This window comes from Tamandua tetradactyla, chromosome 7 (genome assembly GCF_023851605.1).
Source record: "Tamandua tetradactyla isolate mTamTet1 chromosome 7, mTamTet1.pri, whole genome shotgun sequence".
Taxonomy (NCBI): domain Eukaryota; kingdom Metazoa; phylum Chordata; class Mammalia; order Pilosa; family Myrmecophagidae; genus Tamandua; species Tamandua tetradactyla.
Genome location: NC_135333.1, coordinates 107451697 through 107523785, shown reverse-complemented (window position 1 = coordinate 107523785; position 72089 = coordinate 107451697). Strand labels below are relative to the sequence as shown.

At 39.4% G+C, this 72089-nt stretch overlaps 1 long non-coding RNA gene and 1 pseudogene across 3 annotated transcripts; one reads left to right on the top strand and one right to left on the bottom strand.

Moving 5' to 3' along the window:
• Window positions 1–1896: 1896 nt before the first annotated feature.
• On the bottom strand, window positions 1897–11691 carry LOC143689924 (uncharacterized). Of its 2 annotated transcripts, XR_013178973.1 has the most exons (5): window positions 11544–11691; window positions 10826–10912; window positions 5398–5507; window positions 3790–4012; window positions 1897–2288 (listed from the first exon to the last, which is right to left on the bottom strand). It is a non-coding gene; the product is annotated as an uncharacterized LOC143689924 (long non-coding RNA). The 2 variants fall into 2 exon arrangements; XR_013178974.1 differs by lacking the exon at window positions 3790–4012.
• Window positions 11692–20548: 8857 nt separating this feature from the next.
• On the top strand, window positions 20549–70532 carry LOC143689923 (serine hydrolase RBBP9-like; annotated as a pseudogene). The gene is made up of 2 exons (XR_013178972.1): window positions 20549–20618; window positions 69937–70532. The product of XR_013178972.1 is annotated as a serine hydrolase RBBP9-like (transcript).
• The last annotated feature ends 1557 nt before the right edge of the window (window positions 70533–72089 follow it).

Here is a 72089-nt window from a genome sequence, read left to right as displayed (position 1 = left end):
TGAAATTTACTTCTTGAAGTTAAAATGTGTTTAGCCTATACGTTGTCTTCTGTAATTTGCTTTTACAGTTTGAAAAATTGATCGTGGGCTTCCTTCCATGTCAATGCCTACAGTCCCATGTCCTCCTTTGTGTGGCCCTCCACTTTGACCAGACTTCTATGGATATAAAACTTTGCTGTCTTCTACTGCCATTTTTTAAGACCTATGAACCATAACCACAGAATATGATAACCTTGCAGTTTGGGCAGCCCTTTTCTCAAGCTCTGATGGCCTTTCAGCCTTTGCTGATGGCTCCAGTGGGTATTAACGCTGATATATATCAGCTGCTGATATACACCAAGCACAATGCAATGCATGGCTCCACGATTCTGCTGAGCATAATCCGTGCTCCTTTAGCAATTCAGGTTTTTTGCAGAACTGCAGGCTCATTATTAAGATCATGAATATCCATTATTTTTGCAGAAGTCAGACAGCACTGGCTAGTAAAGGCTTGACTGCAGAGAATGTCAAAGCCAGTTAAAAATGCTGCTGGTGGTTTTCGTTTTTTAACATGAAAATAAAGGAAATTTACTCTTTGGAATTAATGAAAGCTTTTTTCTTCTACATATTTTGTCAATCATAATTCAATGACCATTTGTTGAGCACCTACGCTGTGGCAGGCCCTGTGTTAAACCTGAAGCTTCGATGGCACTTCACACATAGCTCCTGCCCACAAGGAGTTCACAGCATGAAAGGGAGACTCTCCCATGAGCAGATGACTGTGATACAGGTGACAGACGCTCCAATGGCTTAAGTGTTGCCCTATGACGTTGGCCCCATGGAGGAGGTGATGTTGTACAAGCATGGAAAGGTCAGAAAAGGCATGCTCAGGAAGGAATTCTATCTTAAATGTCAAGGGAGTTACAGAAGGATATTGTTTTAGTTTCTTAGGGCCGCTGTAACAAAGTACCATAAATGGCATGGCTGAAGACAATGGAAAACCCATTGTCTCACCATTCTGGAGACCAGAAGCCCTAACTCACAGTGTCAGCAGGGAGAACCCTCCCTTGCCTTTCCTAGCTTCTGGTAGTTCAGTGGCAATTCCCGGCATCCCTTGCTTGCAGCTTCAATCTCTACTTCTGTTGTCACATGTCCATCTTCTCCTTACGTCTGTCTCTTCTCCTCTTCTTACAAGGATGCCAATCATGTTGGATGTAGGGGCCCGCCCCACTTTGGTCTAACCTCACCTTAGCTAGTTCCATCTGCAACAACCATATTTCCAAATAAGGTCACATTCTGAGGTGCTCATGGTTAGACTTCAACATTTCATTTGGGGGCCACAATTCAACCCAAATCAGATGTTAACATCAGATTGGGTTTTTAGAAAACTGACTTTGGAGTCAGTCGGGGAGCAGGGCAAGCCAAGGCAAAGAAGACTGCTTCACCAGCAGCTGCAATGCTTGAGAGATGACAAGCGCCTGAAATCAGGCAGTTCAGTTAAGGGTGCAGAAGAGGGGAAAGGATTTGAGAGAGGCTATAGGTGGAAGTGACCAGCCTTGGTAAGTGTGAACGGGTTGTTATGAGAATAAGGTGTGTTTGCAAAGCGCCCAGAGCAGCGCCAGCCCCTGGAGCTGGCATGTACTCAGTGTCACTCAGCAGCACAGCGGGAGTCCCTTGGAGTGAAGGTGAAAAGGCCTCACCCCGTAGGAGGCACTGGCCCAAAACAGGAGCCAATATTAGAGAGAAAAGAGGAAAGAAAACTTGATTTGTTTAGCACAGATTGAAAACCGTTCGCATCTGGAAAAGACATTATGTTCTTTGGTAGGTACTGGTGCTCTAACACTAAAGAAAAAAAAAATAGAGACTCCCTTCTGAATCTCCTATGCCCAGAGCACTGGTTTTCAAATGTTTGTAGGAATAAGAAAGGCTGGGGCGTTTGTATTCAAACCCACTTTATCTTTTGCCTAAATTATTAAGAAAGGAAGAAAGAGTTTACTTGTGTTATTTTTATTATCAATAAAAGGTTGCTTAAAAAGAGAGAGAAAGGAAGAGAGGGAGGGAGGGAGGAAGGAGAAAAAGAAGACAACCAGTGGCCTGCTGTCTGTTCCGTCAGTGTTTGGGTTTCTCCTGCCTCCTTCCTCCTGCTAGTTCTCAAAGGCTTTATCGCCGGGCCCCCGGCACCCTGCGTGGCTCTCCAAAGGCAGTAAGGGGCAAGCTTTGCAGGAATTCAGACTTTCTGCTTAGCTTCTGTCTGTTTTATTTATTGGACTTCCCATGTAATATTTCATTTTAACAGAAGAGGTCCCCTGCTGAAAAGCAAAAACAAAACAAGCAAAGTTTAAAAGCCATTGGCCTGGAGGAGGACGTCCAGCTCTCTAGCCCGGATCTGAGACTGTCCCCTCTGTCACCTGTCCCAGGACGCCCCTCCGGCTGCGCCTCAGTGGGACCCTCCTTTCTTTGGAGTTGGGTCTCTCACTGTTCACTGAGCACCCTGCCATCTTCCTGCTTTTCCTTAGAACAAAGCCTCTTTCCTGCACTCTGGTCCCTGACCCTTCAGCTGAAGTCTGCACCAGGATTCCATCTCTACCCTCGGAAATCGGAGGAGGTTCAGCCTGCCAGGCTCCTGCCTACATTGGCCTTTGCAAGTGGGGCAGTTCCTTTATGTGCAGGGCGGGCATTAGAGCAAAGATCACAATGGGCTAGCATGGCCTAGGGGGGAAATCAGGAAACAGGGGTCCTTCTTCACAGTGTGCATTCTGGGGCAAGCTCTTGGGCTTTGGTTCCTCACTTGTAAAGTGGGGGAGATAATTATTCCTATTGCATGGGGTTAATGTGAGGCTTAAATGGGGTGGTGTTGTGCAGTGTTTAGAACAGTGCTCGGGACATAGTAAACACTCATTACATGTTAGTTATTATTATATTATTGTTACTATATTAGTATCTCATCTCCTGTCATATCTTCAGGGCCACTAATTCAGCAGTTCTCTCCTGTAGTCTCAACTTTACTCTTTTTTTCCCCCCTAGTCGCCATTTTCCATGGCTTTCTCCACTCCCTCTCTTTGTCTCTTTTCTGGCATTGTAGGAGCTTAAATGTAAAATTTTCTCTCTACTAGATCATTTCCATCCGTGTACAGATTGTTGTTTCTCCTGTCTTAAAAAAAAACCAAAAACTAACTAAATCAAACAAAATAAACAACCTTCCCCCACTCCTGGTCTCTCTTGACCTTCCTGCCTACCGTCTTCTCCCCGTTACAGCAGGACTCAGAGGAGGTGTCCTTGATACCGGCAGGCCTCGGTACTTCTCCCCTTCTTCTCCCTTGAGCCCTCTCTAGTGAGGCTTCGTGCCCCTGCATCACTGAGACTTCTCTTGCCTAGCGCACCATGCCTGTATGTTGCTGACAGCAGAAGCCATTTCTCAGTCCTTGTCCACCTGTGATGCAGCCGTCCCCTCCTCCGTGAAAAACTTTCTGGCTTGTGTTCTGGTCACCATATTCTCCTGATTTTGGTCTCACCTTTTTAGATGCTCCTTTGGTGCTTTTTCCTTGGTTCGAGGGTCTTTTAACCTCAAAGGTGCCCCAGGGTTCAGTCTTTGGACCTCTTTCCTTTTCCGTTTCCACTCACTCATGATCTCATCTTATCTCATGGTGCTAAATGGCACTTACATGCTGGCCCTCCTAAATTTATATCTTTAGCCTGGACTACTCTCCTGAATTCCAGACTCACATATCACCCACCCACCTGACAGCTCCACTTGGCCCTCTACTAAGCATCTGCAACTTGACCTGTCCAGAACCAGTCTCCTGATCTCACCCTGAGCACTGCCTGCTCTTGTCTTAGTCTTCCCCATTCAGTTAAGGGCAGCTCCATCCTTCTAGTTGCTCAGGTTGAAAAATTCCAGGTCATGCTTGTCTCTTCTTTCATCCAGCAAACCCTGTTGGTTGTACTTTAAAAGTAGATCCTGGGCGGGCCATGGTGACTCAGCAGGCAGAGTTCTTGCCTGCCATTCTGGAGACCTGGGTTCGATTCTCCGTGCCTGCCCATGCAAAAAAAAAAAAAAAAAAAAGCTAGATCCTGACCACTTCTCATCTCTACCACTATGCTGATTCTGGTCCAAGTCAACATCATGGCTTGCCTAGGCACAGCAGATTAGTGTGTTCTCCTAACTGGTGATGGAGCCTATTCTAATATGCTAGGTGTCATATGCAATATATGGAACAGCTTTTAAAAGGGGGGAGTTTATTAAGTTGCAAGTTTACAGTTCTAAGGCCATGAAAATATCACAATTAAAGCAAGGCTATAAAAATGTCCAAATGAAGGCACCAAGAAGATGGTACCTTTACTCAAGAAAGGCTGATGAAGTTAAGGGTTTCTTTCTCAATTGGAAAGGCTCATGGTGAACATGGTAATGTCTGCCAGCTTCCTCTTCAGGCTTCTTGTTTCATGGAACTCCCCCAGGGGTGTTTTTCTTCTTTATCTCCAAAGGTCTCTGGCTGCATGGGCTCTGCTGGTTCTAGTGCTCTCTCTCCAAAATATTTCTTCTTTTAAAGGATTCCAGTAAACTAATCAAGAGTCACCTGCAATGGCTGGAGTCACATCTCTATCTAACCAAAAGTTAATACCCACAATTGGGTGTGTCACATCACCAGGGAGATAATCTAATTAAAAGTTTCCAACCTATATTATTGAATCAGTATTAAACAAATGGCTGCTTCCACCAGATTGGATCAGGATTAGAACATAGCTTTCCTATGGCACATAATCCTTTCAAACCAGCACAGTGCCCTAATCTCCCCACAGTTAAATGTGAAATGTTAAGTCTGATCATGTCACTCCTCTGCTTTAATCCCACCAATGGCTGCCCCTCTCACTCTGAGCAAAAGCCAAAGGCTCCCAGGGCCCTACCCAGTCCATCTCCCTCCCCGCCCACTCCCTCATGGCCTCATGACCTTTCATGCCTCATGTATGACTCTCTTCTTTGCTCATTTCTCACAAGCTCTCCCTCAAACATGTTGGGCACATTCCCTATTCAGGGCCTTTCCACTTGCAGTTTCCTTTTCCTAGAAGTTTCTTCCCCTAATTACACATTACTCTTTCTCACCTCCTTCAAGAATTTGCTCACATGTGACCTCTCAGTGACGTCGTCCCTGGCCACTTTATTTACTTTTGACCCTCATCCCCACCCTCTGAGTAAATAATGTTGGAGGACTGCATGAATAAATGAATGAATGAAGAACCGGTTAAGGTAGGCAGATTATTTTGAGGGACATGATATGGACGATTTTGAGCCTCATTTTGCTGGTTAAGAAGCTCGGTTCTATTTGTGCACATGGAGAAAACAGGATTTGGGGGATGACTCACAATAACTAACTTTACAGATGGCTGCTCTGTTCTACTTTCTTTGTTTACAGTGAGCCGTACCTGACCCAGATTCAGTACCGGCCGCTGTGCAAGGGCGCTCCCTTCCTGTTACACAGGTCTGCTCAGGTACACTTGTCTGCTCAAACACTCCTCAGGGGATTGTGTAATGCCTAAGGAATTAGAACAAAGACAGCTGGCTATTCATAAAAGGCATTTCTCATTTAGGATTCAACTATGTTTAGGGTTACTTTGATCTAAAGAACAAGGAACTTTTAGAAGCCTCTTTGGATGATCCTGAAAAAGTGCTGCAGATTCTTGCTTTCTGACTCTCCTTTAGTGCTCTATGTTCTGTGAAGACCAATGCCTTAGATTTGCATTTGCTATGAGTGCTTCCTTTGTGTCTTCATTTTTCCCTTTCATGCTATACCTCTTAAAGGCTGCAGACTATCTTTCACTGATTTTATTTTAGGTTGACTCTTCCCTAAGGGGCTCATCTCTTAAAATCTCAGGGAATGTGTTTCAAATAAAATAGATACCCTAGCAGCTTTCAGCTGAGATTGGGTAACATTTCCTTATTGCTTAAATTAAATCAAATGACAGCTGATAATTTTTGCCATTGGAACTGGTCTAAAATTTTTCATATGCATTCACACCAATTGTCATCAACCTAACAACTTTAATGAACTTCATGGACATAATCCTACCTGGTTAGACTCAAAGAACGGCTGATGGCCTCTTCAAAAAACACAGCCATGTCCCAGCCTATAGAAATTCCACCTAAGCATTGCAGCTTTCTTGTGTCTCTCCTGCAGATCTAGGTTCCCCAGGATAATATTTTATATGGGGACCAAGTGAGCTTCAGTGTTGGCTTGTTCATTCATTGTTACTCAACACCTTTCGACTTTCTTGAGGCTTTTATTGACCTTTCCTCAACATTTGACTAGTATTTGACAGTAGCTAGCTTTTGGTCAGGGTGAATGAGTTCAACATGGATCCATAGATTTTGATATTCATATAAGTAAGCCTTTAAAAGAGTCGGATCAACAGGCATATCTTATTTTTTAACTGAGGTAAAATATATATAAAGTACAAAATTAGCCATTTTAAAGTGTTAAATTCAGTGGCATTTATTACATTCACAGTGTTGTATAACCAATACCTCTGTCTAATTCCAAGACATTTTTATCATTCCCCCAAAGGAAACCCCACACCTATTAATCAGTCACTCCTGATGCCTCCCTCCTCTTGGCTCCTGGCAACCATGAATCTGCTTTCTGTGTGGATTTACCTGTTCTGGATGCTTCCTATAAATAGAATCACATAATATATGACCTTTTGTATCTGGCTTAATGTGTTCAAGGTTCATCCATGTTGTAGCATGTATCAGCACTGTGTTCCCTTTTTAAGGCTGAATAATATTCCATCATATGGCTATACCAAAGCAGGGATATCTTTGGTGATTCAGTTAACAATGTCTGGGGGCATAAAGCAGGGCTGTTCTCCACCCCCTTTCAAAGAAATTAAATGTTATGATTTGTAACTGACTTTGGTTAACTTAGATGCATGTCCCTAGCCATAGAAAATAGGATGAATCTCTTCCCTTAAGCTAAAATTATCCTCTCTGAACAATTCAGCCTATAATCAGACCACCATCAGAAATGCTAGCTTCAGATCAATTATTTTAAGATTAAAAGAATTATTAGTGTGAGCGTTCTCCAAATGTGATTCTAAATGTAATAAATCTACTCAACCAGCTATTTTTTTTAGTTATTTAAAGCAACTGCAATTGTTTCAAATACAAACCTCATTTGTAAAAAAGATGTCAACATGCTCTCCCCATCTGTATAAATTTATTTATAATTGACATCCTATGCTGTTATGTTAGTATACTATCTACATTATAAAATATACATAGAATAGCAATTTAAAAGAATGAGATAAGAATTGAAACAATATTGCTAAATTATGTTGGTGATGTTCTGGCTGCTTAGTTTAAAATGTGTTGCTAATCACAATGACTTCACATTATTAGCTAATATCAAAGACACAATATACACTCAAGACAAGTTTCATAATTAATAAAAGTCTAGGTAGATCCATATTTCAAATAGCCTTCTTATTAATTTTAAATTTGGGGGCTGTCCTTTCATTTGATACGATCAAATCATTGTTTTACCTCATAATGTGGCTGATAAAAAGCTTAGATAGTCCAAGGATCAGAGAAGTATAGGCTCTACCATTTCCTTGTCATTTGCTTGTGCCTGTATCACTGATGTCATCTTTAATTCTGTGCCTTTTATGGCGTTAGTTTAGTTAAAAGTAGATGTCACATCCCATATACTCTGAGAACCGGAGGGGATGACCCCAGAAGTGTAACAATCTGGCAGGTGAGGTGCCTGTGTCAACTGGAATATTCAGGCAATTCTACAACTTAATTCCTCTCATATTGTTACATAACCTAACTTTTCTTATTTTCTTTCTGCATACCAGTCTTCTAGCACGTGATGCACAGACCCCATTCTGAGAAATAGGTGCTACTAACTCATCCCAGAAAGTTCCCTGGGGAACAGGGCTGCTCCTAATAGATGTTTCAGATGAGGGCCTTTCCCAAACTCCAGGCATTTACATAATACCCTCACAAGTTTGCCTTAGCTATCCACCATCTATACTGTTACTTATTTAATATTGATATCCACATTGGCTTACCTTTAAGATTTAAATTTATTTTAAAAGGAAATTTTAATCGGCTCTGCCATTTTCTTGTCATTTACCTGTGCCTGTATCACTGATATCATCTTTCATGTTGTGCCTTTTATGGGAGTTAGTTAAGAGACTTCGACCGAATGGAAAACTCCATAGCATCTGCCTTCCTCTTGTTCCACAAACACCAGCTGTTCTTACGGCAGCTGTGACAAGACTCCCATTAGTGGGCTGTGGGTGACCTCTCCTCACCTTGCAGCCGAGCAGTCTGCACTGCTTTTTTCTCACCCCCGGCAGGACCCACCGTGGGCAGGAAATGCCTGGCACTGACACGCACAACTAGTGCGCAGAGGGTTTGGGAGAGCACCAACTTGTGCACAGTACTTTGGGAAACACACCCCTTTTTACTTTATTCATAGGAATAGAAAGCCCAAATTAAAATATTGCAATACATATCTGAATGCGGCTAAAGGGTGAAATGTTAGGTTGTATATATAGTACTAGAATAAAAACTTAAAAAACTCCATGGACCTACAAATAACTCCTAAATTAAACCATGGACGGGCGGGCCACGGTAGCTCAGTGGCAGAGTTCTCGCCTGCTACGCCAGAGACCTGGGTTCGATTCCTGGCGCCTGCCCATGCAAAAAAAATTAAACCGTGGACTATAATCAATAGGGCAATTATAAAAGTGCGCTTTCATTTATTGTAACAAACGTACCACACCAGTGTAAGGTGTTACTGATAGGACGGTGTATGGAAATCCTGTATTTTATGCATGATTTTCTGTAAACCCACAAATTCTCTATTAAAAGAAAGTAGAGAGCCAAACAGAAAACTCAAATATGGTTTACTATTGTCCTGATGGCTCGCATATTTGAGGTGTGTCCCTTACCACCCTACCCTAGGTCTTGATTTCCTATTACCAATGACATTTTTCCTAGTCCAAGTTCTTTGTTTTTATTTACAGGACACTATATTTTTCAGATGTATTTTTGTAGCGAACTGCCTCAAAGCCTTGTGCAACAGGGGGAAGACTATAAATAAAAAATATATCTTGCATGGCGTTTCCTGCCCCAGGGGCCATTCATCTGAGTTCATCTCCAGTGAGGATAATAGTCTGTGTATCTTGTCAAGGAACACATCAAGACAGAATGTGCTGGTGGTGTCTTACCACATTACATTTGCTTTATAACAATTCATAATTTATAAAATGCATCACAGAGACCATTTCACTGAGTACTCATAACAGCCATGCATAAAGGGCAAGCCCAGGGAACGTGGCAGACGGTCAGACTGAAACCCAGGCTTCCAGAGACTAGGGACATGTTCTCTCTCTCTCCCTTCCTCCCTCTCTCCACATTGCTTCCAACATGAGGACAAGCCGAGACCGGCCTGCTAGCGGATGGAAAAGACCGCATGACGCAGAGCCATGTTGCTGCAGCGGAGGCCATCCTGGACCAGTAGCCCTCAGCTGACCTGCCGGCTGACCACAGGTGGTCAAGCGTGCCCAGCTGAGAGCAGTTGTGCTACTAACGCATCTTGTAAGAGCAACAGGTGATTGTTGTTTTAAGTCACCAAGTTTTGGGGTGGTTTGTAAGCAACAAGTTTGGGCTCCTCTGTCCAACAACAAGGCACGTGGACAACGTCTGCTGGTCCTTCTCTCCCAGGTTTCATTGCTTCAGCTCTGCTTCTCCATCAGTGGCTTTTTTCCTAAATTTCTCTGGGGATTTTTGGTGAGTTTCTCTTAATTTCATCTCTCTAGTTTCTGTATGTGTTTTATCCTCTTATAAAAGACTCCACTAAGAGGATTAAGACCCACCTTGAATGAGGCGGGTCACACATCTCAGTTGAAATAACCTAATTAAAAGGTCTACACCCACAGGCGTGGATTAAAGGAAACTAATCCTTTTCAGGGTACATACAACTTCCAAACTACCACAGAAGATATAGCAAACAAATTTTTGGTTGTTTTGTAACTATCTGGCATCTCCATCTGCCTGTATTTTTATATACAATTTTCACAAATTGGAATCAAATTAGCTCTAGTTTATTTCCCATTTTAACATGTGGCAATAATATGAAGCACTGCGCACTGTCATCTAGAGGGCACGAGATACTTCGGAGTAATTGCCTGATGTCTGGTAAGCCTTATAGGAATGTTTTAAGGTGGCTTCCCCACCCCATCACCCCCATCCCTTGGCTTGCTGCTTTGCTTCTGAGTATTGTGGTACAAAGATGTCAACCTACAGCTGATACCATGCTTGATTTTTAAGACCATGCTCATTAGCATGCTTTGTAAAATCTCATAACAATATAGAAAGAAAGGTCACTTAACAATGGGACAATTAATATGTTTCCTCTCTGTGAATGAAGTTTGGTGTATAAAGAGGCAAAAATAGTGCCAGAAATAAATGACTGGCTTATAAACATGTTTATTAAATGCATCATACTTGAAGCACCAGATGTGAGGAAGACAAAGGCTAAATGCCAGCAGCAGGGTTGCTAAGTAAATTATTCGGATTTCTGCTGGTAATGAGAGACTGTGGTTGGTGGGAGTTGCCATGAAATTACATGTTTCTGCTGTTTTGTTCCTCAATGAACCGTGATCAACTCTAGGAATTGTTTGCATATGTTTTGCTTCTCTCTTCGGTGGGCTTATGAAAAAGATAATTTTCTCTAAACAAAGGTCTTTAGAATCCCCAATGTTTTAAATTGAAGTCTCAACAATTTTATGTCTTCATCAACAAAACTGGTTAATAAATTAATCAAACATAATGAACGATTACCCCTAATTTGTTTTTTCTTCATGCCTTGAAAAGAAGAATATTGTTGATTTGAGTTATGCTCGGGACAGCATGAACAGAAGGAAGCACCTAGAAAGACGATATTGTCTGTTAGTATTTCCCAGTCATATTTCTGCTGCAGAAATGGGCAAATCTTACATAAAGCTGCTGATTTGATTAGAGAGACTAATAATTACACACTGTAGCGACACCCTCATCCACTATCTCCTATCACAATTCTGGCATCCTTCCCATTTCTTGTTTAGAAAAACATTTTCTAGCTCAGTTGAGAAGAATAAGTCATTAGAAGCTTCAGTAAACAATTCTATGTGGGGTGTCCATTTGAGCAAGCAGCTGTCCTTTGAAAATTGCCTTTATTGTTTGAGGCTCCCAATTTGGCAGTCAGGAGGTTGTATAAAATCAATTAAACCAGAGGATCTCTAGGTAATCAGCTCTGAGAACTGCTGCCCCAGCTGTGATTATTTGCCAACGTTGACAGCTTATTGCTTTATTCCTGTGTCACGGGTGCCCACGCTTCAGCCTTCACCTCCCGGCTGCAGCTCAGTCCCCGCCCGCTCCCCTAGATTCTCTCGTAAGCCACGCTTGTTAGTGCAAGCCAGGCTGCTCTTTTCCTGAGTGTGACTCAGGCTCCCACTCTCAAGGAGATGTGAGGAGAATGCCCTGCGGGGTTAAGAGTTTGTGGCTTTCAGTTTCTCCTTACCAGCAGGTGAGGAAGCTGGAAGGAGGCGCCACGAAGCGAAGCGTTACTGTTACTATGGCAACCAGAGCTGTCTCAGAAAAGCTGCTAGAGGAAAAGCTTATCTCGAGTCTTTTCATCTATCTTTTTGTATTTTTCTCTTCCTTATCTCCTTTCAAGACTCCTCGAGCAATCATTTCTCCTTGAGATAGTCATTCACACGGAGGCTTAAACAACTGAAGAGGCTTCTGCCCAACTCCTCTGAGGCTTTGTCCTTTAATTAGGAACTTCTTAATCCAAGAGAAGAAAAGGCCCTATTATAATATCTAATAGTATAATTTTAGGCAGCGTTTGCTTGGATGGGGAAAGTGTTTTGAGGTGTATTAGGAGAGAGAATTCATTCATTCGTTCATTTGTTCATTCATTGAACAAGTGAGCTTTTTGAATACTCAATAATAAGTACCAGGGAAAATGCAAGACACTGAGGATTCAGAGATGGAGGAGACGTGGTTCTTACTTCACAGACTAGTGGAGAAGCAGATGCAAAAAGAGGCACCCACATTAAGGTATTGCTGCTGTGTGATAATGGTGTGATCTGGGTCTTGTGGGGCATGAGGGAGGATGACGTGGGTGAAGGATTAGAAAGGCTCATGAAGTAGGTAAGTCGTGAAAGAGGCACGGGTGCACAGTGAGCACACACATTACTTTAGAGGCCTTGTAAATGCTCTCCTGAGTTCATTATCAAGGCTTAGCTTCATAGCTAGCTGGTTGAGACCCTGGAAGGCCCAGTGAGATGTAATGTTAACGTGAGTCAAAGAAAGCCAGTGGTGTCCCACGTGGGAGTGCTTGGAGGATGGAGATGGTAGTGCTGGGAGCAGGGGTGCTGGAGGCTGGGAATGGGGGAGCCAGTCAGGGAGCCTTTTGAGGAGGGAAGAGCAGAAAACTGGCAGTTAATGTAGGAGAAGTAGCTGGTGAAAGAGCATAGAGCCTCTGGGTTTGTGAGACACTGAGGGAAAAAAGATCCATCCCAGTATTCTTAGTAGCAGTCGGTCGTGAAGGTTCATTGCTAGCAGCAAGGCTTTGGGCTTCAGCAGATCTGGGTTTGTCTTGGCTCTGCCACCGTTAATTGGAGAATTTGGACTAAGTAGCAATCTTTCTGAGTCTGTTTCTTCCACTGTGAAATGGGAAATGATTATATACATATGCCATAGAGTTACTGTGAGGATTAAATGATATGATTTATATAGCGCACTAAAGTTCATGATGGGGTTTCATACATGGTAGTTAATCACAGTTAATAACAATAAGGTTAGTTTTACTTTAAATAAAAACAAACTCCAATTTATTTGTACTTCTGGATTGTTAAAGCTATCAAGGTTAGTTGAGTTTTCTTATTATTTGAGTGCCAGAGGACCCTTGGTTTCTATTCTGATGCTGAAATGTTTTAATTATGTCTCATCCATCCTTATACTGAGCAAAATTGAACCTTTCTTTGATTTACAGGCCCAAGGGCTTCTCTTTAATTTCAAGAGATTGAAACTGAACTTGTATTGCTTCTAGAAAGTAGTTTTGTTTTCTTTTCAATAAGTTAGTTATGTCAGCAATTTATAATAATTTGCTTCTTTTTTACACAATGGATTGCTGAAAAATGAAGTTAAATTAGGGTTCTAGGAGACTAGACAAATCCAATGTATGAGCAATCTTTACTTTCCATGAGCGCCTCCCATAAAACATTGTTTTACAGAACTGCTCTACACTTTAAGTACTCAAACTTGTTTCTGGAACTTTAATTATAATAAAAATCATGAAAGTTATTATCATTGTCTTTGTTTAGTTATGGGCTGCTGCTTCTAAACGATTAAGAAACCAATCATGTAAATGTAATTAGCTAGGAGAAATACCAGACTCCAAACAGTAAACAGAAGAAATTGAATTCTATTTACAGTCTTCCAAATTATACTTCTCAATTGGGTTTATGGGAGCTGATACCAAACAGTAAATTGTACTTTACCATTGCCTTGATCTGACACCGCTATTCTTTTTCTAAGGGTAAAATTTATTTGTCTTCTTTTTTTCCCTCTGGGAGAAGTTTATAAAACAGACCAAGTGATTTATGTTGGTTCTTATCTACCAGAAAATGCTGCTCCTGGAAATTCAAGTAAAGAAGGATGGAAGAAAGACTCTGGGAAGATGTGATTCAGAGTCTCGGGAGGAGGGAATAGAGGACAAGTGGACCACACCTTTAATAAACATGGTGGGTTAAAATGCTGTCTCTTTCATTAGGAGGGGAAGCCTAGTACCAGTTCTTGAATCTAAACAGGCTCTATAACTATCCTTGGCTAATAGAATGTGGGAGAAAAATCATTGTGTGATTTCCAAGCAAGGACTCAATGGGACTTGCAACTTCTGCTCTCATATTCTTGCATCATTGCTCTGAGACTGCCTTGTAAAGAAGCTTAGTCTAGTCCCCTTAAAGATGAGAAAGGGATCAGCTGACAGCCAGTACCAACCATCAGACATATGAGTAAGGCCTTCTTAGATCATTCAACCCCAGTCAACTCCAGGTGAGACTAGAAGAACAATGCGTTTAAGCCCAGCCCATAACTGCTGACCCACAGAATCATGAGTCAATAATGGAAGCTGTTTGAAGCCACTACATTTGGGGTTCTTTATTACACAGCAGTAGATGACTGATACAGAAGCACACAGGACACAGAAAAAACATTTGACAAAATCCAGCACCCTTTCATGATAAAAACACTTGACAAACTAGGAACAGAAGGGAACTTCCTCAACCCAATAAAAAATCTCTATGAAAAACCCACAGGTAACCTCATACTTAACAATGAAAGACTGAACGCTTTCCCTGTAAGGTCATGAACAGACTAGGATTTCCACTCTCACCATTTCTATTCAACATTAAGTTGGAGATTCTAACCAGGGCAATTAGTGAAGAGAAAGAAATAAAAGGCATTCAGATTGAAAAGGAAGATTTGCAGAAGACAGTCCTAAGGAATCTACTAAGAAAACTATTAAAATTAATGAATGATTCAGCAAGGAGCAGGATGCAAATCAACATACAAATGGCAGTTGTGTTCTTATACAATTGCAATGAAGAATCAGAAAATGATTGCATATACAATAACATCAGAAAGAATAAAAACTTAGGAATAAATTTATCAAAGGAAGTGCAATAATTGTATAATGAAAACTACCAAATACTGCTGACAGGAAACTAAAGAAGATCTAAATAAATGAAAAACATCCATGTTCAGGGATCTGAGGATTTAATATTATTAAGATGGCAATGTTACCCTAATTGATCTACAGATTCAATGCAATCCCTATCAAAATCACAGCTGGCTATTTTTTTTTTTTTTGTAGAAGTGAATAAACTGATCTAAAATTCATATGGAAATGCAAAAAACCCAGAACAACCAAAACAATCTTGAAAAAGAACAAAGACAAAGTTGGAGAACTCAAATTTCCAGATTTTAAAACTTACTACAAACCTACAATAATCAAGACAGTGTGGTACTAGCATAGGGGAGATATAAAAACCAATGGACTAGAATTGAGAATCTGGAAGTAAACCCTTACATTTTTGGTCAATTGATTTTCAACAATGGTGCTAAGAAAATTAAATGGAAAAAGAAAAGTCTTTTCAACAAATGGTGGGACAACTGAAAATTCATATGCAAAAAGAATAAAGTCAAGGCTCTAACTTGGACCATATACAAAATAGCTGAAAATGGATCACAGACCTAAATGTAAGAGCTAGAACTATAGAACTTCTAGAAGAAGATATCATTGTGTCCTTGGATTGGGTAATTATGTCTTAGATACAAAATCAAAAGTATAAGTGACAAAAGAAAAAATAAATTGGGCTTCATTAAAATACAAAGCTTTTGGGCTTCAAAGCACACCATCAAGAAGGTGAAAAGTAACCCTACAAAATGTGATAAAATATTTGCAAATGATATTTCTGGTCAGGGACTTGTAGCCAGCATAAATAAAGATCTCTTACAAGATATTAATAAAAAGAGAAATAGCCCAATTTAAAAACAGGCAAAGAGGCAGGCAATGGTAGCGCAGTGGCAGAGTTCTCGCCCAGAGACCCGGGTTCATTCCCTGGTGCCTGCCCATGCCAAAAATAAAAAAAAATAAAGGGCAAAGTATTTGAATAGACATTCTCCAAAAAAGCTATATAAATGGACAATAAGCACTAGGTATCATTCGTCATTAGGGAAATAGGAACCACAATGTAATGTCACTTCATACCTGTTAGTATGGCTATAATAAAATAGACAACAAGAGTTGGTAAGGACGTGGAGAAATTGGAATCCCTATGCATTGCTGGTGAGAATTTAAAATGCTACAGCCACAGTTTGACAGCTCTTCAAAATGTCAAGCATAGAGTTAGCATGACCCAGCAATTGTACTTCTGGATAGACACTCAGGCAAAATAAAAACATACGTCCGCTCAAAAATTTGTTCATGGATGTTCCTAATAGCCAAAAAGTAGAAACAACCAACATTTCCTTATAAATGGATAAACCAAATGTGGCATATCCACACAACGGAATATTATTCAGTTATCAACAGAATGAACTATTGATGTATTCTACAACATGAATGAATTGTGGACACACTATGCTAAGTAGAAGCCAGTCACAAAAGAACACATGGTGTATGATTCCATTTATATGAAATGCCCAGAATAGGCAAATGTATAGAGACAGAAAGTAGATTAGTAATTGTCTAAGGCTGGAATCAGGGAAAGGGAAGGAACTGCTAATGGGTTTGCAGTTTCATTTTAGGGTGATAAAAATATTCTACGGTTTGGTGGCACAACTCTATAAATAAATTAAAAATCACTGTGTACTTTAAATGGATTAATTTATTGTATGTGAATAATATCTCAATAAAGCTGTTTTTAAAAAGTGCTTAAGAGCTCAGACCTCTATATAGCATGCTTTTTGTCATCAGAATTTCTGTCTCATTCCCCACAACCATTTTCTGTGTTCTAGAACAGCGTGATCTGGCTGCCACTTTAGAAAAGAGACTTTCATTGATCTATCGTAAGGGCACCTTTATTGATAATACCAAAATCTCCTTTAAGATAGCTGGCTCACCCAGACCGAATCTCAGACCACAGGCTTCACCAATGCAGCAAACATCAATGAACGTGTACACTGCCAGGCATTGTACTATGAGCTGGGATGCAGAGACATAGCCCTTTTCCTCAGGGAGCCCCTGGCCATGTGGGGATGCTGACCTGCAAACAAAATTATCATGCAGATTTCTATGATTACTGTAACCTTAGCGACAGGTATAAAGTCCACAGCAGACCCAAGGGTGGGGGATGACCCTCTTTGGGGGAATCAGTTAGGATTCACTAAGGAAGCAAACATTGCACCAGGGCTTGAGAAATTAGTGGGAGCAGCCTGGAGAGTCAATAGGCAGGTGTAGTGTGCTGAGGAAAGGGTACTGTGGGAAGTGACAGACAGCCTGTGTGTCATGTGTTACATTCTTGGAGATCTAGGAATCTGTGCCAGGGTTGGAAAAAAGTTGGAGCTGGGTTCCTGAAGGAAGAGTGGATGGAGATGAGGCTAGAGAGGTGGGAGAGGCTGGTTTTGAAAGTCTTTTTGCCAAGGACTTTGTCCTAAATCCTGGATGTGATTGGGATTGCATTTGGGATTTTGGAAATACCATTCAAGTGACAGTAAGGAGAAGAAATTGGGTAAGTGGGAGAAGGATATGGGGAAGTAGACTAGCTACACTGTTCTTAAAATAGTCCAAATGGGAAATGGTGTCAAACTCTAAATATTTATAAAATGATTGATCAACCCCAAAGTTTATACATAGTTTTAGCATTTGCAGTCCTCTGAGGATGAAGGAGGATGTAGACGAGTCTGGAAGAGGGGTGAAGGGAGGTGAGGGAGTTTGCGCCTGGAGACATTTCTTATTCTTCCCAAAACTTGGTCTCAATTCACAACCCTGAGTACAAAAGTACTCAACAAACAAAACGTTACAGCATCAACCTACAGCACGACTCTTAAGACCATGGCAGCCTCAGCCAACAGCCAGCGAGCAATAGAAGCCCTCAGTCCAACAACCTGCAAGGAACTGAATCCTGCTACAACCATGAGTGAGCCTGGAAATGAATCCTTCCCCAGTCAAGCCTCGAAATGACTGCAGCCCAGATGATGTCTTGATTGCAGGCATGGGAGAGACATTGAACCAAAGGACCCTGCCACCCTGTGCCTGGATTCCTGATCCACTGAAATTGAGATAATAAATGTTGCTGTTGCTGTTTTAAGTCAAAACGTTATAAAAGGGGTGATTGGCTGTGTAGGAAAAGATAACTAATACAGGTTCACTCTCTCTCTCTCTCTCTCTATATATATATATATATATATAGTCACCTTTTGAACGGACAACCCCTTTCTCTATGTTGTAGATATGTGCTGGTTTGATCTGTTATGTCCCTGTGGGGACAGACCTATTGTTGGGTGGGACGGTTTGATTGGGTTGTTTCCATGGAAACGCGATTGAGCCCATTCAAGGTGAGGCTTCATCCCCTTGCTGGAGATAAGAGGATAAAAGACAGATGAAATTGAGAGAGCTCAGAGAAGCTAAGAGATGAAATCCAGAGAAAAACCTCCAGAGGAGAGAGAGCCACTGAAACCAACCCCGGAGAGAAGGACCAGCAATGTTACCGTGTGCCTTCCTGTGCGACAGAGGAATCCCAGGTCCCATTGGCCTTTCCTCTGAGAAGTTCTCTTGATGCCTTAATTTGGATATTTTCATGGTCTTAGAACTGTAAATTTGTAACCTAATAAATTCCCATTGAAAAAGCCAACCCCTTTTTTGGTATATTGCATTCTGGCAGCTTTAGCAAACCAAAAACAACCTACATGTTATATGTACATGTACATTTGTTATAATATTAATTATAACTAATTAAATTATAACTAATTAATATTAGTTATTTTTATAACTTAACTAAGTACTCTGGTTTTCAGACTGGAAAGCCAAGATAAAAAACTTTTTATCACTATTTCTCTAAAATTCAGTGTCAGAAGGAAAGTGTCTCACTTCTGTCCAATACCAACAGATGGGGCAGAAATTGTCTACTAATGGATGACGAGTAGCTTTTTGGAAGTTGGCTTATAGGGCAACTTCTTGTATGAACGACCAGTTATATATAAAGTTTAAAACAAGTCAGGTTTGAATCCAGGTCTGGCTTAATAATCATTATTGAATAAATATTTATTAAATCAATGATTGGGCACTAAGTTTGGAATCTTTCTAGCATTTCTCTTCCTCTAAGAATGATTGCAGCTATTGATGAGTTCTGATGTGATTAGCAATATATTAGTAATCATATTACCAATATATTAGATCACCAGTGTATTAGAATTAGGACATGTTTTATTCTGGAACTTCTCTTTCTCTGGTAAGAAGACTTCCTGGGACATCTTTGCATGGCAGCTCTGTTCTGCTTCAATTACTGTGTGTATAAACTTTTCAGACAGCTGACCTCTACTTATCTCTGTTAGTGCCCAAAGGATTTTCTTTCTTTCAGCTTCCTGATGGATTCCAGACTATAGTGAACCCTTTCTACAAGATGGTACCGTGTCAATACCCTCCACTCCCTGAAACACACGTTTGTTATTTGCCTACCACACCTCTTCACCATAAATACACTTTTTTTTGCGTGTTTAATTTATATACAATCTGTGGAGTGACACTTTAAGACCATGTGAATTTTCTGTTCCCCAAGATCCTTTCACCTAGTGATTTTAACATCCATTGATGGTCCTTGCCTGAATCAATTATTGCATTTGTGCTTGAACATGATTTTCTAATTTTGTCATCCTTTCTACATTTATTAACTGACATTCTTCCATGGATTCATTATTCTTTTAAATTCATTATAGTTAGAATCAATTACCACTTGTTACCAATTGTTCTTTTTTGATGATAAAGTTGCCCCAAATTTTCCAAAGGGAGCTCCTTATGCCAGTTTCTGTCTCCTTTAGACATGTTGCCATTAGTCTTTGAGAACTTCTTTGCTTTCTGGCACAAGGAGATGTTTCAACACACTTTGTAGTTTCTTTCCCCAGATTTTGTCCTATTCTCCAGGGATCCCTACTTTTTGTTGTTGTTGTTGTTGTTGGAAATGGTGTTTAGAAAATAAGCTCAGGGTGCTAGGTGCATGCCTTGCGATAGGATACCCTTTTCCTACTTTTTTAGTGAACAGTGGACAGAGCACAGAAATGTGTATTTTATTGCTTTTTTAAAAATCACAAGATCATACTGATACCTCCGATTAATACCCAACAATGTGATTCTTCCTTACCTTCTTTCATTTGATATTTGTATTTTCATTCACCCATAGTGAGAATTCTGGTTCCTAATCGCATCATTGTACTTATTCACTTGATCTATTCTACGAACACACTAAGGAGTTGTAGAATTATAAACCAATACCAGTGTCAACAACCAACCTATTAAGTAAAGCTCAAGATTCCTTAAAGGTCTTCTTAACCTTGGAATACGTACACCAAGGAGGTATTGTTAGCGTACTGTGTCTGAAAATTACTTAAATCAGTTTTTTTTCTGTGTGGTTCTTTTATATTTTAGGTCCATTGCTTCAATTTTAGGGTCTGCTTTTTTCAACCTTTTTATTAATATTATTTTATTCACTATTAGAACGTTACATGGTTCATAAGTCAAAGCTATATATAAAGTTACATTGAGAGACATCTCACTCCCGTCCCATCCCATCCCTTCTACCCCATTTCTATATCCCTCCTATAGGTAACTATTTTCCTTAGTTTCTGATTTGTCCTTTTTGTCCTTCTTTTTGTAAAACACGCACTGCTTCTTATTTTCCCTTTCTTATACAAAAGGTAGCATATATGATATACTCTTTTGCCCTTACTTTTCTCACTAAACAACTGTCCTGGAATCTCCTTCATATGAATACATTCTTTTTTATGTCTGTACAGTAATCCATACTTGGCTGTACCCTGGTTTATTCAACAGTCTTCTCCGGATGGCCATTTATGGAAGCACCTGGCTGTTCAGGTAATGACACATGAATATTTGTGTACATGTTGTTTGTATGTGTGGAGGTATATCACTACAAATATCTTCAAAATGTAAATGGATTTTAGTTTTGTTAGATATTTTCAAAGTCTCCAAAGGAGTTGTATCATTTTTACACATCTACCAGCAATGTTAGAATGCCTGTTTCCTCACATCCTGGGAAATATGTTTTTGAGCTTGTGAAGTCTGCCAATAGATGAGAATTTGTATCTCAGGGTAGTTTAAATTTGCATTATCTTGATGAGAGTGAAGCTGTACCTTTTTTAATATTTAAAGACTATTTGTGAGTGTGTGTAGGTGTACAACATATTTGTGAACTATCTGTTCATCTCTTTTGTCCAGTTTTTGATTGAATTATTCATCTTTTAGTTTCTTTTTGATTTTTCAGAGCCTTTTTATATTAAGGAGATTTGCCCTTATCTGTGCTATGTATCTCCAATATCCTCTAGTTTGTCATTTGTCTTTTCATTTTGCTTCCAGCATTTATTTTTTTTTTAACTCTCCACAATCTTTCTATATTTTATGTCAGCAAACGGGATCAGTCTTTTCTTTTATTGGTTCTGGATTTTGGGTCATGACTAGAAAGGCTTTCCTTGCATCTGGGTGATAAAAGAATTCTTGTTCTCTTCTAGTACAGATCCACTTCTCTCTTGAGAGTTTAATTTTCTTACTAGGTACACAGTTTTAGAGTTTTCCTTCTTTTTAAGTACATTTAAAATGGGGGGTGTGCAGGGACAGGATCAAATAATCAGTCATATTATCCTGTTAGTATTTTTCATAATTACAACAGCTCACCACTCCCCTCACCCCATTTCACCTGTTTTGTTATATATTTTTGTTTTCACCCTTTATCAGTCTTGGAGATGAATGCTTAAGGCAGAAATTCTGTTTTGCCTTATGATTGATGATGGTGATTATAAAAACAGCAAAAAATGATATATTGAATTTATGCTACTTGCCAAGCACATAGTGTCTAGCTCATGCATGCTTAATTGTCATAACATCTCTATGAGACATATATTGTTTCCTTCAATTTTTGAACAATGAAGCTGTGTGGCAGAGATGTTAAGTAATTTTTGCATGGCCTGAATTTGAAACTAAGCCTATACTTTTCCTTCAAATAAATAAACATCACAATTGGTTATTAGTGTAATTCTGTGTGTCTTGTCTGGCTCCCTAGTAGCTTTAAGCTTCCCAGGTGAATGAACAAGGGAAACAATCCATTGCTTATGTACTCCCCACCACACTGCACTGCCCCAGCACAATAGCAATGCAGAACACATAATGCTTTTACTTACATTTCACTGGACAAAAATTAGTCATATGACTGTACTTATCTGCAAGGGAAACTGAAAAAGTAATCCCCGTTAGATGGAAATGTGCACAGCAAAAGGTTAGGGTTCTGTTACTAAAGAAGGACAAAATATTGAGCAGCAATTACCAGTTTCGTCCTAATCAGAAGGCGCCATGGATTTCAGCTTGATTTAAAGAAAAATTATAAATTAGCACTCGCAGAGGACCCATACTGGCCTGAGTTAGTGCTGGTTCCTTGGGTAAGATGCAAAAACATTTGTTATGGACATTTACATTTCCTAGTTTATTTAACAATATCAGGTCTAAGGGGAATAAATATTTATTAACTTATTAAGCCAATGAAAATTCTTAATCATTTAATTTAAAGCCATAATAATTTAGTTAAGTACATTAAAAAGCATGCATCAGAAAGACCTGAGTTTGCCACATACTTGCTGTGAGGATCAAATAGTACATGTAAAAGGGTCCCATAAATAATAAATAGTAAATGCTTGCTTCTTTCTTTCTTCCCCTTTTCTTCCCTTCCCTTCCTTTCATTAAGATTCAGTGTGCTGGTAGAGAGACCTAGCTGAGATGTGGTGCTTCACAATTACTTTTTAAAGTCAAACTGTGTCTGGCTATATTTGAAAGGATGTTGGGCTGTGACTGGGGAACCATTGGCTGACTTGCACACATCTCTGATTGAGGTTGCCTAGGTCTAGACTTTTAAGTAAGGCACTTTTCATGTGAAGGTGGAGGTTCAGTAACAGCTCAGTGCAATCACACTCTTATTTCTAGCTCTGGACTACTTGACTGTCCTAAAAAAAAAAAATAGCACGGCTTCAGTATGGAGACATTAAGAACAGCTCAGTGAGTGGTTTGGGCTTCCCATGCCATCTACTTTATAAAATGGGCACACTTTTTCAGAGACAGGCTCCAAAAGGCCCAGGAACATCCTCTTCAGTTCTGGAAATTCCCATCACAGTTGTTTCTTTGGAGGCTGCTGCCTGAAATCCCAAAAACCACTGACAACAAACAGTGGATGATGAAGCTTTGTTGTAAAACATCTGTGTAGCATCCACTTCAAAGAGTGGGGGCAATTGATGGTTGTTTTGACATCTGAGTCTTTAAGCTCAGGCACTAAAAAGTGCTTTTCATATCATTAAATACAATTTCTATCTCTTACTCAGAGAGGTGAGACGTAACAATGGTTGATTACTATGTGTGGTAGTTAGATTCAGTTGTCAACTTGGCCAGGTGAAGGCACTTAGTTCTGTTGCTGTGGACATGAGCCAATGGTACATGAACCTCATCTATTGCTAATTACATCTGCAGTCGGCTAGGCAGTGTGCCTGCTGCAATGAATGACGTTTGACTTCATTGGCTGGTGCTTAAATGAGAGACTCAGCGTAGCACAGCACAAGCAGCTCAGCATACCTCATGTCAGCACTCACAGCTTAACCCAGGCCTTTGGAGATGCATAGAGAAATCCCCCCAGGGAAAGTTGTTGGACCCAGAGGCCTGGAGAGAAGGCCAGCAGAGACCATCCTGTGCCTTCCCACGTAAGAAAGAACCTCAGTGGAAAGTTAGCTGCCTTTCCTCTGAAGAACTAACAAAATAAATCCCCTTTTATTAAAAGCCAACCCATCTCTGGTGTGTTGCATTCCGGCAGCTAGCAAACTAGAACACTATGTATAGGCTACTTTATCCTGACTTTCTCCGTAGTCACACTGGAAGATGTTCATCACAAATAGCTCGGTTAGAATGAATTTGGTCATTGTCAGGGATTGAAATCATAACTCCTGCAAAGAGCATGTTCAGGTCTCATCTCCTGGTCCTGTGAATGTCAACCCATTTGTAAATAGGACCTTTGAAGATGTGGTTAGTTAAGGTGTGCAGCAAACAGAATGAGGGGGCCTTAATTCAATATGGCTGAAATCCTTATAAGCAAAGGAAATTGGACCCAGAAATTGTGGCTGCAAGGAATAACCAGAAACTGGAAGCCAGTGGAACCCAGAAAAGAAAGGAGAAGACACTACTGTGTGCATTGCAATGTTACAGGAAAGCTAAGGAAGCTTGCCATCCATCAGAAGATACCAACCCCAAGAGGAAGCAAGTCTTCCAGGCTCTCAAGCCATACGCCAATACTTTCTGTTGTTAAACTAACCCATTGTGTGGCATTTGTTTTAGCAACCAGGAATATAACAACCTTCTTATTAGGTTTGATAATATATTGGTAAAGGTATCTACTAAAACATTGACAGCCTCATCATTTATGTTAGAGGTATTTATTATTCTCTGGTAACTGCTGGGACTAAATATATCAGTGATATCTTGGAATTGCCTCTTTACCTAGATGCCTTGTTGTATGGAGGGATGGGTTCTTGGTTCATTGAGTGGCAAATGTGGGAAACAGAATAGTGTAGAGGATAGATCTTTGAATTTAAAGTTGAATAACTTGGTTCAAGTCCTACCTTGGAAGATGGAGCGAACTTAAGGGTGAAGAGTAAACTTGAATAGGGATCACCATGAGATTCATGGTAAGTAATTTTCAGTGCCAGGCATTTCATCAGGTGTATTTCAGCTATGCCTTATTTATTTTTCACACTGATTCTATGCAGTGAGTCTTATTACTTTTATCTGAGAAAAACTCAGTTAATCTCACACAGAGTTAGATTCATTTGGCATGTTCCATTTTGCAGCATGTCTTCATATGGGGCAAGTTATGTATAAATTATGCATAAGTAAAAGCAGGTGCTTGGACACATTTTAACATATTTGCTCTTGAAAAAGAAAACAACCTGCCTGGAGGATCCAGGGCAGGATTTTACACAGCAAAATGCAAACTTCATTGACTACAAATAGTCTTTTCAGGTCTCCCTGCCTCTCTCAAAGTTCTCCTAAGTGCTGCCCCAAATCCCCTCTTACCTTCTCTTCCTCATCATCTCCAAGCAATAATCTCCCTTCCCACCTCCACATCAAGGACCTTTTTTACTAAATGGTGTAATCTCTAACTTAACCTCCTTCAAAGAAAGGAAGTGGGGAATGGTAGATCATTTACTTGTTTTTTTTATATTTCATTCCATTACAATTCAAACAACCCAGCAATATGAAATATTAGTGTCTAGCCCTGCCTCCTTTTCCCCTCAATCCGCTTGCCAGATTTAAAAGCCTACATTTAAAAGCAGGTCTAAACTCACCTCTGTTCAAATTTAATCAATTTCTATATCTATATATAGTTCTAGCGGAACAGAAAACTGATCTTTCAAAAGCCATCAGCAGTATGTGCCCATTGTTCTAGGAAGAGACTGCATTTGTGATGGGAAAAACAAAACCCTTTGATGGGCTTTTTGGAAAGGCAGAAGGAGACAAAGTCCAGAACCCAGACCACAGGGGAGAGTTTGAAATTAGGAAGCACTACGCTGCTTTGCACGGTAACAGAAAAGGTGTCCTCACTGACACTTCCTCTGGGAGTTTGGCACCGCCTTGGACCCCTTAAGAGTCTTCAGACATGCTAGAGAGGTGCCTGGGATGGGGAGGCTGCCGCACTGGAGGATAAAGACTTGAATTATTCTATTCGGATGTCAAGGAAAGGGTGGCCCCAGTAGGCGAGAGAACTGGGGTACTTGAAGTACTTACTTTAAAATGGGATCGTATTGTAGATAGTGTTATGTATCTTAGTGTTTTCACTCAGCACTCTATCTTAGACAACTTTCCCTATCTGTGCTTATAGTGAGTTTATCACAACTTTTTGGTGATAAGGAGTGAAGTTCCAGTCCAGAATACAAGGATATTGCTCATTAATACATGAAAATAAATGGCTATCACAGGACAGGGAAGCAAATTAACTTTGCTTAAAATTGTTTTGCAGGAGTTGGAAGTACATTTTAATGACCTTTCTATGGCCAAATATAAAACACATCAGCAGACCAGAGCTCGTCTTCTTTCCTAGACTTTAATTTCTTCCTTTGAAGAAAGAGACAATGGGGTGTCTGATTTGGAACAAAATGTGTTGCACAGTTGTTAAATTAAATGTAAAGGGGAAAAGATTGAGGCTTTTAAAATGTGTGCTCAATTTTTCCATCAGCAAGAAGACTGTAAAATTAACACACCAGTTCAATAACGGTTCTATCACTGGATTATCAAATGTCCTGAACTCTTGGGAAATAAAAAGACTTGAAGTTAGCAAAGATGTGCTTGTTCCTGGGTCCCACCCTAAGATCCTCAGTTTCGTCTCTGGACTCTTTGGCTCAGCTTTCTGGCTTTTTTTCCCTTTTTGTAAATTCAGATTTACAGTCCCTGTTCTCACTGTTGTGACTTCACAGAAGGCTAGCTTGGAATCGCTGTACACCAAAAGCTTTTTAGTGATTTAGAAAATATTTAAACTGAATGCTTAAAACATTTAAACAGAATGTTGGATCTGGCAGGATCTTGAAGATCTCCCAGGTTCTAGTCCCACCATCTCATTTTACAGATGGGAAAATCGACGAAGGAACTGTGCCAAAGGCAAAGAGACAAATAGGGTGGAGCCAGGACAGGTTCTCCAGCCCCTTGCTGCTCAGTCTTGGGCTATTTCCTCCATCCAGAATGCTGGCTGTGCCCTGTGGTTTGCTGAGCTTCAGAGGAAGTTGACCAACCCAGGCCAACTGCCCTGACAGGATGATCCCTCAGAGCAACTAAATTGCTGTGGTAGCCACCAAGCATTTATATAAGGTTTTTTTGGCGGGGGGTGGGGGTGGGGTGCATGGTCTGGGAATCGAACCCGGGTCTCCCACATGGAAGGCGAGCATTCTACCACTGAACCACCCATGCACCCTACATAAGTAATTTTAAAAGTTTATAATCGGAAAGTGTCTTCCTGGCATGAGGGAGCAGGGTATTGGCCCCCTTTGGAGACTATGATTAGAAAGATGAGAAAGGACAGCCTTAGGCAAGATTGTGATAAAGAACAAATTGTTCTTTGGCGCCTGGGATGATTAGGTTCATGCCTCAACTTGGCCAGGTCATGGCGCCTAGTCGTCTGGTCAAGCAAGTACTGGCCAACTGCTACTGTGAGGACATTTCACGGACTTTAATCATCAGCAAGTTGATTGCCTCTATCACTAATTACACCTACAGTCAATTAAGGAGAGTGTCTTCAACAATAAGAGATGTTTAATCCAATTAGTTGAAGGCTTTATAAGGAGAAGTGATGACTTCAGCAGTTAGAAGAGGGAATTTCCATCTCCAGCCAGTCAGCCTCTCCTGGGGAATCGGAGTTGCCAGTGTGTAGCATGCCCTATGGAATTTGCACTTGTGCATCCCCACAGTTGTGTGAGACACTTTTATAAAATCTTATAATATTTATAGATATCTCCTGTTGGTTCTATTTCCCTGGAGAACCCTGATTAATATAGGGCTTCAGCCCCAAGGCTTGGTTTTCTTTCAAATTTTGATGCCTTCTCTTCCTTCATTTGTCCCCCAGCTCCACTCAGCATTGCTTTGGCTGCTTGAGGCAACTTTCTAAGAAATTCCTAGATTCAAACTTTTCTTGGCTCTGCTTGGGAAGATAACTGTTCTGAACTCTTACTGAAGGATTAAAGGAGAGCAATGGCCTAATTTCTTTATTGTTCCACATGATAGCTTTGCAGTACTTATTGTAAAACAGTATAATGACAACAGTAAATGGGAAAAAAAATCCACTCATTCTTCCATCCTCTAACAGGCCATCTGATTTCATTTCATGGGTTCCCTGCTAGTCTTTGCATGTATGCTGCATATTTTACAAAATGATGATACTCATAGTGCATATATAATTCAACTCTCTGCTTTCAGGTGTTGTTTACCATGCTGTTAAATAGATTCTGGAATCATCTTATTTGATGGTTATATTCTATTTCATAGCATTGCTATATCATAATTTATATAACCCCCTTCCCCCCTTTTTGGATGCGTGGGTACTTTCCAACTTTTATCCATAATCAGGAATATTACTTTGAAAATGGGTACCTTCAATTCTTTTATTCTCTTGAATGATTTCCAGAGTTGGTTATAAAGAATGTACTAATGAATTAAAGAATGAGAACAATTGTATGGATGTGCAATTTACCTAACAAACATTTACTGAGAGTCCCCAGTGCTGTCATGAATAGTCCCAGATGAAAGTCATAGAATCCGAATTCGGTGATCTCAGAGTCTAGCAGTGAAAACAGACATATGTTATGGTAATTACCACCATTTCTCACGTGTTCATTCAGTTCCAGGCACCATGCTTCCAGCTATTCATATGTATCATTTCATTTAGCTCTTCAGTATCTCCAAGGAGGTAAGTACTCTAACATTCTTATTTAACAGCAGATGAGAAAACCGAGGCTCAGAGAAGTTAAGCAACTTACCCAAGGTCACAGATAAGAAGTAGAACTGGGATTCAAACCCAGGTCTACCTGGCTTCAAAGCTCATGGGCTTCCCATAAGGCTACCCAGGCTCTCATCATATATAGATATTTGCTAAACTGCTTCCCCAAAAGATTATATAGTGTTGCATCTCTGTCTTTTTATTTCTTCTCTATTATGACAGCATAAGGTGCAATTACTTCTACACCCAATTTTGTATATTTTTAATAATTAAAAGCATCAACATTATTACACTTTCAAAGAGTGCCTTTCAAGGATTTAACCAAAAGGATTGAGTAATACGAAGTTTCAGAGATAATGGAAAGATTCACCCTCAAATAATATTCTGGAGGCTGCTGCTTATTTCTAGTGTTTTGCCCTGATAACAAGGCAGAATTCACTCACATGGATTCCGTAACTGTCCCAGATAATGTCATCATCCCTGATATAAGTGCTTTTATGGGATGTACTAAGTCATTATCAGATTTCAGTGGCTATGAAGCTCTTTGGCTTATGGGGATGGTCCAGTGAATGAGAGCTGCATCATAATGTGTTTTATTTTTAATGACTTTTATTATACAAGGAATTAATACTCATTGTAGAGAAATCAGATAAGAAAAGTTTACAAATTCCAAAAATAGATTTAAAGAAAAAAACAGCCACAATTTATCTCAGAGATAAATTACTGTGTCTATTTTGTGGTATATCTTTAGTATACACAGGATCTTACTATGCTGAAATTTCTATGAACTGGTTTCTGCATTTACAATATAGTTTACCCATCCAATACTTATCAGTAATGGGTACTGATTTCCTTTACAGCTTGTGGGTGTTATAAATAATGGTGCTACAAATATCTTTTGTGTAATCTTTTTTAGAAAGGACAAAAATTCTGAGTAATGGCGTTAACTACATGCTTAATGATATAAGAAACTATCAAATAGTTTTCCAAAGTGGTTGTGTTCTTTTACACTTAAACACTAGCAGTATCTGGACATTTTATTTGTTCCACTCTTCGCCTCATTTACTATGGGCAGTTTTTTAAAAAATTTTAGCTAGTCTGATTGCTATGGCAGAGTATCTTCTTCTGGTTTTAATGTGCATTTTCCTGATAAATAATGATGTTGACTGAACATCTTTTCAGGTGCTTATTAACCATTTGCCTATCTTCTTTTGACATGTACAAGTCTTTTTTCCCTGTAAAAATACCATTTTTTAGGAATTATATATATATGTATATATATTCATATTTTTGTATGTGTTTTTTAATGCAAATTTTTGTCAGATAAATGTATTACAAGTTTAAAGAAAAAGATATAGCATACCCATCTTTCAAAATCAATAAAGATATTTCTATAACATTTCTATAATGGTTACAATGTGACTCATTGTGGTACAATGCACTCAATAAGTTCTCTATTATTGGCTATTTAGGTAGATTCTTTTTGCCATGCTGTTGCAATGAACACTCTTATAGTTAGATCTCTTGGCCATATCCTTAATCACTCTCTTGGGATAAATTCCTGTAAATGTAATTGCTGGGTCAGAAGGGACATAGTTTCTAGAAGGCTTTTGTCAATATTGTTAAGTTGTCCACCACAAAGCCTGCATCACTTTAAAATCCCCAAACTCCTGGACAATACTATATTGTACTTAATTTGCCCTTCCAGTCTTGAGAGGCATATGTATTATCTCAATTTGTATTTCTCTGGTTACAGCGAGGTTGAAGTTTTTTTCATATGTTTATTGGTAACATGCACTTATTTTAACTGCAAGTTTGACTGAATGCATATTTCCAATTCACAGTGTCTGCTTAGGCCATCTTTTTTTTTTTTTTTTTTTTCATGGGCAGGCACCGGGAATTGAACCCGGGTCTCTGGCATGGCAGGCAGTAACTCTGCCTGCTGAGCCACATAGGCCATCTTGGATGGACTGTGAAATCTGGAAGTTTTCCACTTTAGCAGGGCTGTTTATGAACATGGCAGCCATAAGAAGAATCTGGAGAGAAAAAAGTTACAAGAAAACATTTTTTGGGGGGAAATAGGATTTTAATGTGCTCTGTGGCTGGACTCAAATGACTGTTGAATGAAAACGTGGAGAGAATCATAACTACGTGCTCATGTTTAACTTAAAAGACCTTTGGCAGCTGCGTGCCTTCTGAGTGCAGTGTACCTCTCAATTAACCAGGATCACAAGGAGAGGAGGGTGACTTATTCACGTACCATTTCTATTTGTTGGTGGTTAAATCCAGCAATCTGTTGCCAAATGTTACTTTCTTCTCAGGAGAGTCACACATTTGAATTAGGCAAGGAGGGAGTGGGATGTTCCATTGCCTGCCAGATGACACCTCTTGGCTAGGAAAGGAAATCACTGGAAACATTAAGGCCATTGAAAACACAGTTGCCTCTGCTTCCTGAAATGAAATCTTTCACAGAAGTCTTGGCATGACAGTTCTGTAAGAACGACTTCATATTTTCTTATGGTTATTTCAGTAAACTCCTTCAGAGTTATGAATCAGAGGCAGATGATGCTAGAGTTCACAGCAACATAGGAGAGAAAAATATCAGCACTAATCAGTGTATTTAATATATGAAACAGAAAGACAATACCTAAACTAATCCTTGTTATGAAAGTCAAATTTATGGCTGACATGTAAAGATTAAAGGTCATACTTGAATCTTCTTACTTTTCAACAACTGTATTTTCAAGCCATGCAACTTGAATACTCATACATTTATATATTCATTCATTCAGAGGGCAATATTTAGTGTTTATTTATCCCAGAGACATACTGTGCAGTGAAGAATAGTAAGATAAAAAAATAAAAATGAAAAAAAAAAGTAAGATATGGTTCTGGTCCACAAAGAAACCACATTTTGAGAAGACAGATTAGAGGAACAACTCTAACATGAAACATGAAGTAAATGCGGGGAGAGAAAGAGAAACAAAGTGTTAAGTGGGACTGAAGTAGGGAAAAATTTCTGCTTATTGAAATGCCAACCTCAAGTCTGGTTTCCTGTTTCGAGTGCATTGGATTCAAACAAGATAAAATACACTATTTAAGCTGTGCTGTTAAAAATGGTTATTTCTGCAAGGTATGGTTCTTGAAGAAGAGGGTGGAGCCTTTCCTTGCCATGTGTCTCTGAAGGACCTGTGCGTTAACTCCAGAGGTGTCCTGTCTCTGAATGCTAGTCTGGTGTCTACAAAAGTTTCTAGACAGCTTGGGTGCTGAATATCAGGCACAGGGTCATTTGGGATTCCACGTGAGACAGGGAGTTAAAGATTAACAAGTTTATTGAAGGAATAAAGCAGGGAGAAAGCAGGTGGGAGAGGAAAAAGAAGAAAGCAGATAGGAGCCTGAAATTGGCTCCCACTTGGGGATCCAGCAGGAAGAAAAAGAAAACAGCTCTGGCTGTTTGTTCTGGGAGCTGTGTTTTAAAGGGACAGTGATGCCAGGAGGGGTGGGTGCCCACTAGGTGGTGTGTTGTTTCCTGATTGGATGGGGGCTTGTAACAGATTTATATCTGGATCCTTGGACCTGCCAAGGACAGTGAGGAGGGGGTCAGAGGGGTGGGGGTATTCACCAAGAATTCCTTTTGCTTTTAGAATTTTCTTTCTGAGACCTAACAGTGTGGTTCTTGAAGAAGAGGGTGCAGCCTCTCCTTGTCATGTATTTCTGAAGGACCTGTGTATGAAACTCCAAAGGGGTTCTGTTTCTGAATGCTATCTGGTGTCTACAAAAGCTTCTAGACGTTTTGGGTACTGAGTGCTGGTCTGACGATCTGGACCTCTGCACTATGTCTGCTCCCTGACCCCACAGCTGAGGTTTGCTCCCTCCCTGGGCAGCCACCTCCTGCTGATACACCCTGGCCTTAATGCCTTGCCTAAGTGGCTACTTCTTCAGCTCACCCTACCATCTGGAATGTTCGACTGCCTCTGCCTCTCCACCAGTCTCCTGTCCATTTCAGGGGTAGTGGGTGAGAGGAAGACTTGTTTCCAAGCTTAGTACCATAGGATCATAGGAACTTTTCTGCTTTCTTGATTTTGACAAGTTCCTTTATGCCCCAATATGTGTCTAACTGGGTTGAGAGGACCCAGCTTTACAGAATGGATTAGTTAAGTCTGCACTTTGGCCTAGGAGGCATTTCTTAGCTTTTATGAAGACAAAGCTGGATTCCAGAGTGTTGGGATTCTTCCTGAATGCAAGGAAGAATGAGTCTCCAAGCTGTGCTCCCGGCAGTTGTATATTTGGCTTGTCTCACACAAAGGTCTACTCTCAGTGCATTGCTGGCTTCTAGTTTATGATAGTGATAGTCTTGTAAATTTATTGTGTCTTTTGAAATTTGTATAAAGGGCTCATATTTGTAAGTATTGAGTGTTGTGTACAATTTATTTGCTGACTAAATGAAGTAATTGTGTGCCATTAATTTCAGTGGTAATTATGTTTTCAAGGTAATTACAATGGAGAGGCTCCAGAGCTTTCATCAGATCCTTTTGGGTCAGTGCCTCCCCGAAAGGTTAAGCTGAATTTCACCCCTCTGGGGATAGGTAAGGGTAGATTTTCACAGGGGCAGGAAGCCTCACAGAAGCCTTTTGGTTACATAAATACGGCAGCCAGCTGCTCTTTCAGGTCAGCCCTGGGTATATTTTCAGAGAACTGTCATACACGTTCTATGTTGTTTTCTGTGAGTTATTGCCCATACTTCATATTAGATTGAACAATGTGAAATCACTGCTTTCAAACCTTTTTTTTTTATACCTACAAAAACCCAAATGCAGTTGGTTCAATTCAAAATATAAAACCAAGGACTTAGCTTTCCCCAGGATGGTGATGCCCAGCATTTAGTTTTTTGGTTGAATCCAATAACCAATTTCTATTTTAAGGAGTCCAAAGGATGACTCTTTTGGACGTGACCATAACCATGAGCAGTGCCCGTCCTCTGTTCCAGGGCCAGCTGGAACAGATGCTGGGCTTGAAACGTAGGAGATCATCAGTTCAAGTTAAAGCTCTACTGGACTGTGCCAACAGACGTATAACATGCAAGAGCTGGGGAACACTCTGTCCACTTTGCTTGATAGTCATCTAGCCTGTGCACAGTTCTTTATACAGTTTACAGTCCTGGGATGTGACAGTTGAGGAGAAACAGGAACCAGGACAAGTGAAATGCCACAGCAAGGATGAAAGGGTTAAGACCCAGCACAGCATTCCTTTTGAACAAAATGATAAAAGGGCCTGATGTTCTATAACCTGGAAAAGGAGGATTGGAAGTGATATAATGGCTGTCTTGTATTTATGCTATCGTTAGGATCACTGCCATGGTTGTCTCCCTCCCTTAGGATTGACTAAGGGGCAAATGCAGGAAGGAATAGCTTCCTGATTGTTATGGTAGCTCAACGTAGAAGGTGCTACATAAGAAGTGATATAAACCATCTTTTCCCACAGAACTGTGTAGAATCTTAGCATGTGTTCAAGATATCATCTGTTTCACCCTTTTATCTCCAGCTAGTGGGAGGAGGTGACTAAAGAATTAAGAATAGGCAGGTGGGAAGGAGTTTGGGGGGCCAGAGGACATTTCTGCTGTCCCTTAAAGTGTATGATCTTAAAGCTATGGTCAGTCCTGGTAAAATCTCATACTCTCTTCAGGTTTTTTTCCGCCTGTTAATAGGAATCAGGAATATAAGTCATCATATTTTAACTTACATTAATATATAATAGTCTGATATTCTTCGGTATGCTTAGAGGATGTTATTGAGGTAGGGCTTTTTCCTTTCCTTTGTCATGGACTAAGTAATCCTATATCATAGTGCTTCTCAAATTTTAGAATGCATATGAACCACCCAGAAAGTTTTTGTTAAAACAGATTCTTGTCTCACCTACCCCCCACCCCCATTCCTAGATTCTGACTCAAAAGGTCTAGAGTGAGGCCAAACATTTCTAACTAACTCCCAAATGATGCCAAAGCTGTTCACCTATAGACCATACAGTGAGTGTCACTGCTGAGAGAAATAGCTTTTTGAGTGTCTACCCTATCCATGAATTTTCGGGGACCCTCCTCTTTTTTTCTAGAATGCTAAGTTCCTGTGGCCATGTGTGTACTCCATGGTCCTTGCCCCCAGCCAGAGCTCAATGGATTAGAGAAGAATGCCCAACCCAAGCTGAGCCAATCAGATTTTCTCTCTTGAGAATGTGGAATTGGGATTCACTAGCCAGTCTCTGCTGGTTTCATGAACTAAGCTGTGTAGATGCTAAGCTGTGGCGTGGCCATTCTCCACCAATGCCTTGAGAAACAGAGAAAGCCAGTCTGTAGGAGGTAAGTCAAGAGAAACAGTCCTACCACAAGAATCAGAGATAAAGGAAATAATAATAGCTAGCATTCAATGAGTGCTTACTATGAGTCAAGCAGCATTGTATGTCTGTGTTTTTTTCATTTTTATTTTAGAGACAATATTTTAAATAAACGTTTTATTTTTGGAATGATTTTAGATGTACAGAAACGTTGCAGAGATAGTACAGAGAGCTCCTATATGACCTCTGCGCAATTTCTCCAATGTTAACATCTGAGTACTTGTGTGGAAACTAAGAAAGTAACGTTGGTACACAACTATTTATTAAACTTCAGACTTTATTTGTATTTCACCAGTTTTGACTCCCTTTTTTGTTCCAGAAGCCAATCCTTGAATTTAGTCATCATCTCTCTTTAGTCTCCTGTGGTCTGTGATGGTTTTTCAGTCTCTCCTTGTTTTTCAGAAACTTGACAATTTTGAGTCCTGGTCTACTTTATATAACACCCTTCACATTTGGATTTCTTGAGATGCTTTCCCTGTGGGTAGACAGGGGTGAATAATTTGGGGACGAGTAAAGAGGTGGCGTGCCCTTTTCATCACATTGTCTCAGAGATGTGTGACGTCAGGACAGTATCGCTGGTGATGTCGACCTTGATCACTCAGTCAAGGTGGATTCTGCCAGATGTTTCCACCATAACATCATGTTTCCCCATTTCACTCCTTGTTCTTTGAAAGTGTGTCCTTAAGTCCAGCCTACACTCAGGGAGAGGGGAATTAAGCTCTATTTCCTGGAGGAGGCAATATCTACAAGTATCATTTGGAATTCTATAAGGGAGATTTGTCTTTCTCCCCAATTATTTGTTTATTCAATCATTTACTAATGTAAAAGGCATACAGTTCTAGTTTGCTAGCTTCTGGAATGCAATCTACCAGAAACGGAATTGCTTTTTAAAAAGGGAACTTAATAAGTTGCTAGTTTACAGTTCTAAGGCTGAGAAAATGTCCCAATTAAAGCAAGTCTATAAAAATGTCCAAATTAAGGCACCAACAAGAGGTGATCTTCACTCAAGAAAGGCCAACGAAGGTCAGGTTTCTCTTTCAACTGGAAAGGCCCATGGCAAACATGGCGACGTCTTCTGGTTTCCTCTCCAGGTCTCCTGCTTCATGAAGCATCCCGGGGGCATTCTCCTTCTTCATCTCCAAAGGTTTCCAGCTGGTGTCTCCATAGTTTTTGTGTTTCTGCTGCTCTCAAGCTTTCTCCAAAATGCTTCCCCTTTTAAAGGATTCCAGTAAAGTAATCAAGACCCACCTGGAATGGGTGGAGTCACATATCCCTCTATTCAAAAGTTAACGCCAACAATTGGGTGAGTCAAATCTCCGTGGAGATAACCTAATCAATCTTCCAACCTACATTATTGAGTAGGGATTAAAAGAAATGGTTGCTCCCACAAGATTGATTAGGATTAAAACATGGCTTTTCTGGGGTATGTAAATCCTTTCAAACTAGCACATATCCAAAAAAAAAAAAAAAAGAATTCCCAATGTACAGATGAGGAAACCAAGGCACAAAAATTAAGTAACTCGTCAACACCAGGCAGCTAGTAGGTGCCCTGGTGAGCATTTGATCCCAGGCTACCATAATCATTACCTTATTTGCTGTCTCTTTTATGCCTCTCATTCATGTTGATATGTGAATTTCTTGCCTAACTTTCTTCATGGAATGTAGCCTTTACTGCCATGTTTCTTCCTCTCCCTGTAGCTCTGGAAACTTTGGAAGAAGCAGAGACTACCAGATTTGCCTACTGTAGCTCTTACCCCAAGATTATTAGAAATGTAACCTGATAGAGAAAATTCTATCCTCTTTGCAACTGGCTATGGTGCCCTTTATAGAGAGACCTACATCCGTGGAGAAGGTATTGCAATAACCTTACTCTGGTGAAAAATCCAGGCCCTCTGAGCTTGGTGGAAGGCCGGCTGGCTCTGAGGTTTCAGACAAGTAGTGTGTACACTGGGGATTGGGTGGAAGTAGGTGGGAAGAAGGGATGGTGGTGGCTGTTTTGTATGAAACAAGGATAGAAAGGTGCTCACTCTGCAAAGAGAAGGCAGGGGCAAGGGTGGGGAGCCTGGGTGGCAGCCCAGGAAGGGAGTTCCATGGACAGAAAAATGCAAGAGGGAGATTTGTGGAGTGAAATGAAGTGTGCTATGTACTGTGATCCCTCTTGGCATCCCCTGCCCCCAAATCTTCAGTAATTCCTCATATAAATACATGGTGGAAATGAATGGATTTTTTGTGAAAACTGAAAAAGGGTTCTAGTTGTTGGTACAGAGCCAAGACAGATCCCAGGAGGTTGGCATCTAGGACCCAGGTAAGCCCCAGAAGGAAATAAGTTGGAGAAAAGTGCTCACAGTAAGTTTCTAATTATCTATGATGCACATATATTTCCTCTACAATAGGTAAAGTCTACTTAAAATGAAAAAGGCATGTAATGAAGTTAGGAGATGATTGCTAAAATCCAAGCCTTTGCCTGGCCCTCATCTCTCTGCAGCCTTGGTGTAAGAGCATATGAACCAGGTGGGCCATGGTGGCTCAGCAGGCAGAGTTCTCACCTGCCATGCCAGAGACTCAGGTTCATTTCCTGGTGCCTGTTCATGCAAAAAAAAAAAAAAAAGAGTATATGGACCTGTGGTAATTAGATTCAGTTGTCATCTTGGCCAGATGAACGTGCCTAGTTCTTTTGCTGTGGACATGAGCCAATGGTACGTGAACCTCATGTGCTGCTGATTTACATCTGCAGTGGGCTAGGAGGCGTGCCTGCTGCAATGAATGAAGTTTGACTTAATTGGCTGGTGCTTAAATGAGAGAGTTCAACATAGCACAGCTAAGCAGCTCGGCATTCCTCATCTCAGCATTTGCAGCTCAGTCCAGGCCTTTGGAGATGCAGAAAGAAGTCACCCCAGGGAAAGTTGTTGGAACCCAGGGGCCTGGAGAGAAGTCCAGCAGAGACCATCCTGTGTCTTTCCACATAAGAAAGAACATCAGTGGAAAGTTAGTTGCCTTTCCTCCGAAGAACTAACAAAATGAATCCCTTTTATTAAAAGCCAATCCATCTCTGGTGTGCTGCATTCCGGCAGCTAGTAAACTAGAACAGGACACTTCCTGGACCATCGTCTTGCTGGCCTGATACACCACCCTGATTCTTTTATGAAGGTCAGACACAAACTTCCTTTCTCTGTGCCACCGCCTTTTTCCCCCATGGCATCTCAGCTCTCCTGAAAAGCCATTTTATCAGGATGAGTCTTTTTCCCTCTCGTCCCTTGATCATCTCTCTCCTTGCCTCCAAGCTGCAGACACCCTTCTTGGGGTACCATGAGTAGCTCTGCCTACATCCACCCCCAGTGACAGGGCCAGGGCTAAAATTATAAGCTGGCCTGCTGTTTTCATGTCTATGTACATGTGTACTGCAATTACAAGGCATGAGCCTGTGGCTCCTCCTCCCCCAGCTGCCAAACCCACCCTTCCATGCCCAGGCTGGGCAATTCCCCGGAAGAAATGTCAGTTGGTTGTAGTCCCTTGTAAGGAAGAGAACAGGTCTGTCCTGTAGAAACTTCTGTAGTGGAGGCCAACATATTGCCTGCTTCCTTGGATTTCCCCAAACAGACTGCTTGTTCTCTGGAGAGGAATGAGGGGAAAAATGCATTAACTTGCTTGTAAAGGGATGCATTTAAAATTATATGTATTTCTAGATCTGCAAATTTATGACCTGATGAATAAGCTGAACATGTGGAAAACAAAATTAATATACTGAAAACACAGTATAATTACGAAAATAGGCAGTTTCCAAGATAATCACCCACTCTCCAAGCTGACATAGGCAGCTGCAGCACCAAAACAGACAACAGACTGAGGCAGCATAGAGGCTCTTTGCACCACCAAACTCCATGTAGACTATCCCTTTCCTCCTTCCATTCATATAGCATTCATTACAGGCCTCAGGTTATGTGGCCTCTTTGTCATGCTCCAGATATTCCTTAAGAATAGAATGAGGCATGCATACAGTATCTTCCTGTGGGAATCTGAATCTTTCAACTTTTTTGAACCTACCTTTGAAAAATGTCAGGGAAGTAGCATTATAAGATCAAGGATGAGATGTGATTGGAACCTGAAAAATGAAGAGCAGAGCTTGTAATACCATAGCCTTTTCAATGTTGGCATAAGGAACCTTTGAAAAAAGGCCAGTAAATGTCCCATCTGAGACAAATGCTCAACTAAGGCTGCTGTGCCGGTTTGAAAGTGTTTTGTACCCCAGAAAGCCATGTTTTAATCCTAATCCAATCTTGTGGGATCAACCTTTTTAATTCTGATTCAACACTGTACATTGGAAACTTTTGATTAGGTTATCTCCACCCAATGTGACACCCCCAATTGTGGGCGTGATGTTTGATTAGAGGAAGATGTGACTTGACCCATTCCAGGTGGGTCTTAATAGTTTACTGGAATCCTTTAAAAGAGGAAACATTTTGGAGAAAGTCAGAAACAACAGTAAAGACAGAAGCCTCAGAGCCAACAGAGAGAACAGATGTAGACGCTTAGAGAACAGAAACTTCAGAGAACACACACACAGATGTTTGGAGCCCAGCAGACATCGCCGTGAGATGTTAAGCAAGCCAGAACCTGGAGAGAGCCAAGGAAAGCCAAGAAATGAAAACCAGCTCCAGAGAAGCAATGTGAGGAATCCTGATAGGAACAGAGGCTGAAAGAACGGAGCCCAGGAGCAAAGGACCAGCAGATGCCAGTCATGTGACAGCATCAGCCTTTCTTGAGTGAAGGTAAACTCTTGTGGGTGCCTTAATTTGGACACTTTCACTTCCTTAGAACTGTAAACTTGTAACTTAATAAATTCCCCTTTTTAAAAGCCATCCCAGTTCTGGTATATTGTATTCTGGTAGCTTGCAAATTAGAACAGAGGCCATGAGGTTGGCTCAGGAGTTATTCTTGGATAAAACTTTTCTCTTGACTCAGGTTGGAAAGCTTCCCTTATCCCCTTCCTCTCCTAGTCTCCATTATCTGTCCTCTCAATGCCTTGTCTTGCTTTTCCTGTTTTTGTGTTTATGCCCTCCTTTACCCTGGACTTGCAGGTGGAATTCATGAGCATTTATCTGGCTGCATGGTAGCACTTGGAGCGCTTAAACAGAATGAATGTTTTTCTGAAGGGTCTGTCTAGCACTTACTCAGAAACTAGAAGGATGAGAGCAAATGTGAAGAGCCAAGGCACCTAAGATAAAGAAAAGCAATACAAGCTTTATTAAGATTTTTTTAATGTTTGTAGAAAAAGCAAGGGTAAAATCTTTAAAGAATGAGGATTGCAAGGGCAACTTTACTGTAAAGCCTTAAGGCTTTTGATCAAGGCAAGTTCCGTACCTATTTGAGTTTCTGGTGAAGAATCAGAGTGATATAATAAAGTTACTGGCTGGATATACTGTTTCACTTGAAGAAGAGAGCAACCCTGTGTTCATGTAGCCACAGGGGAACGTGGGCTTATGTAGTCTGGGCTTCTTCTCACTAGTTGGAGGTAATATTTCTGCTACAGAGAGAGCCACACCTTTGGGAGCTGAGCCCTGAAGAAGCTGGGCCAACTCTTCCGGTGAGGGCCTTCTCACTTCGTGGCAGCAACAAATGAAGATGTTCTGGCCATTCCAGACACAGGTGTCTGTCTACCGAATCACTGAGGGCTAAGAGGCTTGCCTGAGCATGTGACAAGGGAAAGCAGTCACTTCAGCCCTGTGTGCTGGTGAGCTGTCCTGCTGTGAGGAGCAAAGAAAGGCTCACTCATGCTACTTCAAGTAATGGAGACTTTGTAGTTAGGATACTCTGCTGGTTTGAAACTGTTACATACCTCAGAAAAGCCACATTCTTTATCCTAACCCAATCTGGTGGGGGCAGACCAAGTGTTTGCTTGGGATCTTCGTGGTTAAGTGGTTTCCATGAAGATGTATCTCCTCCCATCCAAGGTGGGTCTTAATCCATTTACAGGAGTCCTTTAAGAGGGAGCAATTTTGGAAAAGCTTGAGAGCCGACACAAACAGAGACATTTAGAGCTGCAGAAAGAAAACTCTCCCAGGAAGCTGTTTGAAAACAGAAGCCAAAGGACCAGCAAACACCAGCCATGTGCCTTCCCAGCTGACAGAGGTGTTCCAGATGCCACTGGCCTTTCTTGAGTAAGGCATCTTCCTCTGGATGCCTTAATTTGGACATTTTCATGGCCTTAGAGCTGTGAACTTATAACTTAATAAATCCCCTTACAAAAGCAAACCCATTACTGGTGTATTGCATTCTGACAACTTAAGCAAACTACAACAGGGATTTAGCCACACGGCCCCTTAGATATGATGAAACAACCAGCTTCAAGTAGGATATGCAATTGGAGGCCACTAAGAATTGCAGAGCCACTCTAGGGACACAAGCAGCAGGACTTTCTGGTCCTCACATCCATGTTCTCCTAGTTTCGGACTCAGGGTCTCACGATCCCTCTGTTCTTCTTGGGCACCATCTTGTTTCTCCTTCCCTTGACAGCTTATAGTTGCCACAACATGGCAGCTTGCTTTTCCCAGAGCCATAGATCCAAGAGAGAGGGAGGGAGAAAACACCTCCAAGACAAATGCCAGCGTTTTTTTATAACTTAATTTCAGAAGTGACCTGGAGTCCTTAAAAGAGCTCACAGAGAGAGAGAGAGAGAGATTTCAGAGCTGACACAGAGAGCAGAGACAAAACCAGATACAGATATTTGGTGATGCTAAGCTAAAAGATGAAACCCAGAGTCTGTCCTGGAGAAGCTAATGAGAACCCCAGATGTTTAGAGAGAAAGCCACTGGAAACAGGAGCTGAGAGAGCTGTTTGAAAACAGAAGCTGGGAGAGAAGGACAGTGAATGTCACCATGTGCCTTCCGTGTGACAGAGAAACCCTGGACAACATTGGCCTTTCTTCAGTGTCAAGATATCCTTCCCTGGATGCCTTAATTCAGACATTTTCATGGCTTTAAGACTATAAATTTTTCACTTAATAAGTTCCCTTAGAAAAGCCAGCCCATTTCTGGTGTACTGTATCCTGGCAGCTTTAGCAAACCTAAACAGCAGTTAAACAGATGGGCCCTTCACTCAGACTATCTCTTCGAATTCTATCTTTACCACTTATTTTGTTATATGGCATTGAACATGTTACCTAACTTTTTTAAGCTTTGGGTTCCTCATTATAAGATGGGGAAAATAATGCACCTATATCATGGGGATATTTTGAGTATTAAATGCTGTGATAACCCAGAAAAATCATTTGGCATATACCTGGCATATAACAAGCTCTTAATAAACATGCATCTGTGGTACTGTTGCCGCTGCTGTTAAGCTGGCAGGGTAGAGTGTGACCCCAAATCTCTAAAGCCCACATGAGAGTGTCGATAGGGAAGATGTGGGCGAGTTCAAGCTGCCTGGCCTCTCATCTAAGTGGAATAAGCATGTGGCCATAAGAATAAAAAAGGAATGAGCATATGCTTGGGAGTTTAATGAGACATAGCTCAGGGCTTCTGTTGCTGCTGGAGGTGAGCCAGGGAGAGGAGAGAGCCTGCCAGGTGGGGTCAGAGCCAGGCTGGCCTTGGAGAACTATCACTTATAGCAGACCAGGTCTGACCCACCTGAACCCGTATTTTTAAAAAATATATATTTTTATTAGAGAAGATATAGGTTTACTGAAAATCCTGCAGAAAATAGAGTTCTCACATACCACTCTTATTATTGACACCTTTCATTACTGGGGTAACTTTGTAAAAATTGATGAAAGAATTTGATTATAATTATATTATTAACTATAGTCCATAGCTTACATCAGGGCTCACTCTTTATGTTGTACAACCCTGTGTTTTTAAAAATTTTTATTCTAGTAACAAACATACACATCACCACAATTTTTTCCTCTTTTAGCCACGTTCAAATACATAATTCATTGCTGTTAATTACATTTATAATGTTGTGCTACCATCACCACCATCCATTATCAAAACATTTCCATCGTCCCAAACAGAAACTCTGTACATGTAAACTCTAACTCCCTTTTCCCTACCCTCATCCCATGGCATGGGAACTGCCATTTTAGATTCTGACTCTATGAGTTTTCTTATACTAATTATTTCATATCAATGAGATTGTACAATATTTGCCCTTTTGTGTCTGGCTTATTTCACTCCACATCATGTCTTCAAAGTTTGTCATATTGTCACATGTATCAGAACTTCATTCATTTTTTTCAATTGAGTAATATTCCACCGCATGGATATACACATTTGCTTATTCATTCATGAGCTTAGGGGTACCTGGGTTGCTTCTATGTTTTGGCAATTGTGAATAATGCTATTATGAATATCTGTGTGACAATATCTGTTTGAGTCCCTGCTTTCAGTTCTTAGGGTACATACCTAGAAGTGGGATTTGCTAGGTTATATAATAATTCTATGTTTAACTTTCTGAGGAACCACCAAACTGTTTTCCACTATGGCTGCATCATTTTACCTTCTGCTAAGAGTGAACAAATGTTCCTATTTTTTTACAACATTTCCCACACTTGTTGTTTTCCATTCTTTTATAGTAACCATTCTACTGTGTGTGAAATAGTATCTTGTGGTTTTTATCTGCATTTCTCTAATGGCTAATAACATGGAACATCTTTTCATGTGCTTTTTGACCATTTGCATACATTTTTTGGAAAATGTCTGTTCAAGTTTTTTGCCTATTTTTTTATTGGTTTGTTGGCCTTTTTTCCCCCATTTATTTGGAAATAACAATTTATTATTATTATTATTTTACATGGGCCGGCACCAGGAAACAAACCCGGGTCTCCAGCATGGCAGGCAAGAATTCTGCTGCTGAGCCACCATCCCACTGCCCTGCCTTTTTGTTGTTGAATTGTAGGGTGTGCTGGATTGAAAGGGAATATGTTCCCTAGAAAAGCCATGTTTTAATCAAAATCTCATTTCATAAAGGTAGAATAATCCCTATTCAATACTGTATGTTTGAAACTATAATCAGATCAACTCCCTGGATGATGTGATTTAGTCAAGACTGGTTGTTAAGCTTGATTAAGTGATAACATATCTCTACCCATTTGGGTAGGTCTTGATTGGTTTATTGGAGTTCTATAAAAGAGGAAACATTTTGGAGAATAAGAGATTCAGAGAGAGTAGAGCAGAACATCATAGCCACGAGAAGCCAAAGTCCACCAGCAAGCGACCTTTGGAGATGAAGAAGGGAAATGCCTCCTGGGGAGCTTCATGAAACAGGAAGCCAGGAGAAGAAGCTAGCAGATGACTCTGTGTTCACCATGTGCCCTTCCAGATGAGAGAGGAGCCCTGACTGTCTTCACCATGTGTCTTTCCAGATGAGAGAGAAACTCTGACTGTGTTTGCCATGTGCTTTCTCAGATGAGAGAGAAATCCTGAAGTTCATAGGCCTTCTTGAACCAAGGTATCTTTCCCTGGATGCCTTAGATTGGACATTTCTATAGACTTGTTTTAATTGGGACATTTTCTTGGTCTTAGAACTGTAAACTAGCAACTTATTAAATTCCCCTTTTAAAAGCCATTCTGCTGGTATATTGCATTCCAGCAACTAGTAAGCTAGAACACAGGGTTTCTTTATACATTCTGGATATTAAACCCTTATCAAATCTGTGGTTTCTAAATATTCTCTCCCATTCTGTTTATCTTTTTCTTTCATGATGAAGTCCTTAATGCACAAAAGTTTTTAATTTTGATGAATCCCATTTATCATTTATCTGTTTTTTCTTTTGTTGCTTGTGTTTTTGTTGTAAAGGATAAGAAACCGTTGTCTAACACAAGATCCTGAAGATGCAGTACTGAATAGGGATTAGAAGAAACTGTTGCTCCCACAAGGTTGATTAGGATTAAAACATGGCTTTTATAGGGTACAAAAACCTTTCAAACTAGTAAAGAAGCCCACTTTCATTCTTGTATATGGATATCCATTTCTCCTGGCATCATTCGTTGAATAAATTATTCTAATTACGTGGACTTGGCACCCTTGTAAAAAATCAGTTGACCAGGTAGAATGTTCGCCTGAGACCTGGGTTCTATTCCTGGACCATGCGCCCACCCCTCCAAAAAAATGAGTTGACCATGGATGTGAGGGTTTATATCTGAACTCCCAATTCAATTCCATTGGCCTATATGTCTGATTCAAGTACTGGCAACATGCTGTTTTGGTTACTATGGCTGTAATCTGTTTTAAAGTCAGAAAGTGTAAGACCTCCTATCTTGTTCCTCTTTTTCAAGAGGGCTTTGGCTATTAGGGACCCCCTACCTTTCCATATAAATTTCACAATTGGTTTTTCCTTTTCTGCAAAGAAGGCTGTTGGAATTTTTTATTTTGATTGCATTGAATCTGTAAGTCATTTTGGGTAAACTAGATATCTTGATGATGTTTAATCTTCCAATCCATGAACATGAAATATCCTTCCATTGATTTAAGTCTTCTTTGATTTCTTTTAGCAATACTTCGTAGTTTTCCAGGTACAAATTCTTTAAAGCCTTGGTTAAATTTTTCCTAGATATTTTATTCTTTTTGTTGCTATTATTAATGGGATTTTTTCATGGTATGCTCTTCAGATTGTTCTCTACTAGTATATAGAAGTACTACTGATTCACTTTGCTGAATTCACTTATTAGCTTTTGTAGCTTTGTTGTGGATTTTTCAGGATTTTCTATATATAAGATCATGTCATCCACAAATAGGGAAAGTTTTACTTCTTCCTTTCCAATTAGGGTGCCTTTAATTCTTTTTTAAATTTTCTATTTGCTCTGGCAAGAACTTTTAGTACAACATTGAATAACAGTGGTGACAGTGGACATCCTTTTCTTATTCCAGATCTTAGAGGGGAAGCTTTTAATCTTTTACTATTAAGTATAATGTTAGTTGTGGGTTTTTCATATATCCCCTTTATCATGTTGAAGAAGTTTTCTTTGATTCCTGTTAGTGTTTTTATCAAGAAGGGGTGCCGGATTTTGTCAGATGCCTTTTTTGTGTGTCAATTTAGATGATCATGTGTTTTTTTCTTTCATTTTTGTTAATGTGGTTTATTACATTAACTAATTTTCTTATGTTGAACCACCCTTGCATACCTGGGATAAATACCACTTGATTACGGTGCATAATTTTTTAATGTGCTGTTAGATTCGGTTAGCTAGCATTTTGTTGAGGATTTTTGCATCTATAGCCATAAGAGATATTCCTGTAATTTTCTTTTTTTGTGGAATCTCTATTTGGTTTTGGTATTAGGATGATGTTGGCCTCATAAAATGAGTTAGGGAGTATTCTCTCCTCTGCAATTTTTTTTTAAAAGAATTGGTACTAATTCTTGAAATTTTTGGTAAAATTCACCAGTGGAAGCCATCTTATCCTGGGCTTTCTTTGTGGGAGGTTTTTGATTCAATCTTTACTAGTTATTGGTCTGTTGAGATCTTCTCTTTCTTCTTGAATCATTGCAGGCAAAGTCCCCAAGTATTTTAGACAAATATGGACAGACTTGAAAGGAGAAATAGATGGTTCTACAATAATAGTAGGAGACATCAATACACCACTTTCAATAATGGATAGAACATCTAGTCAGAAGAACAATAAGAAAATATTAGGCTTGAATGATTACCTAAACCACCTACACCTAACAGACATATAGAACACTTCACCCAACAGCAGACGAATACACATCCTTCTCTAGTGCACATGTATCGTTCTCCGGGATGGACAAATTGTTAGGTCACAAACCAAATCTCAGTAAATTAAAAAAATACTGATATCATACAATGAATCTTTTCTGACCACACAAGAATGGAAGATCTAGCTAAAGGTTTGTTGATTTTATTGATCTTTTCAAAGAAACAATTTTTGGTCTTGTTAATTCCATTCTCTTTTTTTTAATTCCTTATTTCATTTATCTCCACTCTAATTTTTGTTATTTCCTTCCTTCAGTTCACTCTTTTTAGAGATCCTCCAGTTGTAAGGTTAGGTCTGTTTTGAGGTCTTTCTTATTTTTTTAATGCAAGCATTTAGAGCTACATTTCCTCTCAGCACTGCCTTTGCTACATCCTAAAGTTTTTCTATGTTGTATTTCCATTCACCTCAAGTTATTTCCTAATTTCCCTTGTGATTACTTCTTTGATCCATTGGTTGTTTAAAAGTGTGCTATTTGATTTTTATATATTTGTGAGTTTTCCCTCTGTTATTAATTTCTACTGCCATTCCATTGTGGTGAGAGAAGATATATTGTATGATGTCAACAAAGGCAATTAAAAGCATTCAAATTTCTTCCCTTGTATTTTGTAGACTGAGTATCAAGTTTCAGACAAAGGAAATATAATTGTTATATTAAAAGGCAGCAAACATTTTTAACCTGGGGTTTAAGTATTTCTGGAGGGTGCCTCAGAATCACTCTGAAATTATATGTGAAATTTTTGTTCATGTGAGAATGAGGGCTTATAAGTTTCAAGATATTCACAAGAGAATCTATGATGCAAAAAAGTTTAAGAGGCACAGCTCTTGAATTTCACATTTCTTCAGTGCTGACCAGACCAGCTTACTCATTCATTAAGTAGACATTTATTGAACCTATTTGACATCTCAAAGACATTTAAAATTCAGCATATCTAAAACCTGACTCAGGATCTTCTCACACAAACCTGGTTTTCTGTCAGTAAGTGGCACCACCACCCAGCAGTTCTGAAAGCTAGACACCTGGAAGTCATCCTTGATACCTCCCTCCCCTCCATCTTCAATATCCTCTCCATCAGGAACTTCCTTCAATTAGACCTCCTAAACCTCACAGCTGCATATATCATTGCACTTCTACTGCCACATGCATGGCCTAAGACTCCATTCCTTCATGCCTGGTCCCTCATCTCACTGCTCTCTCCGTACACACTCTGGCTCCTCTCCAAAAACCTTCCATGATGAAGCCAGAGTATCCTTTGGAAATGAAAATCTGATTACGTCACCAATAATAACCCTTTCTCTCCTTCAACTTGCAAAAAAGTGTCTATGGGTTATCAGAATGAATGAACCCAGAATCTCTTTTCAAAGCTAGGACATAAGAGATCCATGTTCTGTCCTGAGGAAAAGAGCTTTAGCTATGACTTAGCTGCCTGGGTAAAAGCCATATGGGCTTTCATTCAGTTCATTAAATTCACCATGGCTTCTCTTGCTGCAGACCATTTGCACATATTGCTCCTTGCTGTTTTTCTCTCTTTGCCTGTTTTGCTTTCATCAATCTTATATTTTTCAGCTATAATATCATCTCTTGGGGACCACCTTCCAGTATCACTTCCCCAGACCGGGTTGGCTCTGCTGCCAGCACCTGTGCTTTTCTTTTATAGCACTTAGTTCTTTTGTAACTAAATGTTTGTGTGATTATTTGATTAATATCCTACTCTCCTACTAGATCATAAGCAATGTTTGTATTTCTTTTGTGAACTACTGTGTCCTCAGAGCTTAGTGTAATGTTTGCTCATTACAGGCACTCACTAAATATCTTTGGAATGAATGCTTAGTGAATGAATAAATTGGGAAGATCAGACTGTACTTCTGATAATCTTAGCACGGTATCTGAGTTTGGTAAGCACTGATGTGGCAACTATATTTAATTCTGTAAGAATTAACAGGTATTAATTCTGAAAAGTTAACAGAATTAACTTTTAACTTCTAAGCACTTTTTCCATGGTTAAAAGAAAAGGTCTGTGCTCAGATTCTAAGACAGTCACATATGTTCCCACCCATAAACGGACAGAGCCTTCTTGGGGCTTTTTGAGCCATCTCAATCCCATTTACCATACTACCTTTCTTGAAGAAGTGTATTGCCATGCAGTTTTCACTTTAAAGTCTGAATTATTGGCCGGAAAGCGCTGCCTCTCCCCTCTCCAGGTAATTAATATACTCTTGTAGAAGAAGATAATTCTGTGCAGGGGAGGCACTGAAAGATCCTCTGCACGTTAGCTGGACATAATGTGCTAAGAATGTGCACAGGTAAGTGATGACATGCTGTCTTTTTCAGATTATTTATGTGCATTTCCATAAAATCAAAGGCAGGTTGGTAATAATATATTAATGTTTCATATTTTAGTATTTCCTGAGAGTTGTAAAGTAGCAATGTTTTAAACTTTTTATTATGTAAAATTTCAACCGTAAACTAAAGTCAGGACACACCTCTTCCCTCCCATCCCCCCCATCCCTCAACTTCAGCAACTCACGGCCAATCTTATTTCATTTAACCTCCCTCCCCACTCTCTCCACTCTATATTTAGAAGAGATCTCAGATATCATGTCATGTGATCTGTAAATATTTCAGTATCTTCGAAAGATAAGGAAACTTGTTAAAAAGTCCCATTATAAGAAATAAAAAAATACGAATTCCTTAATATCATCAGACATACAGTGTACAAATTTCACCAGCTTCCTCAATATTTATTTATCATTTATTGGGGTTTGATTGAATCATGATTGAACAAGGTCTACACATTGCAATTCATTGATATGTCTCTCAAGTCTTTTTCAATCTCTACAGTCCAATTTCCCTTCCCTCTGCTTTTCTCTTTATTAATTTCCTAAAGCAAACTTGTCCTTACAGCTTTTCCTATAATCTGCTCAACTATTTTAATGTCTTCCCCAAATGGTATTAAGTATTCAGGAGATAAAAAGAGAGAATTAAAATGTTCTACACATATTTTAATTCTTAATCCTAGTTGCTTTGATTTCTTAAAACACGTTTTAAAATATCTTAAAGTAATACATTTCTGATTTTGAAGTGACCTTTGGGGCTGCCCCACCTTCTTTTTTTTGCTCCTGTGGAAACAGAGGCCCTAGAGTGACCAGCATGAGGTTTTTTTTGCAATCTGGAGACAAAACCAAGGCTCTGTGCTTCCGTCTCAAGCCTAGTCACTCTGCTTCTCACTGCCTTTGCTCGTTCTTCTCTTCAGCATCTATCACACCCACAGTTAGTATTAGTTGAGTTGGTATTTTCATATTTTTCTTAGCCAGATAGTTGACGTTTCTAGTGATGACCCACAAGAACAAAAGGTAAAATCACATTTAGAGTTAGACTCGTTCCCTCATATTCCAGTTCCTGAAATTTGCTAATTCTTGTAATAACTCTTTCTTAACCATATAACCTTCCTGTCGGTCTCACTCTAAACTGAGTTATCACTAGAAGAATTTTGTAATATCAGCTGTCATATTTATGAATGTAAAATAAAGGCAAAAAAGCACAGGCAGTTGTGCCGTCTAGATCACAAATGCTTTTTGACTAAAAAATCAACATATTGAGCCCAGACACCTGGTAAATTAAAGGGTTGACCAGCATTAGTCCTACAAGCAAAGTACTTTGTCACTCATCTAAACATCAGATAGACTGTTTAGAATGCCTAATACATGTGTAGAATTTGAGAGCTAACACATTGTATTTAGTTATCTAGTATCTCGTTGGATTCTTTTATCCTCAGCAGTCAGCTCAGCAGATATTATTATCCTAATCTTCAACTGATGAAATCAAGACCAGAAAAGCTGTAAATTACCCAAGATTTTGAAAGAAATATGTAGATGCAAAGGTTAGAACTCAGATTTTCTAGTTCCAAGTGTTTTACTCCTTTAGTCTGATGGCTGCCATAAGCTCCCCAACCCTCTCCCTTCCTGGCCTCCTGCAGGGACTAAAATGAGGGGACCAGGAACAATTTAGAGCACAGGACGGGGTGAAGCTCCACCAGCTGCCTGACCTTGGGCAAATAACTCACTCTAGTCTTCATTTTCTCCTGTATAAAATTGAGATAATTATAACCTGACTCTAGGGTTTAATGTAATTTAGATAATGTCTTTAAAGAACCTAGCGTATGTTTACTACTTATTAAATGGTGGTTCTTATTACCGCTGTTAAAATTACCCTTCGGGGTTAAACTGTTACTTTCTTGTTAAAATGTAAATAAGTTCCTCAGCAGGTCAAGCACATTAACCTACAGTTGTCAGTAAACTTATGAACAAGGAAATGAGGCAAGACAACTCGATTATTATAGGGGAAAGCCCATGGGTGAGCGTCCCAGGTCGGGGTGGGGCTGGGGGGCTGGGGAGAGTCTGAAACAGCCAGGGCCATGCAGCGGTGAGTGGGCGTGACGGCTCAGAGCTCCGTGGTCTTTTCGCCACGAGCCACTGTTTGCTGCAGCGCGACCCAAGTGATTCCGCAGACTGAGTGGGATTAAGAATTCCCTGATATACTGTTCAGGATAATCCACACAATTTTGAAGACACTTAAAGGAAAATTTTTATTCAAATGAGGCTGGGATTAGAGCATCTGCAGATTCCTAAAGAACGAAAACCCAACCCCCCCAAACCTTTATGAAGAGAAACTGAGGTGGGGTGGAAAGCATAATGGGAAGCACTTCGGCTGACAGCGAATTCTAATCATCTAACCAGCCCTTCCTTAGGACAAGCTCAACTTGCTGCTGGACTGATAGAGTTTCTTTTCCCCTGGAAGCCTTGTTGCAATTTGGCTGTCAGCGGACCGATGGGGGAGCCTCGAGGCACGCCAGGGGATAGAGAGGACAGGGCCGAGCGTCTCCCCTGGGGGCTCGTGGCTTTCATGTTCTTTCTAGCCGGACTGCTGGATTTTTCTTTCTCTCTCCTCGAGAGTGGACAGGGTGCTTTCGGTAGCTTTGTTGGGGAGAAGCAGAGACAGAATCACAGCCACATTTTCATGTTGCAAAGAGGCATAATTATTTTATTCTGAAAACTAAACTAGAAAAACAAGAGGAACATGCACATATTGTAAAGTTATAATCTCTAGGTAATATAATTATGGGTGATTTTTATTCTTTATGTTTTTCTCTGTCTTTCAAATTTCTATATTGAGCGTATATTACTTTAATGAAAAGAAAATATACAACAATATAAACCTCTCTTTATAGTCGAGCTTTCTATATACTTTATGTCTAAAACTAGCTAAAAATTAATTGTATTTGGTAAATATGCAGGTAAATATAAAATACTGTTTGCTTTCAAACTAAAAATTGTGGTTGGCTTAATTGTCTTTAAGTATGCATATCTTTATCTTTTTGAAGTATTTTCACATTTCTTTCTTATTTCATTTTGTATTAATTTTATATTGCTGAGTGTTATATTACCATAGACTTAAAGGCTTAAAATAAGTCACATTTATTATCTTCTAGCTTCTGTTGGGTTGGGATTCTAGCCACAGCTTAGTTGGGTTCTCTCCTTGGGGTTTCACAAGGCTAAGAACCAAGGTGGTTTAGTTTGAAGACAGGAAATTCAAAGCTGGAGGGTTTGAGGCAGGGAGAGGAAAGGGCTGTGGAGACGAGCAAGGAGGACATCTCGCTTATTTTCAGGTCTAGCGTTAGGAGAAGTTAGTCAGAGAGACAGCCACTACCTGTGAGGGCTCCTTAAGCTCCACGAGAATTAGAGTAAATCTTCAGAATTCTAACTTATAAAGCCTGATGAGTCTTCCAACAAGGTCATTCTCTTCCCCAATTTTAATCTGGGGAGAGTGAATGGAGATGTTTGTTTGGTTGGTTTTTAATACTTCTAGTGTTCAAGTTGAAATGGTTTGTTCATGTTGCCTAGACTATTGTAGGTTCTGGTTAATCATATCTTTTTCTTTTTTATCTACAAAACCATTGAGCTAAATTTCTGCTTTCTTAGCACTTAGGATGAATAATTGAGATAGGAATCTTCCCTTGACATAGACTCTGAAATTCTTACACTTCCATATCTCCACAACCTGATTTACTTACACTTCAGGATAAGAATACAGTTCGAGGACATCTTTAGGTCCCTTGTAGAGTCTTGGGAACTAATTAGAGAATTACAATAAAAATAATCCTCAAAATGTCATATTTTCAGTTCATCATTTGAAGGCCCTGGGAAGGATGTGCCTATCATATTAATGGAAAGATTCTACTTCAGGAAAGACTGATATTTAAATGTTGGGGAAAATGTTTTTAGAAGGGAACGCAATTGCAGCAAATTGTTTGGAAATATTATACATTATCTGTAAGTAGAGTGACGGTGAAATGTATTGTGCAAATGAAGACATTTTTAAAATAACATTTTTAAATTGTGAAATATAACATTTATACAAAAAAGCAATAAATTTTGAAATATATTATAACAAGTAGTTACAGAACAGATTTCAGGTTACAATTCCACAATTTCAGGTATTCCTCCTACCTGCCTCAAGAGACTGGAGACTAAAAGAAATCTCAATGTAATAAATCAGCAGTCATACCCATTTGCTAAATCCTATCTTCTCTGTTATAACTCCTCCTTCTCCTTTGATCCTTCTCCCAATCTTTAGGGTTATTTGGGCTATGCCCATTCTAACTTTTTCATGTTGGAAAGGGCTGTTGACCATATGGGATAGGGGGATGGAATGAGTTGATGTTCTGGAAAGTCTGGCCCCTTTGGGTTTCAGGACTCATCTGGCCTAGGAACCCCCTGGAAGTTGGAAAGTAATCTTAGTGCATGAAACTCCTGTAGAATCTCATATAAAGCCTTAGGTGTTCTTTAGGGTTAACAGGAATGGTGTTGTCTGGGGTTTCCCAAACCATGGCAATTAGTGATATCTAGCTGAGGCTCTGTAAGAGTAGCCTTCAAAGTAGCCTCTCGACTCTATTCGAACTCTCTTAGCCATTGATACCTTATTTTGTTACACTTCTTTCCCCACTTTTGGTCAGGAGGGTGTTGTCAATCCCATGGTGCCAGTACCAGGCTCATCCGGGGAAGTTATATCTCACGTTTCCAGGGAGACTTTCACCCCTGGATGGCCCACATAGGGGAGAGGATAAAGATCTCACTTGCAGAGTTGGGCTTAGAGAGAGAGGCCACATCTGAGCAGCAAAAGAGGTCCTCTGAAAGTAACCCTTAGGCATAACTATAGTAAGGTTTAGCTTCTCTGCTATATAAACAAGCTTCACAAAAGCAAGCTTCAAGATCAAGGGCTTGACCTATTGACTTGGAAGTCCCTAATATTTGAGACAGTATCAGGGGTTTCCCCAGTGGTAAAGTTTAATGGTTCCATATTATCCTTCTAGTTCTTCAAAGGACTCTACCAATATGTCTTAATTATCTGCTCAACATATTCTGGGAAGTATATGGGCATTATATTAAGCTATAGAGAATTACAAGCCCTCATTCCCGTTCTGAGCTCTATGTGCTTGGGTTGTTTAAATAAGCTGTGATCTCTTCTTCTGTTTCTTTAACAGTTGCTGTATGTAGCAATGCTGACTTTCAGTGCTCCAGAACTCCAACTCTGAGTCTTAGGTGTCACACAGGTACCCAAAGATCGGGGAAATACCAGGCTATATGTATATATAGCACAGCCTCTCAAAATCTAGAGATACGAATTACAGGTCCAGACTGAATGTACTGCTATAAAAGCTTACAATTTAGGCCCCAATTTTCTTATAAGTATTTTCTAAAAGAGATCATAAAATATTTATTCTTTTGTTTCTGGCTTATTTTGCTCCACATAATGTCCCAAAGGTCTCTTCACCTCTTTGCATGTCTCATGACTTCATTCATGTCTGTAACCACACAATATTTCATCATATGTATACACCACCATGACTTCATTCATGTCTGTAACCACACAATATTTCATCATATGTATACACCACAGTTCACCATTCTGCTTCTCAGTCTATGTATCCTTCAGTCACCTCTATACTTTAAGCATCATGGATAATGTCCAAAGTAAACAATCCATGACTCACATTATCTTCACTTAGTTGTGCTATCATCAACACTCTTAATGTCAGACAATATCCATTCCTCCAACAGACAAACGTACCCTCACCAAAGAGAAAATCCCAAATTCTCCTTAACTTTTGTCCTTTCCCACCAATTATACCCTCTGATATTTCTGTGGTACTGTTAATGTCCTCCTGTTAAATATAGGCCATAGCATGCAATAGTTTTTCCCCTATATCCATCTATTATTGACTCTGTACAAGATTCCTACCTTTGAAGTAATTCATGCAAGAACTTATTTATATTTGTAGTATTAATCAGTAGGTTTTATAAACCCCTTTAATCATGTTCACCTTCAATATGGCAATATTACTCAAAAACTAATGAAATCCCTTCACTTCTATCCATTTCCTTACATTCAAGTTCAACTTCATTAACTAACCATTCACCCATCTCTAGCATCTATGTAACTCTTGGTCCCCTATATTCTATATTATGAGTTTCTGAGTTTACCTTTACCAAGGTCATAATAGCAAAATCATACACAGTATCTATCCTTTTGTGCCTGGATATTTCAATCAGCATTATGTCCTCAAGATTCATTCATGTTGTCATATGCTTCAGGACCTCATTTCATCTTACTGCTGCATGATAGTCCATCATATATATATATACCATATTTTGTTTATTCATTCATCTGTTGATGAGCACTTGGATTGTTTCCATCTTTTGGCAACTGTGAATAATGTTACTATTAACATTAGTGTGTGAATGTCTGTGTCACTGCTTTCAGCACTTCTATATATATATACACCATAAAGTGGTATTGCCGGGTCATAGGGTAACTTGATATTTAGTTTTCTAAGGAACTGCCAAACTGTCTTCCACAGTGGCTGTACAATTCTCACCAGCAGTGAATAAGTATTCCAATTTCTCCACATCCTATCCAACATTTGTTAGTTTCTTATTTGATTAATAGCAGTCATTCTTATAAGTATGAGGTAATATCTCATTGTAGTCTTGATTTGCACTTCCCTTATAGAAAATGAAAATGATCATTTCTTCATGTGTTTTTTAGCTATCTGTATTGCTCTTCGGAAAAATGTCTGTTCATATCATACCAGAATCATGGTGTTTTGACCACTGTGGCTTTATAATAAGCATTAAAATCAAGCAGTATCCCTTGCATTAAAAAATAATAATAATAAAAAATCAAGTAGCTGGGAATAAACTTAACCAGGGATGTAAAGGACCTGTACACAGAAAACTATAAAACATTGCCAAAAGAAATTTAAAAAGGGTGGGCAACAGTGGCTCAGTGGCAGAGTTCTTGCCTGCCACGCTGGAGACCCAGGTTTGTTTTCCAGTGCCAGCCCATGTTAAAAAAAAAAAAAAAGAAATCAATGAAAACACAAAAAGGTGGAAAGACATTCCCTACTCATGGATAGGAAGGTTAAATGTTGTAAAGATGTTAATTCTATCCAAATTGATACCCAGATTCAACACAATACCAATCAAAAGTCCAAAAACCCACCTTGAAGACTTGGAAAAGCTAGTTATCAAGTTCACTTAGAAGGGAAAGAGACCTCAAATAGCTAAAAATATCCTAAAATAGAATGAAGTGGGAGGAAATAGGAAAAAAAGACTGAAAATGAGAATGAACAGTGTCAGTGAGATATTGGAGAACTTCAAGTTCCTTTGCACTCCCCCAAAAAAGGGGAGGGCAGAAAAATATTTAAAGAAATAAGAGAAAATATTCTCACATAGTCATGAAATCAAAACTAGAAATCCACAAATCCAAAAAGCTGAATTAATCCCATGCGTAAGAATCATGAATAAAGCTATACAAAGATACATCATAATCAAATTGCTTATAACCAATGATAAAGAGAAAATTATAAACGTATCCAGAGATACTTTTGTTCTATAGAACAAAAATAAGAATGACAGCAGACTTCTCAATAGAAACAATGCAAGCCAGATAATTCTACATCCAATGAAAAAAATCTTTCAAAAATGAAGGAGAAATAAGGACTTTTACAGACATTCAAGAGTCGACTGAATTCATCAGCAGTAGACCTATACTTAAAGAAATCTTAAAGTTCCTCAAGCAGAAGAAAAATAAAAACTGACGGAAATCTGGATCAACTAAAGGAATGAAGAGTATCAGAAATGGTATCTACATGTGAAATAAATGTAAAAGGCATTTTTTTTTCTTATTAATTAAATCTCTTTAAAGATATTTGACTGCTTAATGCAAAAATTACAGCAAAATTTTTTGTCTCCTAGTTTGGGAGGCTGAAGTCCAAAATCAAGGTCTGGACAGCCCATATTTTCCTTTGGAGTCTGTAGCTTTCTGGTGCTAGTTTGCTGCAGTCCTTGGGGTTCCTTGGCTTACATCTCTGCCTCCATCACATGACTTCTCCTTGTGTCTTCTAATACTCCTGTTCAGCCATCTGTGTCTCTATCTAGATCTCATTTTCTTAAAAGAACTGCAACTATATGGTTTAAGGCCCACCCTGATTCATTGGCCTCATCTAAATAGCATCTTCGAAGATCCTATTCAAAATGAGTCCATGGCTTAACCAAAAATAAAATCTTCAAAGGGTCCTTTTTATAAATGGGTTCACACCAAAGGAACACAGATAAAGACTTTTATGTATCTTTCGTGGGTACATATTTCAATTCCCAACAGGAGATAAATCTAAGAAACCAAATGCAAAGTACAACCTACCTCCCCCTAAATTTTCCTTAGATTGAGGCTGTTTCCTTGGGTTGAGGCTCTCATATTTTGGGACATACTCTCAGTTAGTTATTCCACTTTCCTGTCCAAAATAAAATGCCTTTATTTTACACAAATAAATGCTTTTGGCTTGGAATGACCTCATATTCAAAGTATGTTATACCTCTGACTGGTTCCTTAAGATCATCTCTGTTTAGATTCTTTGTTTTAGATTCTGTATATCTTTATGACAAGAAGATGGTTACAGCTTGAAACAAGGCTCTTAGGCTAAATTCCCATGGTGACAGGGAGAGGGAATTTACTATGTTCCTTGATGTTTATGTTGCAAAGGCAATGGCTTCTAGGACTTAAAGAAAAACATTTCTGGGTTATAAAGCTGGCAGGATGCTTACCTAGCCTTTGCAAAGTTTTACATACATATTGAAGGGAAAGAGGAAGGATTCACAAACATTAGGTTTCTCATGTAAATGTTCTAAGAATATGGATAGGGAGGGGGGCAGGAGAGCTCTTTCCCTTTTGGTAACAGGGAAAATTCTAAATGTTTTCATTTAGCCTTACAGTGCCCAGGAACCAGGCAGTCAGAGGACCCCACTGTAGAGAAGGCAGAAGACAGTACTCGGGTTACCAAGCCCTGGTCCCCTCACCGTCATGAGGTTACAGAAGCCCCTTTCTTATTCTTATACAGGCAGGTGACTGCTTGAAGAGGGATGGGGAAGGAGAAGGAAATCTGTAGGCCTGAGCATTTATCTAACTGATATTAAGTTTTCTTAAGAGATAGCTTAAAGTATTTAATAGAACTGAATGTATCTCATAGGGCTAAATTAATTTTTTTCTCTTGGTATCCAAGGTGATGGGAGCTCATGAAAAAATACAGAGCAGGTTCAACTTCCATGAAAACACACAGAAGCTACATTTTCTTTGCTATGATATTTTCTATATTTAATGCATAGAGTTGTACTCCTGCTGGACAACTTTTCTACAATTCACTTGTGCCATTATTTTAAATCTGCATCATTGGTCTTGGCTTGGCCCATTTATGGGAAAAGCAAAGCAAAGCTAACAAAAAAACACAAAAAAAACTTTTAAGCCCAGGATGAGTCACAGTACCTGTTCTCAATTCTGATATACGCATGTCCAAAGTATGACATATATAAAATAAATACACTTAGGAACTAATATGACATCTTGAGTACAATAGTCATAGCTTAATAAAAAAAAAAAAAGTAAGACTTTGTCTACCATGTTCCATTTTCCAGGACTTCTCTCTCCCCCCAAAAGAATTACTTCATCATGCATATTCTACCATATCAGTAAGGAAGAACAAATATTACATATAGCTATTTGTTCAAGATTTGGCCTCAACAGCCCTCAGAACTGGGAGCACTTCTTTGTCATTAACGCCAAAGGTGTACAGCCAAAGGGGTAAGATGTTAGCTAAATTAACTGGCAGAGAAAAGAACAATTAAACAGAATAGCCCTTAAATAAGAAGAAAGCCATTCTTTCAGAACTAGTTACAAGGAGAGAAGCTCCCCAGAGCATAGAATTGAGTATAATTACTTCAAGCTTCCTATTAAACAATATGAACCCTGGAGCTTTAGCTTGCCTGTAAATATACCAGCTGACATTAACCCATGGTAATGGCCTTTTCAGCTTCCTATATTGGATCCAAAACATTTGTTACTAGATGTAGCTGAACTTTTCTAAAGGACTCTGTTTATTAAGCCTATTTTCCTTTTAGAAGTAGTTTCTGGGAAGTCCAGAATAAACTGTGCTGCAATGCTTGGGATTATTATGTTAAAAGAGCAATAATTGAGAATAGTATTCACGTAGCTTCCCTCAAACCATGTAACTCCACAACTATACAGAGGGAAAAAATAAATAAATAAAAAGTCCTCAAGCTGGTCTGTCTAGTCTCAGGAAATAGTCCTTGATTTACCGTTATTTATTTTGTTTAGAAACAGCTCAACAAAATTGGCATACAAAGTTTTTTGACTTGAGAATTTTGAAAAGTTACCAAAAACATTATTTTATTAAGTTTTACACTGAAAATTCTACTGCCAAACCCAAATTCCTCCATAAATCAAGAGATTGCTTATAAACTTTGTTTTCATTCTTGGGTAAAGTTGATTTTATTTTTAAAAATTGAACACTGCCCAGCCAGAAATATCTCATGACTCTGGACATTTAAAAAAAAAAAATCATTTTGCTTCACTATTTGATTTGGAAAGTATTTGCTGGTAAAAGCTTTGTTTGGTTGTGTAATGAAGGCAATGTATCCTGCCATTTAGTCCAAATCCTAGGTCAAGTTAACGAACTTCTATTTGACTCCTAGAGTATATCACTAGTACAGTGAAAGATATACTTCTGATTTTTTAAAAAGGCTAAAAGACTCAGATAATCAGGCCAAATGGAACACAGAATTTAGAAGAAATCTCCTAGGCAGAGCTGGGCCCTCAATGGGAAGCTCTAATATTGACTGATGGAAGACCACCCTTTATTGGAATATATGCAGTAAAAGAAACCTTTAAGCAAAATCCTTAAAATAAAAATAAAGGCTTAATGGTAGAGGGTCCTGTGATTACTTTGCTCAGAGAACATTTGTAATTTCATTCCAAATTCGCCTTCTAAGGGACTAGAACTCACTACTGTTGTTGCTCAAAGCCCAATATATTAACTTTAAAATCCAAAGGGACTTAAAATTCTTCATCTGAGTAAAGAGGTTTACTCAATATTTTTAATGTATAACAAAGTATACAGCTCCTGTGAAATGTAAACATTGGGATAAGGGCGTTGTGAGAGAAAAGACTGGAAATGTGATTTCGGACAGATTGCAAATGCACATTTAACACCAAACTCTGTTACAAACCTATTCTATAGATAAAGGGTATTGAAGATTTTCAATAAGCGAAAGAAGATGGAATGGGAACAGAATTATAAGAAGAGCTATGTGGTCATCAGAGGCCTGAAATACTGAATTTCAGTCCTGGGTTTAACTTAGGCATTGGAAGTCCAGTATGTAGCCAATTCTCTACATAGTTGTTCTTCTATGAGTCATGTATGCAATCTACTCTATATATCTGTGTTAGGCCTTTGGGTCTCTTCATCACCCACAAACGTGCAGAATTCATGCCCATGTTAACACCATTGAATAGGACATACACTTCCTTAGAGAATACTGCTGCTTATTTAAAATTTCTATCTCTTCAGTTCTGCTTAAGCCTCAACTCCTCCAAAGAGTTTTCCCACCCACTAACTAAGCACACATCACACAGTAACTTCTTTTTCAGGAGAACTTCAAGAAGTCTTAACTGGGCCAGTGCCATGACACCACACATTGCCTTGTAGTGTGACCTTTTGCATATGTTTATCTAGTCCCTGAAATCAACCAATTACAATGTCCTTGAGTGAAAGGACTTTGCTTTACATGAAGTGAACACAATTTCCTCCCCCGATATTAAATTACATACAGTGCTTAAACATACAACATGCACATACATTTATTAATTGATTCCACTGTCTACCCCTACCCTCACACTATGCCAGTCTCTTCATTATAGTCAGAAAGTAGAGACATGACTTTTAGTCCCTATATCTCTTTATGTGTTCCATACTGTCTGAAACAAGGTGGCTTTAATTTTCCCTGAGAAGGATTCTAATTTAATACTAAGGAAAAATGGCAATAAAACCCTCCCATAAAGACATGGAGGCTGTTTTTCTACCCCTTGAATCTTGGTTTGGTCATATGACTTGCTCTGGTCAATGGGACATTAGCAAACATGACATAAACAGAAGCTTGGCAAGTACTCATGAATTGGAGCTTATTCTCTGTGTTGTTGCTTTTGAAATCCAGTTGCCATGTGAAGAAGCCCAGGTAGCCTGCTACACACTGGAGACATATCATTCCATTGTCCTTGCTGACACCAAGCATGGAAGTGAGGCCCTCCATACCAATCAGCTCCGAGTCAACCTACCAGCTGATAGCCAGGGCGTGAGTGCATTCAGACAAGACCAGTAGAACTGCTCAGCTGAGTCCAGTCCAAATCACTGACCTATGGAATCATGAGCTAATAAATTACCGGTTTTAGGCCTCTAAGTTTTGGGCGGTTTGATTACACAGCAAAATCAAACTGATTTAATAAATAATAAAATTGCCTCATTTTCATAGATGTTTGACATAAAGCTTACTGTGCTTTAAGAAAGTTTGCACACAACTTCTTTATAACATCTTGGGTCACAATTAAATTACTATATCTTGCTGAATCTAAGAAGGGAAAAAAAGAAACAACAAATCACCATGCTGGTAAGTTCAACAGTCAAATAAACTGCAAAATTTCATCACTGAATGCAGAAGCAGCTTCTTTCCTCACTTCCTGGAAGGTAAAATAGAGATAAGAGTGGTCTATAATATCCCTTTTTAGTTTATGGTATATTGGAATTGCTAGAGGGGAGTATCTGAAACTGCTGAATTGTGTTCCAGTAGCCTTGATTCTTAAAGACGATTGTATAACTATATAGTTACATGACTGTGTGATTGTGAAAACCTTGTGTTGATGCTCCTTTTAACCAGGATATGGACAGATGAGTGAAAAAACAAGGATAAAATAAATAAATAAATAATAGGGGGGATAAGGGATAAAAAAAAAGTTGGGTAGATTGAAATACTAGTTGTCAGTGAGAGGGACATGGGATGTATGAGTTTTTTCTTTTTCTGAAATGCAAATGCTCTAAAAATGATTATGGTGATGAATACACAACTATGTGATGATATTGTGATCCCTTAATTGTATACTGTGCTGGTTTGAAAGGATGTATGTCCCCTAGAAAAGCCATGTTTTAATCTAAATCCCATTTCGTAAAGGCAGAATAATCCCTATTCAATACTGTATGTTCGAATCTATAATTAGACCATCTCCCTGGAGATGTAACCCAATCAAGAGTGGTTGTTAAGCTAGATTGGGGAAAATGTTTTTCCACCCATTTGAGTGGGTCTTGATTAGTTTCTGGAGTTCTAAGAGGGAACATTTTGGAGAATGAGAGATTCAGAGAGAGCAGAGAATGCTGCAGCACCATGAAGCAGAGTCCATCAACCAGAGCTTTGGAGATGAAGAAGGAAATTGTCTCCCAGGGAGCTTCATGAAACAGGAAGCCAGGAGAGAAAGCTAGCAGATGATGCTGTGCTCACCATGTGCCCTTCCAGATGAGAGAGAAACTGTTACTGTGTTCACCATGTGCCTTCTCGGATGAGAGAGAGACCCTGAACTTCATCGGCCTTCTTGAACCAAGGTATCTTTCCCTGGATGCCTCTGATTGGACATTTCTATAACTTGTTTTAATTAGGACATTTTCTCGGCCTTAGAATGTAAACTAGCAACTCACTAAATTCCCCTTTTTAAAAGCCATTCTGTTTCTGGTATATTGCATTCCTGCAGCTAGCAAACTAGAACATATTATGGATGAACTGTACATGTGTGAAGATTTCATGCACACACACACACAAACACAAAAACACTAATCCCCTTCTCAACATGAAAAAGTTAGAATGGGCACTGCCCAAAGATCCCTATAGACTGGAAGAAGGATTAAAGAAGAAGGAGGTGATATAACAGAGAAAATGGGATTTAACACATGGGTATGGCTGCTGAATCACCATATTAATATTCTATTTTGGAGCAGCTAGAAGGAAAAATCTGAGATGGTGGACAAACTCTGGGATCTGTTCAGTTTCTACTTGTTGAGGTGAACTTTGAAAATTATTGTTCTTTTCTTTCTTTGCACATATGTTATATTTTACAATTTTAAAAACATTTAAAAAGTGGTCTATAACATACAAGAAAAGGATAAAATCAAAACTCCCATTTACCTGACATGATTCTTTCTCCATAAATATTTCTTGTTTGTTCAAATGTTTAAAGAACAGACAATGACATAAAAATACACTAAGCCAAGAGCCCTTTACAGATGATCTTATTTAATTCTACTGGTGACTCTATAAAGAGAATACTGCTGTGATGTCCATTTTACAGATGAGAAAATTGGATTTAAAATGCTTAAATAGCTTGCCCAAGAGGATATTTAGCTAGCAAAGTGTTTACCTGGAATTCATATTGAAGCAGTCTGGATCCTTAGTTAAGAGTTTATATTCTCTAGGAGTTATACTACCTTCCAAATCAAAAGCTAAACTCAAACACCCAGTAAGGACTGTTTTATATTTTAGCATCCTTCTTTGGATAATGACAAGGGATAGCTTTGCTTTTTGAAAAAACTCTAGTTTCTAGGCCTTGACGCTAAAAAGAAAAGGCATAGTCAGTAAGCCATCTTCATGAAGGGTATCATTGTTTTATACTTTCTACTATTTTAGGTCATTCCCCATTGTTTTCAGGATCCATGAGTGAGATTTTAGCCATAGCAGGAAATTATGGGCTCTCCACAGGAGTGAGGCCCTTGTGAGCCCCAGAATGTCAGAGAGAAATGCCCTCTGCTCCAGAAGAATCATAGTAAGATCCTGAAGCACATGATTGAGGAGGCTTGCAGATCCACACAACACCTACCAACACAGGCTGAACAGCAGAGAACCCATTTGTAACTCAACATACCAGGCGAATCAAAGGAACTCGCATGTATGAAGTCCTCTGAACACTACAAAGTACTATACAAATGTCAATTGTCTTTTGACTATATGAGTTCTTCAGAAGTGTAGAAACTATAGAACAAGATGGTAAGGCCATAAAGCTAACATAAATTGTACTTTGTTTTCAATTCTGCTATGAGGTTCTGCTTTATAGTAAAGCATCACAGGATATGTTTAGGCATCTTTAATAAGCTGACTGGCTACTTGATGAAGGTCCAACAACTCTGCACAGGATAGATTGTGTATTTGAGTCGATTGTAGAACTCTGTTTAGTGTTATAAAACAGAAGGGTGCTTAAATACTCTCAAGCCATTTAAACTTTCTGAGCCTCAATTTCATTTTCGGTAAAATGGGCATCATGGGGTTTTGTGAGATCATGATAAACGTATATGAGGATGCTGCTGTAACAGACCATTCATTCATTCGTATTACATTCAGTTTCCCTTACTTGAAAAATACAGGCCAAGATATTAATCCAGTACAGTAAATTCAAAACCTGGGCCTCTGAGATAATGGTCCCCAAAAGGCCTCTTTTCCACCTCTTTGCAACCAAATCAGAAGGCAGTGACACTTCATCCTGAACAAATTGTCTGTGTCCTTGCAATGTTTCTTTGCCTTGCCCCTCTCTCCTTTTTCTCTATCCAATCTTCTCAAAGACTCTTAAGCAGCTGCAATCATATATCCAGCCATCATTATAATTTATTACCACAAATAGGACTCTGTAATTGTCTCCCATTAGCTTTTATTTTCTTCTTCTCAGAGAAATGTCTGAAAGATGAGTCAAACCCTGGTCTAATGGGTGAAAATATGATGTTTTTCTCTGAAAATGGCATAGAGAACAGTCTGTGACCAAGCCACTATCTATATTTAAGATCCAAATGCTCCTTTAAAAACTTACCAAGAGGGTGCACAGGTAGTTCAGTGGTTAGAATGCCCACCTTTCATGTAGGAGACCCAGGTTCGATTCCCAGACCATGTACCCACCCCACCCCCAAAAAAACTTACCAAGAATGTGGGTATCACATATTACTATGCATTCTCTGAGTACTGATGGAAAAAAACACCCATAAATTAATGCCCAAAGTCTGACAGTAAGCTCCTTATTAAAAAGATTCTCTATGATGAAATGACCTAAAATAATCAAGTCCACTGGTACATGAATGAGAAGAGACAGAATTTAGGAAGGCTCATTTACACTGGATCTTTCTTTGGAAGAGACCACCAAAAATTTTGGTCTCTCTCCATAGCAGCAATAATGTGAAGTGTCAATAATTACAACCCTAACACTGCAGTTGGACATTGTTCTAGTTTGCTAGCTGCCAGAATGCCATATACCAGAAACAGAATGGCTTTTTAAAGGGGGAAAATTTATTAAGTTGCAAGTTTACAGCTCTAAGGCAGTGAAAATGTCCCAATTAAAGCAAGTCTATAAAAATGTCCAAATTAAGGTACCAACAAGAGGTGACCTTCACTCAAGAAAGGCTGATGAAGTTCAGGGTTTCTCTCTCAACTGGAAAGGCACATGGTGAACATGGTGATGTCTGCTAGCTATCTCTCCAGGCTTCATGTTTCATGAAGCTCCCCCGAGGACGTTTTGTTCTCCATCTACAAAGGTCTCTGGCTGCATGGCCTCCCATGGATCTGATCTGAAGCTTTTTCCAAAATGCTTCCTTTTCTAAAGGATTTCAGTGAACTAATCAAAACCTACCTGAAATGGGTGGAGTCACATCTCCCTCTAATCAAAGGTTAATACCCACAATTGAGTGAGTCATATCTCCACGGAGATAGTCTGATCAAGTTTCCAACCGAAAGTACTGAATAAAGATGAGAAGAAATGGTTGCTTCCACAAGATGGATCAGGATTAAAATATGGCTTTTTGCATGGGTGGTTCAGTGGTAGAATGCTTACCTTCCATGCGTGAGACCTGGGTTCAATTCCTGGACCATGCACCAAACAAAAGACTAAAAACAAACAAACAAAAACCATGGCTTTTTATAGGGTACATAATCCTCTCAAACCAGCATAGACATTGTACCAGATTTCATGAACGTTCTTCTGTCTTCCTCAGTGCTCACATGGTGGCCATTATTTTTTTTCACATGGGCACAGATTACAAGGTTATTGCACTAGTAACAGACAGAATTGAGATTGAATCCAGCACTTGGACTTCACAGTTCTGTGGCTCTTTGACAAAACCTCCACAAAACCCCCTCCCACATGGGAGGATCCTCCCAGCTGTTTTCCTGGATGTCTTCTTTAGCACTCTCTTCTGCTTCTCTCTCTTCTTTCTTTCATTCCTCCTCCTTGTTCATTAAGCTTGCCTGATCTCTGCTGCATTCAGTCTCCTGTCCAAAGTCCATGTTGGACTTAACTTAAAGGGCCCTCTGTGGCCTTACATTTCCTGCCTGGAAGCGGAGGTGATGGTGGGAAGGGGTAGGGGATACACTCTCAAATTGCCTTCCTTGAGACCAATTCCTTCATGTCCACCAAACTCACTAATGGGCCAATAGCAGCTCAATGTGTCATTCTTCTTGAGGTCATTTGGTGTTTTTTGTTTTTTGTTTTTTGTTTTTTTTTGCATGGGCAGGCATCAGGAATCGAACCCGGGTCTCTGGCATTACAGGCCAGAAATCTGCCACTGAGCCACCGTGGGCTGGCCGTCATTTGGGTTTTAATAGCAGGCAGAGTTTACTCAGTGCAACAGGTAGGTAGAGGTGGGAAGGATTTGGACAGGTATCTTCCATCCTGCACATTGGCTGCTCTGACATAGGAGTGAGAGTTGCAAACAGCTGGCAATGTCTTCTTAGACCATGGATGAGGGGTACAGATAAATATGGTGTATTACTGACTCTGGTTACAGCAGAGGTTTGAAAGAGGTAAACCTCAACACATATTTGGTGTATGGTGAACAGACAATTTAGATGCCCATTTCCCTTTCTCACCTCCATTTCCACGTTGCCATTTGGATGTACCCAGACATGAAGCCCTGGTTCACCTCAAGAGGGAGAAAAGCTCTTTTACTTTGCTATCAAACCAACCATGTGACTGTGCACATAAGAACAGTGTGGGTCACGGATATTGAGAATGGGGATTCTGAGTATGAAATGGATCCAAATGAATAACCATAGCACCATTTGCTGGGGTTCAAGCATCAGGCTTCGGGAACTCTGTGGCCTGTTAGGAAACAGAGGACAGCAAGCCTGCGACCCCAGTGGGTCACACTGTTTCCCTCATGATTGACCTGTCTCCCAAGGCACCCCACTGGAGGAATAGAAGCTCAGAGATTCCTGTGGCCTGTCCCTTATAGATAAGTGACTCCAGGGATGACTGATACCTTACTTGAGCAGCAAAGCAACATGTGAAACTGCACTTCTAGGTGATATGAAAAAATGAGCAAAGCATTATCTCCTAAAATAATGAGAACATTTTCCATTCCCTTCCCAGTGTTACGCCTGGGTTTGTGGGCTTATTTTATTCTAATCCTGTTGTATAGTTCAATTACATCTCTGTTTTACAGATATATAAGACTCAGGGCTTTATTTATGAATCAAGATATCTCTTTACAATGACAAAAAGCAGGAAAAATAAACAAGGGGGATGGAAAGTAATGCTAGGAGGGTCCCATGGCTGGAGCACCAGCATTGAGGAATTTCACCCAGCTTGAGGGTAGAACAAACTGGTTGCTGCCTCTCGCACCTTCTCTGCCTGTCTCTCCCTCCCCTCCTCCCCCGCCTCCTCCATTTCCTCCCTCTCCCTCTCTCTCTTTTGGTGGATATTCACTAAGTCCCAAAATATACAATGCCTCTGAAGTCAACTATGAAATATTTGGATATGAGTACAAGCAAGGGGAGAAAAGAACAAAATAATGTTTTTTTCTGTCAAAGCCTCTTGAGACATGGAAAATATTATTTTTCTCCAAGGTTACTTCTCAAGATAAACCCATTTAAATCACAGTATCAGAGAGAGAGAGAGAAAGCATGCCAGAATTGTTCAAGTGAACTGGGGCTAAGAAGAAAATGAGACATTGAAAATATGTCTATCATTCTGTCTTCTTAAAATAGAAAGCTAGATATACAATCTCTTACAAAAGTGTTAAACATAATGCAGAAAACTTGGAAAATGGAATTGGGAAACAGTGAAGCCCAATATTTGGCTTTCAGTAGAGGTTAACTGTCGAGCTGATTTCCCAGAGTCTTTGAATATTTAGGGTCACAGTGAACCAAGGATGCAGAGAACAGTGCTCTAAAGGCTAGAGAGGAATTTATATATTTTTTCTCCAATTATCTGCTGTTACAGATAAAACATAATCCATTCAACTTATAAAAATTAAAATTACAGGTGAAGTTAAATTATTTTGTGCTTACCTCTCCAAATGAGTCCCCTGCACATAGGAAAACAATTTATTTCCCAAGTACCTAGAGAAAAATGTGTATTATTGTTTTGGTGAGCCCAGTTTTGTTTTTTTTAAAACATAAAAGATAATATTCTATACATATACTTCTGCAACTGCTTCTTCCATCAACAAAAATCTTGGAGATCTTTCTATGTCAGTACATATAACTCTATCATAATTGTTAGCATACGACATGTTAAGTCAGCTATTGTTTTTAATTGATGTATATAATATTCCATAGTGAAAATGTGCTTTAGGTTATTTGACCATCTGTTATTGATGAACGTTTAGGGTGTTTCTAATTTCACTCTGACACATCTTGAACATGCCTTCATAATCGAATGTGCAAGTGTTTCTCTAAGGAAGATACTGAAATGCAGAATTAAGGGAATGTAAGGTATATGCCATTTAGAATCCTGTTAGTTGGCTATGAGAATACACATTTTCTTATACTCTCTCTGCTTGACGTATTATCAAACATTTAAGATTTTACCAATCTGATGAGTAAAAAGTTGGTATACCATTGTCTTTATTTCCTTGATTATTAATGGGCTTGAGCATTGTATTTCACATGCGTAATGCCCTATTTATGTACCTCTGCTGTGAATTCCTGCTTGTATTTTTTATCCATTTTTACATTAGATTGTTTGTTCTCCCCTGCCCCCTTTTCAGATTTTTTTCTTTGTCCATATCAGAAATCAATTTTTATCTACCATACACGTTGAAATATCTCTTCTTAGTCTGTTACTTTTCTATCTCTTTCTTTATGACATAATTTGTCATATAAAGGGTTTTATTTTGAAATTTTGAAATAATCAACTTGATCAGACCTTTCTCTTAGGGCTTTTTGGTATGAATCCTAAGAAGGATTGACCTACCCACAGGTCATACAGATAGTTTCCTTTATTTGTTTTGAATGCTTTTATGTTTTATATTTAGGACTTCAGTCCTGTTGGAATTTACTTTGTAACCATCAAGAAATAAAGATATATCTGATTTCTTTTTTCAGTAGATATCCAATTGACATAATACAACTTATTAAATAGTTCACTCACTGCTTTGAAATGCCACCTTTAGCATATATAAATTTCCATGTATATGAGTACTTTCTGTATTATTCCAGAGACCCACTTGTCTATTCCTGCTCCAATACTACACTGCTTAAATTACTATAGCTTTATAATAAAGTTTGACACTGGTAATGAAAAGTCCCAGAATTTGTTCTCCATTTCCTAAAATTACTTTAATTACTGCTCTGCATTTACTTTTTCTTAAGAATTTTAGAATAATCTTGCTGAGTTACATGAAAAATTCTTTGGGGATTTTCAGTAAGATTGCATTGAGTTTACAGATCAATATGTGGAGAATTGAATGTTTACAAATATAGAATCTTCTCATTCGTGATATATTCTTCAGTGAAATATTATGCTTTTCTCCATTAGTGTCTTGGATATCTTTTGTAAATTTGTTTGAGGCACTTTATAGCTTTGCTACTATCATGACTGGTATATTTTCCCTCTACATTTTTCTACTGCTTTTTGCAGATATGTAAGGATAGTACCTTTCAAATCTTTTTGTCATAACGGGAGTTATAAAGACTAAGAACACATAATCTTTTCAATGCTGAAGTAATTTCTTTAAGACTATATAAAAGAGTGACCCTAAACACATGAAAGCATTTTGTTTTTCATTAAGAAGTCGTATCTGAAAGGGGACAAGATGGGGAATTGATGTTATATATAAGGTACCACAATAATCTTTTTTTTTTTTTTTTTTCTAACTACAGAACTGGGCAGCCGCCCAGCTCGGAGCCCCACTGGACCTGCCGCTCCTCCTAGCCGGGCTGCCCACTGTTCCCGGGACGGAGGCCTGGATGTGGCCACGCATTGCCGGGACTGCTGGGCGACAAAGGGGCTGGAGTAGACACCTGGTTTCCAGTGTTTGGCCAAAAGCATGCCTGACCTAATTATGGCTCGAGAGAGCATCTGGGGACCCTTCATGGAGGCGGCGCTCCATGTGATGACAAGACCATCGCCATAGGGCACAGTTCCGGGCACTGCTGCCATGAGGTGTGCAGAGACGCATGGAGTCTATGCTGTTAGATTAGTGGCTGCCCACACATCAGACATGCAGGATGAAAATGAGGGTGTAAGTGGATCCTTCAACTGCCCCCGGCGGTGGGAGAAGATCCAGGCCAGCTGCCCTCATGTTGTGCAGTTGGGGTCCAAGGATGAGACTTTCCTTCTCTGGAAGGAGCAACAAGAAGTTGCTGCTGGGTTGGAAGCCAGATTGTGCAAATACACGGACTGTGGCCACCTTCAGAACACTGAGTTTCGTGAATTAATTAGTGGGGTTAAGTCTATGCTGAAAGTGCCAGAATAGGATGCGTTTTGCTAATTTGCTTCCCAATGTATAAATACAGCAATAATACATATTATATATCAATTACTAGACACAAAAGATCAAGTTCACTTCCAGAAATGCCTGAGAAACAAATTCGTTTCAGTATTCAAACTAATTTACAAATGGCATTTCTGTTTTCTACAGAATCTAAATCTCCTAAACCGCTATGAAGGAAAGCGATGTTTTTCCAGCTTGATAAGGGACATAGAAGCAGCTTAATCAGCCCTTATCAATCTGAAGTGGACAAGTCAGAACTAGAACCCGGGTTTCCTGAAACTCAGTCTAGATGAATAAGTAAGTCTCATGTTTGTTTCAGGAGTTACACTCTGAAATAGAACAAACCTTGCTATTTTATTGGGTAAAGAAAACCCGACTGAGAGTCTGGAGTGTTGGTTTGGAGGTCAGACCATTTGCTGCCATTTCAAGTTGGCCCAGGATGTCAAACCCAGACTCACCTTTACACCATGCCGCTTTGAACACCTTGAGACAAAATGATGCATTCGGATGCTATGCATCAGGGTCTGCAAAGGCCAGGCAGGGAATATAAGTGAGCACAGTTGACACACCAGTGTGAGACTATGGAGAGGGATTAGGACAACTTGGAGAGTTTATGTCCTGTCTAAAGGAGGCAGCCACTTCTCAGGATTGGGAATTTTTGCTATGTGGGAGCTGACAAGGATTTGCCAGTCTTCTGATTTCTTGGGGGAAAAATCTTCATATGGCAGGTTTAAAATTCAGGAAACATATATGTATTTATGTCCAGTCAATATACATATGGATTATGTTAGTTGGTAACTACAATGTAAATTAAAAATTTATGATCCCTGCAAGCCAAACAAACCCAAGCCATCCATTTGTGGCCTTTGATATACACATGAACTTAGCCAGGTGCTTTTAGATTGCAGAGAAAGCCTGCGAAAAGCCTAAAATAACCAAAATGAACATAATTTAAAAGATGGAACTCGTGGGAACAGTTTGTATTTTGTTACAAAGTCTCAGCTATTTTTTAAAGTAACCTCTTCGTAGCTCAAATTTTGTCCTAAAAAATTATAGCTTTTAACTTCCATGGTTTTAGATCTCTTTCAAGCAACATTCCATTTTCCCTCTGATCATACTCCCTCAAAAAAAATTTTTTTTCATGTCCTGACATTTTTTGACTCTTGATCCCAAACCAGTTCCAGTGGTTTCACACTTGATGCTACAGAACCTCATGTTTCTGCTGTAATGTGAATTCCCACACTATTGAGACCTAAAAGGGATTTAGAGCCATCAGTTTATCCTGAAAAGCCATTTGGTTTCTCGAGGTACTTAGACATAGAAAAACTCAGAAAAGATACTCAAAGCTTTTAATGGCAATTATTTGGGAATTTGGCAGGTAGGGTGTGGTAGGTGTCCCTTTTTTGCTATAATTTTGCACTTGGAATATTTGTTACACTGCGCATATATTAGTTTTTAATAATGGAAAATAATGGAGTTTAAAACAATGTTATCTGACAAGTTAGTGAAAAGAAAGTTAATTTATTCAGCTCAATAATA